Raw genomic sequence first — 72,089 nt, 5'->3', positions numbered from 1 at the left:
ACACAGTAAACATCTTATCAACTACCAACACTGATAATCCGCACAGATACAATACTCTATAGGTAACCCTTAGTAACTTTCCTAACAACATCCATAAGTCAAAAACCCTTTTTAACAAAGACAGCAGGTTTGCATTCCTTACAGAAAGAGGTACTACTTTGAAATCACCAAGTGATCTGGAGACATTCTTTAGTATGCAGAGAGAGAGAGAGAACACCTCCTTGGTTTGAATGCAGCTGTCCAACTGAAAACAAAACTAAAATTCGGAGCAACAAACAGCTTCCAGCTCAAAAGGAAAGTAAAAAGCAGAGCCAGAGCCCAGCTCCACCCACACACTGACATCACTGCAGCCGCTTGAAAAGACAAACATTTCTTAAAGTGACATTCCCATGACACTACCCACCACCATACCCTCCAACCAGCCGCCACCTGCCGGCAGGGCATCACGCGGTTCACCCAAGGGCAATGCCCAAATAGCCCCTATGGGGGTGGGGGGAGGGTGGAGCTTATCGCTATCAAGGCCCATGGGTGCCGGGATGGGGGAGTGAGGGGACATGCTGGGGCAGAGTCTGCAGTGCCAACTGGATATCACCGTGTCGGCCGTTAGACCTGGTTGGGCTCGTGGGTACGCATTATGCTAACATGTCGTCCTTTCAGACCCTGCAGACAATGGATATTGGAATTCAACCAACAATGGTGACCTTCCTGCTGGTCGCCACACCCCTAGGGGATGCACTGCGGCTGTACGAGCTGGCGCTGCTCGGGGAAGAGGAGGAAGCTGCAGAAGTGGACCCTGTCTCAGAAGAACTGGAGGCAGCTCCCAGGATGGAGAGCTGGCCGCCCAACAGGCCGAGGAGGAGGGGGTTGAAAGGAAGCGGCGCATGAGGCCCGTGTGTACCGGCAGCGCTTGTCACCAGCACGAGCCCCATCACCTCCTACTCCCTCGAGGTGCCTGATGGCCCCTGGGCTAATCCATGGGACGGGGGTGCAGGCGGAGCTATCGACTGAAGTTCAGGGCAGCACGATAGCACAAGTGGTTAGCACTGTGGCCTCACAGCGCCAGGGTCCCAGGTTTGATTCCCCGCTGGGTCACTGTCTGTGTGGAGTCTGCACATTCTCCTCGTGTCTGTGTGGGTTTCCTCCGGGAGCTCCGGTTTCCTCCCACAGTCCAAAGACGTGCAGGTTAGGTGGATTGGCCATGATAAATTGCCCTTCGTGACCAAAAAGGTTAGGAGGGGTTATTGGGTTGCGGAGATAGGGTGGAAGTGAGGGCTTTGGTGGTCTGTGCAGAATTGATGGGCCGAATGGCCTCCTTCTGGACTGTATGTTCTATGTTCCCCCGCCACCTGGCGCTGCCAGTCCTGGAGGCCCGCTCTGGTCTCGACTGGGGTCTGCATGCTCGCGGCCATGGAGAACAGGGAGTGGACCATCTCTCTCTGAGATTGTGCCACATCATCCATTAGTTGTGCCACCACCTTCTGGGTTTGTGTCACATCAGCCAGTGACTGCACCGTCTCCCTCTGGGACTGGGGCACCTCCCTGTGTGTCTGCGCCACGTTGGCGTTCCCAGCCATGGCCTGCTGTGACTGGGCTACACTCAGTAGCGTCCCTGCAATTTCCAGGTGGCTCTGCCACATGGCTGCCTGTGAGGCGGAAACCCTGTCCTGGGCCTCGGCCAGCGCCTGCACAGAATGCCCCAGGCCTTGGACATGCTGACCCTTAGCCAAAACCCTCGCCCCAATGCCTCCACCGCCAGCTCCACCTGTGCATGTTGGCCTGGGTGGTCGGCACCACCTCCTTCTCCTGCACGCGGTTGAACTCTTCCAACTGCACCTGTAGGTACTAGATGTTCACCAACATCCCCTCATGTAGTCCCTGGCTCTGCGACTAAATCTTCACGATCGATACGACTGTCCATTCCAGCAGCCCGAAGCCCTTCTGGACGGCAGCTAGTTCCTGGGGTTGTCCTGCCCTCCGACCATCCGCCCCCTCGGGAGATCTTACCTCCACCTGATGTACCGGAGCAGCTGTGTGGTGAGCACCAGATAGTCCCAGGAGCCTCTTCACTAACATAACCAACTGAGGTGAGTGTCTCTGGGATGGTGGAGGGTGTTGGAGATGAGGGTGGGGTGAGGGTGAGGGTGAGGGTGGCGGTGGGGGTGAAGGTGGCATGGGGATGAGGGTGGGGTGAGGGTGAGGGTGAGTATGGTGTGGGGGTGAGGGTAGTGCTAGGGTAGTGTGGGGGTGAGGGTGCTGCTAGTGTGAGGGTGAGGGTTGTGTGGGGGTGAAGGTGGTGTGGGGGCGTGTTGTGGGGTGGGGAGGTGGTTGACACACATGGCACGGGGGATGGTGGGGTCTTAGCTGCCAAGTCACCCAGCCATGAAGGCCGGTATGGGTGCCGGCAGATGGTGCAGGTGGGGGTTTGGCCACCCTCCGGTGGGGGGTGGGAGGAGTGTCAACTGTGCGGTTGCAGTGCCAGGGCATGGCTGCCTATGCCCCAGGGATGTACTTAACTCTGCTCCCCAGAGGGATTCCCTCGACTGCCTCACACCTGGCCCAACCTGTTGTTAACCTTGCCGACGTGACGTTGAATATTTAGTGCCTGGTTCTCCGGAAAGATTTCGAAGTGTGGAAGCAAGCTGGAATTGCCGCGAACTTCCCAGCGCACTGCCCAGCAAGACCGGCAACGCTATTCAATATTAGTTGGTCCACTTAATGAGGCCTCACGGGCTTCTCGCCGACAATGAAGGCTCGCCAGCTGATTTGCCGGCGCCGCGTTCGCCAGGCCCCCACTAACAGGGTCGCACAGCACCTAAGCTGCACTTGCTCAGCCAATCCCAGCGAGCTCACAACAATGGCGGCAAAACCAGCCCCAAGATTCGGGGGCACTGACCTGGGGAGGCTCCTAGATGCGGTGGAGGCCAGGAGGGATGTTACCCCGAGGGTCCAGGAGGGCCAGCCATAGAGCAGCTAGTGCAGCCTGGGACGAGGTGGTGGCAGGTGTGAGCTCGGGGAGTGTGACCAGGAGAACTGGCCTCCAGTGGAGGAAAAAGGTTAGTGACCTAAACCGGGGAGCACAAGTGAGTAGACACCATGCATTCGCTCCCCTCACGAAAGCTTTTCGCCCCCATGGGGTCATCAAAACCCCTCCCCTTTCAAGCCCCCCAACTGCTCCCTCACTCTGCTCCGCCCCTCCCCCACCACTGTGAACCACGCGTGTGGCTAATGATGCCCTCTAAGTTTCTCCTCAGTAAAAGCTCTCCCACAATCGCCGGGAGAGGGTCCAGACTGGCGGTGGCCTGCTGGACATAAGAATCCTCACCTCCTTCGAGCAGCATGCCCTGGAGGTGACCGGGGTGGCCGAGGACAGAGCGGTCACCCACGTGGAGGCTGGTGGATGCCGCAGAGGGGAGGAACCACCGGGCCCCACCCGGAGGACCTGTCAAACGTGAGTTGTTATTTCCTTACTGACTGACCCATCCCTCTCACTGACCACATGTCCATTCTCCCGCAGGTCCTCCAGCAGGAGGCGCCGGCCCATCCCGGGTGGCCCCCTCACAGGATATCACCTTGGAGGAGAGCTCCAAGGAAGACACCATAATTTTTGAGGCACAGCTCAAATCCCCATCCTCCACCAGTGCCGATACACACACCTCGGTGGGAAATATTAGTGGTCAGGCTTCTGCGGCACAATCTGATGAGCACCACACAGCTGCTGATGTACATCAGGTGGAGGCAGGAACCCCCAGGCAAGACAGCAGTCGGAAGGCTGCTGCATCCCTGGGCCCAGCTAGGTCCCAGACTGATGATGAGCCTATGGAACAGGGAGCTGATGCGAATCATAGGCAGTGCCCGGGGAATTCAGAGGGAGATGTCCTAGGTGAAGGACTCCTAGGTAGTGAACTTTCTAGTGAGTTTGTGAATTTGGATGGGGGAGGGGGGTTGGGATTTAGCTCAATTTGTGTTTTAAATTCAAGAAAGCCTGTCAGATTGGTTTATTTGCAATCAATGCATAAATAGTTAGGCACAGATATTGAATTTATACCTTCATCCATATAATTTACAAAACACTTTGTTTTGATCAATTATGTAGTGGAAAAGAAAGACTTGTGTCCTCCCTGATTGTGACATCCTTGTGGTAGTCGGTATTAGGGGTATTATGGTACCTAGGTTGAGGCTGTAAGATCATTGGTGTGGGAGGTGCCTGAGACAGCAATATCATTGGTGAAGCCTGCCTGCTGGTTCCGCCCAGTAAGGTGGAGTATAAGAGCCTGTGTCTCCCTAGCAGCTGCATTCTGTACCTGTGCTGCTGGGGGAAACATCTAGTCCAATAAAGCCTTCAATTGTCATCCAATCTCGCTTCTGGAGCCAATGATCGAGCATCAATTTATTGGACTAGATTTTAAAGAATGGAGCTCCGAATCAAGCCGGAGTGTCTGCAACTCAGCCCCCAAGCGGCAAACTCAGAGGTAACCTTCAAACACTGACTGGCGTGCTTCAACAGGTACCTCAGGACAGCCACGACTGCACCCACGGAGGACCAGAAACTGCAAGTTCTCCACTCGAGGGTGAGCCCAGAGATCTACACCCTCATCGAGGATGTGGACGATTTCGAGGCCACGATGGCCCTGTTGAAAGGACACTACATTCACCCAGTAAACCAGGTTTATGCCCGACATCTGCTCGCGACAAGGCAACAAATCCCGGGGGAATCGCTGGATGAATTCTACCGCGCGCTCCTGGTACTAGGTAGGAACTGTTTCAGCCAGCGACCACACAGAACTTTTAATCCGGGTCGCATTCGTTGCAGGTATGCTGTCCTCCCAAATCCGTCAGCGGCTGCTGGAGAAAGAGACACTAGGCCTCAAGGAGGCACGGGCCCTTGCTAGCTCCCTGGATGTGGCCTCCCGAAACGCCCGCGCGGACGTCCCCGACCGCGCGGCAGCCCGTTGGGCAGCATGGACCCACCCGCGGCCGACCCCGATGCAAGTTTACGCAGCTTGACGAGTACCCTATCCCCGCATATCTGATTTGGTCAATCAGATTGCACAATACAAGGTCTTTTCCACGGTGGACCTCAAATCCGCCTACCACCAGCTCCCCATCCGCCTGGGCGACCGCAAGTACACTGCATTCAAAGCAGATGGGCGGCTCTACCACTTTCTAAGGGTTCCCTTCGGTGTCACAAATGGAGTCTCGGTCTTCCAACGGGAGATGGACTGAATGGTTGACTGGTACGGTTTGCGGGTCACGTTTCCGTACCTCGACAACGTCACCATCTGCGGCCACGACCAGCAGGACCATGACACCTACCTCCGCAAATTCCTCCATACCGCAAAAACCCTTACCTTAACCCATAACAAGGACAAATGCGTGTTCAGCACCGACCATCTAGCCATCGTCGGCTATGTAGTGCATGATGGAGTCATAGGCCCATATCCCGAACGCATGCGCCCCCTCATGGAGTTTCCCCTCCCCCACTGCTCCAAGGCCCTGAAACGCTGCCTGGGATTTTTTTCATATTCTGCCCAGTGTGTCCCCAATTATGCGGACAAGGCCCGCCCACTAATCCAATCCTCGGTTTTCCCCCTGTCGGCAGAGACCCTCCAGACCTTCAGCCGCATGAAGGCGGACATCGCAAAGGCTACGATGCACGCAATCGATGAATCCCTTCCCTTCCAAGTCGAGAGCGACACGTCCATCGTAGCTTTGGCGGCCACCCTCAACCAAGCGGGCAGAGATGTGGCCTTCTTCTCAAGCACCCTCCATGCTTCAGAAATCCGTCATTCCTCCGTTGAAAAGGAGGCCTATGCCATAGTAGAAGCTGTGCGGCACTGGAGGCATTACCTGGCTGGCAGGAGATTCACGCTCCTCACTGACCAACAGTCGGTAGCTTTCATGTTCGATAATGCACAGCGGGGCAAGATCAAGAACGATAAGATCTTGCGGTGGAGGATCGAGCTCTCCACCTACAACTATGAGATCTTGTATCGTCCCGAGAAGCTAAACGAACCTCCTGATGCCCTCTCCCGCGGCACATGTGCCAACGCACAAGTGGACCGACTGGGGCCCTCCATGAGGACCTCTGCCACCCGGCGGTCACTCGATTCTTCCATTTTATCAAGAGCCGCAGCCTGCCCTACTCCCTCGAGGAGGTCAGGAACGCCACCAAGAACTGCCAAATCTGCACAGACTTCTACAGGCTCGAGAATGCGCACCTGATGAAGGCTTCCCGTCCTTTTGAACACCTCAGCATGGACTTCAAAGGCCCCCTCCCCTCCACCGACCGCAACACGTACTTCCTGAACGTGATTGACAAGTACTCCCGGTTCCCATTCGCCATCCCCTGCCCCGACATGACCGCAACCACCATCATTAAAGCCCTCCACAGTATCTTTACGCTGTTCGGTTGCCCCACCTACATACACAGCGATAGGGAGTCCTCCTTCATGACCGACGAGCTACATCAATTCCTGCTCAGCACGGTCATCGCCTCGAGCAGGACGACCAGTTATAACCCCCGGCGAAACGGACTGGTAGAGAGGGAGAACAGAACGGTCTGGAAGACCGTCCTACTGGCCCTACGGTCCAGGAACCTCCCAGTCTCCCGCTGGTAGGTGGTCCTTCCCGATGCACTCCACTCCATCCGATCACTGCTGTGTACCACGACAAACGAAACAACTCATGAACGTCTCCTTGTCTTCCCTAGGAAGTCTCCTCCGGGACCTCGCTCCCAACCTGGCTGGCAGCTCCTGGACCCATTCTGCTCCGCAAACACGTGCAGGCGCACAAGTTGGACCATTGGTAGAGAGGGTCCACCTCCTTCACGCTAACCCTCAGTACGGCTACGTGGCATACCCCGACAGCCAGCAGGATACGGTCTCCCTACGGGACCTGGCGCCCGCTGGATCCCCCCCTCACACCCCCACCAACCCCACCCTTCCTCCCACCGGCGCACCCCACGGCTGTCCCCTTCCCAGGTGGATCGGTTCTTCCACTGGTCCCACCCAGGGATGATGAAGCTACCGAAGAAGCCAAAGTCACGCTCCCGGAGTCACGGATGCACGAGCCGGCGCCTGCAACACCGCCGAAACTGCGACGATCACAGATGACGACCAGGGCCCCCGACCGACTAATTGCTTCATTCTGATATGTACATGTAAAATGAATACTGTAAATAATTGTGACATGTAATAAGGCAAAACACTGTACCACTGACGGGTACCACCATAACCTCTACCACTGTATGACGCGAGATCACCACCCCCGCTGGACTCTTTTTTTTTTAAACAGGGGTGAATGTGGTAATCGGTATTAGGGGTATTACGGTACCTAGGTTGATGCTGTAAGACCATTGGTGTGGGAGATACCTGAGACAGGAAGATCATTGGTGAAGCCTGCCTGCTGGTTCCGCCCAGTAAGGCGGAGTATAAGAGTCTGTGTCTCCCTAGCAGCTGCATTCTGTACCTGCGCTGCTGGGGGAAACATCTAATCCAATAAAGCCTTTAATTGTCATCCAATCTCGCTTCTGGAGTCATTGATCGAGCATCAATTCTTCACAATTGATCCTGTTGGAGAAATAAGAGGGTGATCATGAGAACCCGCGTCTGACAGCGATGCCTTTGCAAAGCTGAGGCTTCCCAATGCAGCTGAAGTTTTTCTATGCTGCTGCAAGGGGAGGTGTGCACCCCATCCCCTTCATCCACAGAATTCAATTGGCAACATTTTCCACCCCTTATCACCAATGGGATCTTCCAGTCCTGCCAAAGACAAACCCCCGTGAGGCAGTTTCCCAGGTGGCAGGACAGGCAAGACATCAGGGAGGCCAGGAGATTCCTTCGGCAGCCAATAGCGAGCTGCCTTCACCTCTGGGAACAACATGCGTCGATTATCTCTCAGCAGCTCCATTTCCCCTCAAGATGGGAATCAATGAATCTTGGTGTGGCCTGGTTATGGGTGCCTTTCCAGCTCCACGCTTCTCCCTATCATAGTGCTCCAATAGGGCAGCTATAATAGCGACTGGCTTCACCATCTAAATCAGGCCACACACATTCAACCTCTCGCCTCCTTCCTGGACCCCTGGCCCTAAATAGCCGCCAAACCCGCCCTTTTCAGGGAATCAAGTGGTATGGAAAGTAGGCAGGAAAATGGAGTTGAGGCTGAAGTCAAGCCATACTCATTTTGAATTGGGGAGGGGCTGAAGCAGGCCAAATGGTTAATTCGTAATCCAATTTCTTATGTTCTTATGCAGGGCCAACCTCCAGAAAAATCAAATCCCATAAATGCTTATCACCTGGAGATCAGGCTTTGGACCAGGGAGTGGTGCCAATGTCAAGGTTCCAGTCCCAAAAGGAAAATCCAGCCCCAAGTCAATTTCAGCATTAACATATGATACCAAAACAAAATTAAAATAATATACATGTTGGAAATCTGAAATAAAAACCAAAAATGCTGGAAATCTTCAAAAAGTCAGGACACTATCCGTAGAGACAAAAGCTGAGTAAACGGCCCTAGTATTTACGGGCAAGCAGGGAAAATGTCAGCAATATGGAGGCCCTGTCAAGTTTCCCTGCAGGAGGACCAGGTTATAAACCCTTTACTCTGTTTCCCGCCAGGCAGCTGGTCTAATTGACAGACTGGCTGGTGGGAAAGCCAAAGGTACAAGGCTAGCTGGGGACTGTCCCTGGGAACCAGAAAATATCATGGATTTGTGGGTGGGCTGTGTGCCAGACAGGCAGTCGGGAAGGAGGAATTGGGAAATATCATCATTTGGGAGAAGGGGGTCAGTCAATTGCAGCAATCTGGTCAGTAACGTGTGCAAAGATCTTCCCCATGATCCTTAACAAGGAGATGCATCAATAATTGCTATGTGGTCCCTTTTATTTTGGTACAAGGTCAGCTGAAGAGGGGTAATTGAAATAATTCAACAGTAAACATTAATAGCTTTCAAGTAGACAAATGTAGTTAAGAGCATTTACAGTTTTAAAAAAAGGTTTTTAGGGCCCTTTCCCAGGATGATGGCGTAGGGAAATAACAATCACAAACTTAATGACCTTCACAGGATTGGTAAACAAATCAGTTAAGCCATCAGTTAGATAAAGGAGACAGTTCCAGCCTGTATAATTCTGCTTATTAGGATTTTATAGTGTAAGTGTGATAGCCAAAATATATAAATATGTTCTGTGGACTTTGTTTCAGGCAAACACCCTGTGGGAGCAGGTTGTGTCTTCCAAGCATGCTTGTGAATAAACATCTCAGTTACTGCAACTTGCAGACTTGAATGGTTTCAATCTTTTACCACAACAGCAGCATGTCCACTTTGAACCTTGTAAGTTCTTTATCAATCACAGCTGTCTTGGGTGCATCATCAACCTGCAAAACATTGTCAGTAAGGGCAAAGTGCATGATCCTTTCATTGCAGCTTGCGAAGCAAAAGACTGGTGTCTTCTTTGTTAAGTTTGTCTGAACTGGTGCATAGATTTACAACCTGCCTATCAATAATTGACTCTAAGCTCCGTGCATCTAATTAATCAAACAGACTGTGGTGGGACAGCACCTAAATGACTGGGAGCTGCTCAGCTTGAGGCAGGCGGTGGCTACCCAATGGGTTGCAATGATCCCTCCCACCCTTGGAAGTAAGCCCTGCTGCTCATGCTCTATGCCAATTGAGTGAGAGATCATAAACGGTAACTGTTGCTTCCCGTGCTGTGCCAACATAAACCACAAAGCTGGAGTGATCATTCCAGGGTGCAGGCTGGGTAAATAGTATGGAAAACCTGAGTTGCCCAAGCATCAGGACCTCCCTCTGTGTATCGTTGGTATTGCCCAAAGGAATCGATGAAACTAATATTGTTTTGGTAAGATTTTGCCAGAAAGCTGCCAGACAGATGATTGATCACCACTTAGAACATAGAACATGTAGTGCAGAAGGAGGCCATTTGGCCCATCGAGTCTGCACCGACCCACTTAAGCACTCACTTCCACCCTCTCCTCATAACCCAATAACCCCCTCCTAACCCTTTTGGACACTAAGGAGTTACAGATCGTTGTTGAATACAATTCGGATGCTGCTAATGGCTCACAATGCCTCATGGGTGCCCAGTCTTGAGTTCCCAGATCTGTGTCCCCGAACAGACACCGGAATGTGGCGACTAGGGGCTTTTCACAGTAACTTCATTGTTAATGTAAACCTACTTGTGACAATAAAGATTATTTTAAAAATTCATGTGTTTGGCTCATTTTAGGAAAATGCATATGTTGCAGGCCCGCTGAAGAACTCCTGAAGAGATGTCTCGGTGGAACAATAGCCAGAATCATATTTCAGAATTGTTGCAGGATTCCCTCAAAGAGATGGATTTTCAGCAGGTTACAAAGTTGGTTACTTGTAATTTTCTTGCAAGTCAGTTCTCTGTATTGGTAGACTTGAAAAGGAACAAGCTTGGAGACTTTAAGGTAGAACAGTCTCCAGTTTTGAAAGTTATCAAGTTTGCTGTCTTTGCTGTTGCTGCTTCTTGCAGTGTGGTTTTCAGTCAGACTTGTTTTCGCCTTGATGCTTCAGATTATAAGATTTGTTATCGAAAGACAGTTTCAATCACATGATCAATATTTATGTTGTCCATTTATGTGATTGAAGCTAGAAGACGTTACTACACAATGGTATTGCATTCACACCTACTTATTATAAACTGGTTTCTGCAGTTCTCTTTTGTTATGATTCAAATTCAAAGACATGGGGCGGGATTCTCTGTTGTCCAACTTCGATATCGTAATCGACGTTCAGACAGAGAATCGACTCCAACGACGAAATCAGGGCCAGTGCCGGTTTGCCGCCGGTCAGCCATGCTCTGCCCCCTCTGAAATGGCGTCATTGCGTAGCGCGCCGCACGCCATGGCAATGGCATTGGCGCGTCATCGGCCCTCCCGCGATGACCCGCTCCGATGGGCCGAGTTCCCAATGCAATGGGACACGTGTGGTCTCAGCCGCGCGGGAACCCGGCATGGCAGTTGCTGACTGTGTCCAGTGCCGCCACACTCGGCCAGGATCCATGCCGAGGGGGGGGGAGGGGGGCTGGCTGGGGAGGTGCTCCCACGAGCGCTGGGGGGGACTTGTGGGGAGTGACCAGGGTGTGGCCACGGGGTGGGCTGTGGGGTCGCAGATGGCAGATCGGGTCCATGCATGGCCAACGCCTGGTTGTATGGCATGACCACTGCAGGTCGTCAGCCTTGCGCATGCTCGACCAGGGACCCGGCCATTCTCCAGTTGTTTTTGCTGCGGAAGCCGGTAGTTTCACCCAGCACCAGTGCTAGCCGCTCACTGGTCCCGGAGTCGGTTAGGGTTTTGTGCAGGTTTTTTGCATGCTCCGCTGGCACCGGCACATAGCCGCTGAAACTGAGAATCCAGCCCATGAAGTCTCGGCTTGAGTTTGGGGTAAATCCACAGACTATGCATGGTTTGAATTCCACAAATGCTTTTGTCTTGGGCACTGGTTTTACCACTGCTTGAGGTTTCCCTATCACTTGACATGTGTGACATGATTGACAAAATTTAACTACATCTTTATGTAGTCCAGGCCAATAAAAATGTTTTTGGATTTTAGCTTGAGGTTTCCTTATTCCCAAATGACCTCCCACTGGTACCTCATGTGCCACTCGCAACACCTCTTTTCTATACCCTACCGGCAATACTACTTGATGAACTTCTGCCCACTTTTCATCCACCTGCATATGTTAAGGTCTCCATTTTCTCATCAAGACATCACTTTTATGTAATAACACTCTGGTATACACTCAGATTCATCTTCCGTATATGCTTTCTGATACATGCGTTTTATCTCTATATCTTTCTGTTGTAACTCCGCCAATTTTCCTGAACTAAAAATATCCGCCTTATCCTCCACCTGTTCTTGTTCTTTTTCAACCATCTGATCAAAAATCGTTTCTGATAATTGCACTTCAAAGTCATCTTCACTCTTTGATTTCTCCTCTTGTCTTAACCTGTGACTTTGCGACCTTGTTACTACACAATCCAGAACAATCCCAGGATATTCGTCCTTCAACACTTCAGTTGTCTGATTTTCCACTGGCTTATCAACCACAATAGGCATCACTCCCACCTGCGATCCAGCTATATCATTACCGAAGATTAACTGTATTCCTGGACAAGGTAGTTGATTAACTCCTACTACCACTTCACCACTCTTCACTGGACTTTCCAACCTTACCTTATATACTGGAACACTACTCCTCTCACCCTGAATTACACATATTATCACCTTTTCTGGCAACAATCTTTCCAAACGACTTAACTCCTCATCTCTTACCATTAAAGATTGACTAGCTCCCGTATCTTTTAAAATTGTGACTTCTTTACCTGCTCCTCCTGATACACATGAGTAAACTTTACCCACACAAGTAAATTCTTTAAAGAGATCTGGCACCTTCTTTTCAATCATCTCTTGATCAGGCTGTACAATCTTTTGCACCTCCTTCGCTTCACTTCGGCTTTTCTTTACCACTTTAACAAACCCCACTGTCTTATCCTGTTTTACCACATCAGCCTTCTCAGTGCTTTTCTTCAACCACCAACACTGTGACTTTACATGGCCTCGTTTATTACAGTGAAAACATTTGAAACTTTTCATTTCTCTTCCACCCTCCTGGATTTCTTTTTTAATCTGAGGTACACTCGCCTTTCATACTTGAGTATTTCTCATGTCCCCAGTTTCTATCCCTCACCGGCTGAAACTGATGTTGGAAACCAAGCTTTGATTTATGAACTAATTCATAATCATCTGCCATTTAAGACCATACGACCATAAGACATAGGAGCGGAAGTAAGGCCATTCGGCCCATCGAGTCCACTCCACCATTCAATCATGGCTGATTTCAACTCCATTTACCCGCTCTCTCTCCATTTCTGCTGCTAATCTCGCAGTTTTAACCCTCTGCTCTTCCACATGAGTTCTCACTACATCAGGAATTGAAGTTTTAAACTCCTCCAAAAGTATAATTTCTCTGAGAGCTTCATACATTTGGTATATTTTCAAAGCCCTTATCCACCTATCAAAATTACTCTGTTTGATCCTTTCAAACTCCATGTATGTTTGACCAAAGTGTTTCCTTAAATTTCTAAACCTTTGTCTCTGGGCTTCAGGCACTAGTTCACATGCACCTAAGATGGATTTTTTCACCTCCTCATACGTCCCAGATACCTCCTCTGATAGCGATCCAAGTACTTCACGAGCCCGACCTACCAGCTTTGTTTGAATCAGTAATACCCACATGTCCTGTGGCCATTTCATTTGTTTAGCCACCTTCTCAAATGAAATGAAAAAGGCTTCTACCTCCTTCTCGTCAAACCTTGGCAATGCTTAGACATATTTAAATAGATCCCCACCAAGCCTTCGACTATGATGCTCTTTCTCACTATCCTCATCACTATCAACCAACCGTACGTTTCCCTTTACATCTGCCAATTTTAACTGACTGTCATGTTTCATGGCCATTTTCTGAAGTTTAAACTCTCTCTCTTTATCTTTTTCCCTGATCTGTATCTCCCTTTCACTTTCTTTTTGTTCTGCTTGGGCTGTTCTTTCTGTTTTCCTTTCTTCTATCTCTTTATCCTCTCTCTCTCTTTCTCTTTCTCTTGCTTTTTCCTATCTCTCTCTTTTGTATTCAAGCTATTTTAATTCTTTCTCATGTTCCATTTGTTTAATTTGGAACTGAATTTTTGCCATTTCCAATGAGTCAAACTGTATCTCAGGCAACTTTAAATGCTTAGCCACCGCTATAATGATCTCATCTTTTCGCATTTTGTCAGGTAATGGGTAATGTTAACTGCAATGTTTTTGCCAAATCTAACAGTCTGCTTTTAGTCTCTATCCGTAAGGTACTGTGTGTGACCGTCTCCACCCCCAAAAACTTCAGGGCCTCTGAAAGAGCCATTGTCCACAACACACTTCCCACTTAAACTGAAATACCACACCTGAAAAGCAACCACAATATGTTCACCCCTCACTGTCCTTAAGTTCACTAAGGCAACCCAATAGATAGACTTTTATCCCGGACGAGCCCCAAATTTGTTATGGGCCAGGGTTCAGAAAACCCCAAAGTGTATCATGGAATTCACCTGACCCACAACTTTTACTAGATTGTGGTATGGAGAGCACATGGCCCACTCTACACGTGTGGTACAGCAGAAATGGAAAAGTATTTTTTAAGGCAAAACAATGTTTATTCTATGAACTCAAGTTAACCTTTTTAAAACATACAGTGAACATCTTAGCAACCATTAATTCAAAAACAACCCCCAAAGAATACAACACGAAGTAATCCTTTACGCTTTCCTTTTAACATCCATAAGACTTAAAACACCTTTTACCAGAAGCACATCAGGTTAAAGTCACTACTGTTATTAGTTTTAAATCACCAGGGTTGATTTACGGTCTTTAGATTACAGAGAGAGATTCAGACACCTTCTGGCTGTGACTGCAGCTATCCAGCTCTGAAAACGAAACGAAAACACACCCTGCAGCAAACAGCCTAAAACGAAAGTAAAAAGCTGACAGACAGCCCAGCTCCACCCACTCTCTGACATCACTGCAGTAATAAACACCCATTTTTAAAGGTACTCTCACTACAGATATGTATATACACCCCCATTTATAAACACCCATTTCTTAAAGGTACTCTCACATGACAAGAGGGTGGTCTTTTCAGTGGGAAACATAATGGTGTATCGGGGGGAAGATACGTGATAGTGAGTGGAAGGTTGTGGTGTTAGTGAACGTCTACCACAAAATTAGAAGGATACGGAGTTTATTGAGAGGGTGTTGGATTTGGATTCTCATCGAATAATTATGGGGGGGATTTTAAGTGTGTGCTTGATCCCTGATTGGACAGGGCATGCCCCAAATCCCTGAAGACATTGGGGTTGGCGAAGGAGCTACTTGGGTTCATGGAGAAGATGGGTCTGGGGGGAGGGGGGGGCGGGTGGCAGATCCGTGGCTATTTAGACATCCGAGAGAAAAGAGTTCTCTTTTTTTCTCACATGTGCACTGGGTGTACTCTCGCATTAACTTTTTCATAGTGGGTAAGGCATTGCTCCCTGTGGCGTCAGGGTTGAAATACTTGGCAATCCGACCATGAATGAAATGAAATGAAATGAAAATCGCTTATTGTCACAAGTAGGCTTCAATGAAGTTACTGTGAAAAGCCCCTAGTCGCCACATTCCGGCGCCTGTTCGAGGAGGCTGGTATGGGAATTGAACCGTGCTGCTGGCCTGCCTTGGTCTGCTTTAAAAGCCAGCGATTTAGCACAGTGTGCTAAACCAGCCCCATCCACCGCACTTCGTGGATTTCTGTTTGTAGAGAAGTTGCACCCAGCACCCTACATGGACGTTGGATGTGACATTGTTGGTGGATAAGGGGGCGTGTGAGAGAATAGCCACTGCTACAGGAATGCAGGTGGAGTTTAATAAGAGCGCACATTCTGGGAAACATTAGAGGCAGTGATTAGGGGGGGAGCTGATCTCAATTAAGGCACACAGAGATAAGGCAGGGAGGATAGAGTGGTAGAGTTTGGTAGAGGCTATTCTGGCAGTGGGCCAGCAATGCTCAGTGACCCCAAAGGAGGAGTTGTTGATGGAGAGGAATAAGCTTCAGATGGAGTTCGAATTGGTATCAACGGGGAAAGCGGTTGGCCAGCTGTATTGTGTACATGGGGAGAAGGCCAATAGGCTACTGGCTCATCAGTTGAGATGATAGGTGGCCTCTAGGAAAGGTAAATGTGGTGTTTGAGACCTTTTATTGGGGGTTGTACAGGTCACAGGCTCAGATATGATGCAACTCTTGAATGGTTTGGACTTCCCGGTGCTGGAGAGGGAGAAAGTGCAGGGGCTGGAGGCTCTGCTTGGGCTGGAGGGAATTATCAGGTGCATTGGTTTTATGCAGTCTGGTAGGCTCCGGGCCCGGACAGATTCCCAGTGGAATAGTATTAAAAATTCGCAAAGGAGTTGGAGCCACATCTGATGGAGATGTTGAACGATTCGTTGTCCCAGGTGAGCTGCCGACCACATTGGCACAGGTTTCTATCTCTCTAATCCTGAAAAAGGATAAGGACCAGAGGAATGTGGGTCTTATGGATCTATATCTCTATTGAACGCTGGCACAAAGTTATTAGAACATAGAACATAGAACATTACAGCGCAGTACAGGCCCTTCGGCCCTCAATGTTGCGCCGACCTGTGAAACCACTCTTAAGCCCATCTACACTATTCCCTTATCGTCCATATGTCTATCCAATGACCATTTGAATGCCCTTAGTGTTGGCAGGTCCACTACTGTTGCAGGCAGGGCATTCCACACCCTTACTACTCTCTGAGTAAAGAACCTACCTCTGACATCTGTCTTATATCTATCTCCCCTCAATTTAAAGCTATGTCCCCTCATGCTAGATATTGGCTAAGATGCTGGCAACTTCCTTGGAGGAATGTCTTTCAGGGGTATTTGCGGAGGGCCAGGCGGGGCTTGTGAAGGGCTGACGGTTAATAATTACTATGGACGTGGAGAAGGCGTCTGACCGGGTAGAATGAGAGTATCCGAGGTACTGGGACGTTCGGGTTTGGACACAGGTTAATTTCTTGGATCAGACTTGCATAAGGCCCCCACCGCGAGTGTTCAGACTAACACATTAAGCTCGGGGCACTTTCGACTGTGTAGGGGAACAACGCAGGGAGAACAACACTTTCCCCATTACTTTTTGCATTGGCAATCCTTTAGTAATCCTTTAAGCTTTCCTTTTAACATCCATAAGTCTTAAAACACCTTTTACCAGAAGCACATCAGGTTAAAATCACTGCTATTATTAGTTTTAAATCACCAGGATCATTTACAGTCTTTAGATTACAGTGAGATTCAGACACCTTCTGGCTGTGACTGCAGCTAAACAGCTCTGAGAACGAAACAAAAACACACCCTGCAGCAAACAGCCTAAAACGAAAGTAAAAAGCTGACAGACAGTCCAGCTCCACCCACTCTCTGACATCACTGCAGTAGTAAACACCCATTTCTTAAAGATACTCTCACTACAGATATTTATATACATACCCATTTATAAACACCAATTTCTGAACATGACATGAATTTCTCACATGACGGAGTACCCAATTATATTTTTCCAATTAAGCAGCAATTTAGCATGGCCAATCCACCTAGCCTGCACGTCTTTGGGTTGTGGGGACGAAACCCATGCAAGCACGGGAAGAATGTGCAAACTCCACACGGACAGTGACCCAGAGCCGGGATCGAACCTGGGACCTCGGCGCCATGAGACAGCAGGGCTAACCCACTGCGCCACCGTGCTGCCCTCTGAAATTTATGCTGATGGAAATGATGCAAAGAGGCCTGCCGTGTAAAGTTTCATGGCGCATCCCCTGTAAAGGCATTCAGCAAGGCTCCGTGGAAAGTGGTGATCCCGCGATTGAATATAGTGTCAGCAGTTGTTATCTCATTTTAGTGTTCTGCTAAGACATCATTCACACCGTATTCTCCTCAACTAGTCACACACTCATAGGATATATTTATTGGCAATGTTAGCCTGTCTGTCACTAAAGTTTACTTCGATTAGTTGCTTCTTTTTAAAATCTAACTATAGAAGCTATTATATAGAAGTAAAATTCACGCTACACTGCTACCAGGTAATAACCATCCCCAATAATCTAACCATATCCACTTGAGGTTCAATGGTATTACAATCATTAAATCCCCCACTATCAACATCTTTGGTATTAACATTAATCAGAAGTTGAACTGCACCGTTCGCATAAATACTGTGGTTACAAAAGCAGATTGGATGCTGGTTAATGTGTGACAATTAACTCATCTCCGGCCTCCCCAAAGCTGTCCACATCGATAAAGCATAGATAAGGAGTGAGATGGAATAATCCCCACTGCCAGCTCCAACAGCATTCAGCACCATCTGGGACAAAACAGCCTGCACTCCATTCTCCAACCAATACAATCACTTGCTCCATAACCACCACAGAATAACAGCAATATGCAATGCAGCAACTCATCTAGGCTCCTTCAGCAGCACCTTCCAAACCCACAACCTCGAGCGCCTAGAAGACCAAGGACAGCAGATTCATGGGAGAACATCTCTATCTGCATCTCCTCTTCAAGTAACACACCATTCTGACTTGAAACCATATTGCTGTTCCTTCACTCTGGCTGGGTAAAAATCCTGGAACCCCCTCCCTAACAGCACTGTGGGGTACTTACCCCACGTAGACTGCAATGATTCAAGCAAGTGCCTCACTATCATCTTCTCAAGGGCAACTAGGAATGGGCAATAAATATTGGTCCTGCAAAAGACATCCCAAGTATGGGTCAAAAAAGCTCTTGTCTTTTACCAATTTATTCTTACCTTCTCTTACACTTCTTCATCAATTTCTTGGTCACCCTTTGCTGAATTCTAAAATCCTTCCAATCACCAGATTTATTACTCTCCTCGACAACACAATAAGTCACTTATTTCAATCTAATACTATCTTTAAGTTATCTTGTTAGCCAAAGTTGGACCACTTTTCCCATGGAACTATTCATTTTTAAGGAAATGTACAGTTTTTGCAAATGATCAATTCTTTAAATGTTTTGCCATGATGTGGAGATGCCAGCGTTGGACTGGGGTGAGCACAGTAAGAAGTCTTACAACACCAGGTTAAAGTCCAACAGGTTTGTTTCGAATCACTAGCCTTCGGAGCACTGCTCCTTCCTCAGCTGAATCCTGAGGAAGGAGCAGTGCTCCGAAAGCTAGTGATTCGAAACAAACCTGTTGGACTTTAACCTGGTATTGTAAGACTCCTTACTTTAATTGTTTATCATTGAGTATCTATCGTCATAGCTTTTAATGTTGTTTCCCAGTCTACCTTAGCCAACTCAACACTTATCCTCATGTTTTTGCTTTGTTCAGATTTAAGACCTACTTTTTGATTTAACTAAATCACCGTCAAACTTAATCATATTAGGTTTGCTCATCCCTTCTTTACCATCGGGGTATTAATTAATCTTTTCTCATTGCACAGTACTTGTTTCTTCATTGGTTCCACAACATGCTGACTTGGAAAACTATTTTGTATACATTCAATGAACTCCTCCCCACATTTGCCCAGTTTTTACAAAGATAAAGGTTTCCCATGATTACTGTATTATCCTTGTTACATGTCTCTCTAACTTTGTGATTTATGCTCTACCAGACACTACAATTATTATTGTGGGATCTATAAACAATTCACTCCAGTTATGTCTGCCCTTGTTGTTGCTGAGCTCCACCCAATCTGGTTTGACAGCTAGATTTTCTGAGCCAAGAGCCTTTCTCTGTACTTCCTTTCTCTCTATCTTTCCTTATAGGCTATCTCTCCTGCCTCATTCCTTCCCATTTTTCCCATCCCTTCTAAAATTTAAGTATGCTGAAATATTTAATTCCCAACCATTCTGTAGCCATTCCCCATAATGGCTAATATATCAAACAAATTAATTTCCAACTGTGCTATTAATGAATTTATTTTGTGACAAATGCGTTGAGCATTCAGATATAGTGTGGTGTCATAATTAAACAGGTCTTCTCCTCTCCTTCCCTTTCAGCATTTCAGAGGGACCCTTCCCTCTACGACACCCTAGACCTCTCCTCAATGACCCCCAGCACCTACTTCCCTTTCCACAGCACCTTTTCATGCAGGAGATGCAACAACTGCCCTTTTACCTCCTCGCTCTTCAACATTGTTAAGAGAACAAAGGTCACTTTAAGGGATTTATATTTGTATTCGTAATCATTAGAAATAAGGTATAGTTTTAAGTGGGTTAAATTTAATCCTTCTGTGGCTGGAAGGGTAGAACCTATAGTTATATTCATGATGGACAATGTTTTTTGTATGTGTGGGGGTTGGTTAAGTCCCAACTGTGTTTCTATTGTGCTTAGAGAAGGCTATGGCTTAAAGAGTAAATAGGCCAGCAAAGGTATGCCGCTATTGCTTAGCAACTCAGGCTTTGTAAGATGGAGAAGCTTTGATTGCAGTTGAAGATTGGTAGTGAGAGAGAAGGCAGATATCAAAGCTCTGCTCGAAGCAGGTGGTTTTAGAAGGCTAAAGAGGGAATCTCTCTCAGGGTTGCTAGAAGAAGAGCCATTTCATTAAGAAAACAGGTGCCAGAAACCTAAAGTTCAGCTGGTTAAGGAAACTGGAGAAATGAAGAGAGGTTTCCAAGAAGTCTGAAGTTAATGGAACAGAGGAAACTGGGAACCAAAACCGATTACTGTTCAGTAAAGTCACAGAGAGTTGAAAAGCCATTAGATCGTGAGAGGCCAGAAAGATATCTGGCAGTGTTGCTCAGGTTTGCGAGAAATTACTACAATTTGGGAGACATTATTTTAATTAATTGTGGACCTTGGAGTTTGTGTGAAAGCCTTTAAGACAAAGGAAAGCTGAAGGCAGCGGTGTAAACCCCTAATGGAAGCAGCAGAGAGAAAGCATAATTTAAAAGAAGATTTGAAAGTGTGGCTTTTGAAAGCGGAATTTGAAATCACTCATGTAGAAGTCAGAGGGACAAGATGACTCATGGTATAAGAATCATTAGGGAGGGATTTTGAGGAGAAATCCACAGACATTCACTTGGGTTCAGAGAGGAATGTGTCTGACCACAGTCATCATGTGTGCATAAAAGGGACTTTGTGTGTTAATGAGACCATTGAAGCTTAACATCTACTTTGTAATCCATGTTAATCTTAAACTTGAAGCCTATTGGGTAGAATTTTAAGGACGCCATCTTGAGCATTGGCGCCACCGCACAGCCATTGACTCTTGAACTGCCACCGTCATTTAACACTCACTTGAGCGTTGATTGGCAGTGGGCAGATCTTCCGCCTTGATCAGACTGGCCAACAGTTCTTCAACCCGGCCAGGCACAGTGCTGTAGTGGCAAAAGGTTTTTCCTGCAGTTCTCTGCCTGGAACCAGGTCCTGGGACTTCAAAAAGATAAGTCCTGGGGTCACAGGGGCGAGAGGCTGGGAGACAACCGGGGGGTCGGGAGAGGGGTCAGGCATCAGGGGATAGGTAGGCCAGGGAGTGGACGGGGGCGGATCTCCAATGTCCCAGAGGGGAGGGTACCCCAACTTTGAAGAGGCTTTCAGAGTGAGGCGCCCCTCCCCCACTTCCAGCACTAAATGTGGAAAAGTTTAAATGTTACTTTCTCATCCTAATCACACTCACTCCCGCCAGCATAGAAATTGAGGCTGAGTAGGATAAGGTCATTACATGGCCATTAAGTGGCCACTTAAGGGCCTTGATAGGTGAATGGGTGGGTCGCCCGTCCCGCCCAAGACCCAGCCTGCCCAAGTGTGAAATTGCGTCTTGATTTGGGCGGAAGGGTTCCCAGGGAAATCCTGTTCATACCATTTTACCCCCAGCTCAGAACCCGCCTTGGGGGGAGCGTAAAAGTCTGACCATTACATTTCTCACTTTTCCCAGTTCTAATGAAAAGGTCATTAACCTGAAACTAAACTCGATGAGTGGAACCTTTGGAAGTGTCCGTCCTGGTGAGAAAACCAGAGAGAATCCTGCCAGTGGGAAAACTCACCGTATATTCAGCCTCTTTAACATTTATTTTTCCGCGTGGTCCGCACCGCGCTCATGGCACTCACCCCAGGAAAACGTATCTGTAATCAGTGGGGGGATCCGTTTAAACACCTCCCCAGCACTTGTTCTAAGTCCAGTTGAGGGAATGGCTGCTTAATCCCTGCCCAGTGTGCGAATAGCAGCACAATGTCTATCCCACCTCCCACACTGATAACGCAGTAAAGCCGCACAGCTACTGGCATGGGATCCCTCGGTGTTCCCACAAGCACCCCTGCACAGAAGGTTCACCACAAATCCCCCCATCAGCAACATCAGCACTCAGGCCTCTCATGTCTGCCAGCATTCTCCAGTTTTGATGATGCCAAGGGCTAAAGGCACGGTAGCACAGTGGTTAGCAATATTGCTTCACAGCGCCAGGGACCCGGGTTCGATTCCCGGCTTGGATCACTGTTTGTGCAGAGTCTGCACGTTCTCCCCGTATCTGTGTGGGTTTCCTCCGGGTGCTCCAGTTTTCTCCCACAAGTCCCGAAAGTCGTGCTGTTAGGTGAATTGGACATTCTGAATTCTCCCTCTCTGTACCTGAACAGGCGCCGGAATGTGGCGACTCGGGGCTTTTCACAGTAACTTCACTGCAGTATTAATGCAAGCCTACTTGTAACAAGTAGTCTGTCCACCTCGTCAGTATGTGGAGAAAAACACCGGGAACCCTGACCTCGGTGAAGGCAGCAGCAGCTCAGATCAGACAATCAGCCTCTCTGATAAGCCCGTTGATTGGCAGGCAGTGTTCAGCTCTCTGTCAGGCAGCAGTCAGACATTTCATAGAGGATAGGTGGAGAATAGCTCTATCCTCAATGCAAGTTATCATCATTCTCCTGCAGTGTCCGGTCAATCACTTTAGCGCCCTGCCCATGAATGAAGCCATTATGACGACCTCCCGAAGGCACCACGGCATTGAAAGGATGGCAGACCCTAAGGTGAGAGAGTTCTTCATACCCTAGTCCTGGTCATCACCAACTAGGGAGGCTATGAGGGTATCCCTTGCCACGTTCCTCATGTGGGCCCTGGCTATTGCTCAAGATCCTTCCTCCTTTTCCTTTAAGGGTTGACCCTCCCCACCCTCCTCGACATCCTCCTCATCCGAGGAGATGTGGCGCTCCTCCATTTCCTCCTGGTCTAGCTGCTCTCCCCACTGGAGTGCCATGTTGTGCAGAGCGCAACAGACCACAATGATGCAGGACTCCCTCTGTGGGCTCTTTTGGAGGGCTCCTCCCACCCATCCAGGCACTGGGACCTCATCCTGAGCAGTCCAATCACCTGCTCGATCAGTTCACTCATTGGTGTATGTGCCTCGTTATAGCACGTCTCAGTGGGTGTTTGTGGCATCCGCACGGGCATCATCAGCCACCTGCTGAGTGGGCACCCTTTGTCCCAAAGGAGCCATCCCTCCAGCTGCTGATCTCCTTCAACTATGGTTGGGATCTACAGATGCCCCAAGATGTAACTATCGTGGATGCTCCCCGGGAAATGGGCACACACCTGCATGATGCGCATTATGTGGTCACAGACGAGCTAGACATTGAGGAAGTGGTATCCCTTGCAGTTCATAAATGGCAGCCCATGCCGCCATGGGGAGTACAGAGCCACAAGGGTGCAGTCAATGACACCTTGCGCCTGGGGCAGGCCTGCTATGTGGGTGAACCCCATGGCCCTGGATTCCTGGCTCACCTGCTCCCAGTCCAAGTTGATGTACAAGTGGGCCCTTGCAAATAGCGCATCTGTGACCTACTTTATGCAGTTGTGCACAGCTGATTGGGAGATGCTGCATAGATTAACCAGGGGAATGAGATGCTGCTTCCCTGTCATGCCTTGAACTGGGTGACTGATAAGCAAATTCACCATAACGCCTCACATTGGGGGCCACATCTGTGCTACCTCTCTGTTATGGAGATGTGAGTATTAACCTTGGAGTTCAATGCTTGGGGGCTGTTTTTCCAACTATTTTAATCAAACTAAATAATCAAGTAAACTAGATCAAATAAATTGAGGGACAAATTAAAGGGACAGTCCCTTAAAAGGAAACTGCCTTAAACAAAAAGCGATTCGCAAATCAGACTTAAAACATCAAACCAAATGTGATTAAAGGGGTCTAAAAGGCACCCCAGCCCTTGCAGGACCCATTGAGCATGGAAAGTCTTGAGGGTACCAGTGGACACCGCATGCTCCCTCTACAGAGACACCCAGCCATGAATGTAGCCGCAGGAGAGGAGCAAAATGTCAGGCAGGACGACACCTCGATCAACTGTTGCCTGCACCTGTTAATGGAAAGTTTGGCAATCCCAGGAGCCTTCATGAGGAGGTCCTCCTCCTTTCCTGCCGCTCAAAGGATTAACAATTCGGCAACAATCAGTGGCACACGCATGCATTGCAATGCTGACTAAATTGGCACAATTGACTTGTCAAGGAAGGATCAGGTGAGGCACATCTGATGCATGTGGAGACTGCAATTTGCAGTCAACTTCATCCTTCCCCCAGCTCTCACGGGCTGCAGATTAAACAAGCCTTCCAACTTGAGCCGCCAGCCACCCATACACTAATCCCTGAAAGCCTGGCATCCTTAACAGTGGCCTTGAACTTCCAGACATTTCATGTCCCCTGGCTTCAAAGTGCACCCTGAGGGTGGGGTTCGTTCTGACTGTACTTGCCCTCCCCACCTGTGAGAGGGTCCTCAGCCCTCATGAGTTTGGAAAGCACCCCTTGTCAGAGTCCCCACTCTGTCCATGCAGCCTGGCATCTTACGGGACCTTACCCAAGTAAATCATAGCCTTATTCTGCTGATCCTGTGGGTTCACCTGCTCCCACCCACTTTCTAGCCGTCACTCTAGAAGGGCAATACCACAGCAATGATATAATCACAAGCCCAGACTGGATGACACAGGAAGTGATGCCTGCAGAGCAGCCACGACCCCTTTAAACCTAAAGGCTCAGAGCCATGGTGATCGCTAAGGTCTGTGAGTGACCCCCCCCCCCCCCCCAGTCCGAAATGCGGAGAATTAAACTCCGCAGGTTGCACTTATCTGGGTCCTCAGTGTCTTCTCTGGTGCCCCCTCTGGAATTGGCACCCTGGAGGGTGATGGAGACCTGAACTTTTACCTGCAATATCCCCTTCGGAGGGGAGGTCGCCACGTTCTTGTTTTTAAACAGCTGTTGTAAATCATGCCGCCGTAACGTCTCGTCATTCTTCTTACACCACCGATGAGGGGTCAGGAAAATCGGGAAATGCGATTCTCACTGGCAAGATCTCATTTTCAGCTTCTCGCGTATTTGGTTTCCGGGTCACAGTTTTCACTGATGGTTAATGCAGGCTAAAAATCCCCCCTGATTCTCTGTCCATTGATGACTGGATTTCCAGCATTAATATTTTCATCCCCCATGCTGCATTTGGGGTGCACCACCTGCACTGTCATCCCTAGATTAACTTGTTTAACAAGGAATCAACTTAGTTTATATTCTTTGATGCACTATCAATTACGACGAGACGAGAGTAGAGAGTAATCGAGGCTTTATTATGCAGAGAAGTGTGGCCTCCTACAGCTGCTGCCGAAATGGCTGCAGTTCGGAGAGCCCACACATTTAACTCCGCCTACTGGGGGGAGCCAGCAGTAAGGGATCTACCTCCGTACCTGTAATACAGGAGCCTTACTGTAATACCCTCGTATGCAGTGCAGTATAGAAAATATAATACAACAGTGGTGACTACCACATTCACCCCCTGTTAAAAGTGAGTCCAGCGGGGGTGGTGGAGAACTATTTACACACAGGTTGTCATACAAATTTCAGAGAAGGTTACAAATTTAAACGGTCGGGCGCCTTGATCCGGCGTTGAGAGCGGCGCAGTGCTGGTGGCGAGTCAGGCGTCGGCTCGGTCGTCGATGACTCCGGAAACATGTCGACATCCTCTTCATCCCAGGGTGGGACCAAGGGGAGGACGGATTGTCCTGGCGTAGGGGCTGTGGTGGGGTGCGCTGGGGGAAGGGAGGGTGATGCCAGGGCAGAGTGGGGAGGGTGTGGGGACCCAGCTGGTGCCAGGTCCCTAAGGGAGACTGTGTCTTGGCGGCCGTCGGGGTACGCTACGTAGGCGTACTGCGGGTTTGTGTGGAGTAGCTGTACCCTCTCAACCAACGGGTCCGCCTTGTGGAGCCGCACGTGCTTGCGGAGGAGAACGGATCCTGGAGCTGCCAGCCATGTTGGGAGCGAAACCCCAGGGGTGGACTTCCTGGGGAAGGCAAAGAGACGTTCGTGGGGGGTTTCGTTAGTCGCCGTGCACAGGAGCGACCGAATGGAGTGAAGTACGTTGGAGAGGACCTCCTGCCAGCGGGAGGCCGGGAGATTTCTGGACCGTAGGGCCAGCTGGACGGCCTTCCAGACCGTCCCATTCTCCCGCTCCACCTGCCCGTTTCCCCGGGGGTTATAGCTGGTCGTCCTGCTCGAGGCAATGCCCCTGTTGAGCAGGTACTGGCGCAGCTCATTGCTCATAAATGAGGATCCCCGGTCGCTGTGGACGTAGGCGGGGAAACCGAACAGAGCGAAGATGGTGTTGAGGGCTTTGATGATGGTGACAGACGTCATATCGGGCCATGGGATGGCGAAGGGGAATCTGGAATATTCGTCGACCATATTGAGAAAATACGTGTTGCGGTCGGTGGAGGGGAGGGGCCCTTTGAAGTCCACGCTGAGGCGTTCAAAGGGGCTGGAGGCCTTCACCAGGTGCGCACAGTCTGACCGGTAGAAGTGCGGTTTACACTCCGTGCAGACCTGGCAGTCTCTGGTGACAGCCCTGACTTCCTCGATGGAGTAGGGCAGATTGCAGGCCCTAATGAAGTGATAAAAGCGGGTGACCCCTGGGTGACAGAGATCATCGTGCAGGGTCTGGAGTCGGTCCACTTGTGCGCTGGCACATGTACCTCGGGACAGGGCATCGGGGAGCACGTTGAGCTTACTGGGGCGATACAAAATCTCGTAATTAAAGGTGGAGAGCTCGATCCTCCACCGCAAGATCTTATCATTTTTGATCTTTCCCCGCTGTGTGTTGTAGGTTAGGTTGAGGAGTTTGGCAGTGTGGAGAAATTTGGAAAGGTTAGCGTCGTGGCCCTGCTGGTCGTGGCCGCAGATGGTGACGTTATCCAGGTACAGGAAAGTGGCCCACAGTCCGTACCGGTCAACCAATCGGTCCATTTCCCGTTGGAAGACCGAGACCCCGTTAGTGACGCCGAAGGGAACCCTAAGGAAATGGTAAAGGCGGCCGTCCGCTTCAAACGCGGTGTACGGGTGGTCCGCCTTGCGAATGGGGAGCTGGTGGTGAGGAATTGAACAAACAAATGTGATATAAAATAGTTAGTTCAAATATTAGTTACAGTAATGTGGATGTGATCAGTCTAATAGTAGTAAGTTCACAGACAAAGGATTTCAGAAATCATGGCAAGGAAGGGGGGGAGGGGTGTCTGGTGGAGGATGGGGAAAATTATGCTGGGTAACAAGAGGCCCAGGGTTAAGGAATGAGAAGTGAGCCAATCAGGATATATGGCCAGGTCAGGAGGTGTATAGGATGGCCTATGGGAATCTTGTATGTGAAACTTGATGCCATTTGAATGTATTTGCAGAGATCTCTTTGTCTCCGACCTCACTCGGTTCGAGAGATTTTAGGAGACAGCTTCTGTGTACTGCGTCTCTGTGAAGCGAGTCAGCCTTGCAAGTTGGTTAAAATAAATAATACTATACCTACAAATCCATCTCGAGTTTTATTGAGGCCAGACTGACGGGTAAAGAATTCAATGTTTTGTCAGTGGTAGGCAGATTTCAGGTCCACTTTCGAGAAGACCCAGTACTGTGCAATCTGATTGACCATATCAGATATGCATGGGAAGGGGTACGCGTCGAGCTGCGTGTACCGATTGATGGTCTGACTTTAGTCAATGACCATCCTGTTTTTCTCCCCCGTTTTCACCACTACCACTTGGGCTCTCCAGGTGCTGTTGCTGGCCTCGATGATACCTTCCCGCAGCAGCCGCTGGACCTCAGACCTGATGAAGGTCATGTCCCGGGCGCTGTACCGTCTGCTCCTGGTGGCGACGGGTTTGCAATCCGGGGTGAGGTTTGCAAACAGAGAAGGTGGGTCGACCTTAAGGGTCGTGAGGCCGCATACAGTAAGGGGTGGTAGGGGCCCGCCAAATTTCAGGGTTTGGCTCTGGAGGTTGCACTGGAAGTCCAGGCCAAGTAGCAAGGCAGCGCAGAGGTTGGGGAGGACATAGAACATAGAACATAGAAAATACAGCACAGAACAGGCCCTTCGGCCCACGATGTTGTGCCGAACCTTTGTCCTAGATTAATCATAGATTATCATTGAATTTACAGTGCAGAAGGAGGCCATTCGGCCCTTTGAGTCTGCACCGGCTCTTGGAAAGAGCACCATACCCAAACTCAACACCTCCACCCAACACCAAGGGCAATTTGGACATTAAGGGCAATTTATCATTGGCCAATTCACCTAACCCGCACATCTTTGGACTGTGGGAGGAAACCGGAGCACCCGGAGGAAACCCACGCAGTCACGGGGAGGACGTGCAGACTCCGCACAGACAATGACCCAAGCCGGAATCGAACCTGGGACCATGGAGCTGTGAAGCAATTGCGCTATCCACAATGCTACCGTGCATCGAGCCGGAAGCCGCTGAACTCTACGCCCTGGATGGTGAGGGTGGTGATGCAGTACCCCCGGATCTCCACGGAGTGGGATCCGGAGGCCAGGGAGATTCTTTGGTTAATGGGGTGTACCGTGAGGGAGCAGCACCTTTCCGTATCAGGGTGGATGAAGCTCTCAGTGCGGAGTCCAAAAGGCAGGATATCATGCCCGTCGACCTTCACCTTTGTTGAAGCGGTCGTGAGGTTACGCGGTCGGGACTGGTCGATTGTGATGGAGGCGAGACGAGGCTGGTCGTCGGCGATTACAGGCGATGAGCGGCCTGATGAGGTGCCCGACGGGCAGAGGTCTTGTGGCAGGGAAGATGGCGGTGCCCAAGGGCTGCACGTGTCCTGAGGCAGGCAAGATGGCGACGCTCTCGGGCCGCACGTGTCCTGGGGCAGGCAAGATGGCTCCGCCCATTGGACACACGCAGGGGATGCAGGGACAATAGCGGCGATTGAGCAGGCCTGGCACGCTGCAGCGAAATGTCCTTTCTTGCCGCAGGCCTTGCAGAGCGCGCTCCGCGCCGGGCAGCGCTGCCGGGGGTGGTTTGCCTGTCCACAGAAGTAGCACTTGGGTCCCCCGGGGTTGGTTGGCTGCCACGCGGCGCAGGTGTGGGGTTGGCTGGGGGCGGTCACTGATGGGGTCCATGATGGGGTGGCCGTTGGCGTGGTCCACAATGCCCAGGAGGGTGGGCCATGCGGTCGGGGGCATACACCTGTACGTTGCGTGAGGCGACTGTGAGCGAGAATGCTAGTTTCTTGGTCGCCGCGAGGTCAACCGTAGCCCCTTCTAAGAGGCGCTGGCGGATGTAGGCCGACCCTATGCCCGTAATGAACGCGTCTCTCATTAACAGGTTAGAATGTTCAGCGGCCAAAAGGGCCTGGCAATCGCAGTCTCTCACCAGATCGAGCAGGGCACGCCAGAAATCTTCCACAGACTCACCGGGAAGTTGGTGCCGCGTGGACAGGAGGTGCCTGGCGTAGATCTTGTTGGTCTGTTGAGCGTAGTTCTCCTTCAGTAGCACCATGGCCTCTGCGTAGGTAGACGCGTCCTGGATGAGGGGAAAGACATCGGAGCTCAGCCGCGTGTACAGAATCTGGAGCTTCTCTGCTTCTGGGATTGGGTCTGTCGCAGATCCGATGTATGCTTCAAAGCAAGCTAGTCAATATGCGAAGTCCTTTTTGGCGTTGTCTGCTTGAGGATGCAGCTGCAGGCGATCCGGCTTGATGCGGAGGTCCATCTTTGTAAAATCTCTGTGCAATAAATTGATGCACTATCAATTACGACGAGACAAGAGTAGAAAGTAACCGAGGCTTTATTACGCAGAGAAGTGTGGCCTCCTACAGCTGCTGCCAAAATGGTTGCCGTTCGGAAAGCACACACATTTATACTCTGCCTACTGGGCAGAGCCAGCAGGCAGGGATATAACCCGTACCTGCAGTACAGGGGCCTTACCGTAATACCCTCGTATGCAGTGCAGTATATACAATATAATACAACAGTGGTGACTACCACATTCTTTTCATTTTTAGGCTACGTAATGACCTCTAAACTTACCTCTGCCCTTCTTTGTGCTGTGATGTAACTTCGTGTTTTCTCTCCTCTGTTGCTGCTGTCATTGCCAATGTATTGGGTCTTAAAGTTGTTTATCAAAAGGACACTACGCTTAGATAATACTTAGATAAATGATAACTTCAGCACTTAGCTCTGATCCCCCAGTTCCCACAATTCCTCAATCCATTCCGACTTTGGCGTCACTCTTTCCGTTTCCCCTTTGTGTTGCTGTCAGCTGCTGCCATTCCATTTAAACCCTGATGCCTGGATTCCTGCTCTCTCTAATCAGCTTCTGCACTCTGCTGCTATCCCTCTCTAATCACTGGTGCTTGGGATTTCCACTCGTGTTAATCAATTTGTCTTTTTTCTTTCAAATCATTCTTCATTCACAGTGCCTATAATTAGCTGACGTGTTTCTATTTTTTTATGAAGTTTCTCTTGGATTGTTATCGATTATCCTTTTAAAGAAATGCCACCGATCTACTGTCTCTTTGTTTTTCATTATTTTCTCCCAGATTACTTTCTTTATTTCCACCTTCATTCGCTTTTTTTCACGATCTATAACTTTCGACATTTCCTACTTATGTTACTCTCAATTCTAATCATGAACATTACTATGTTATGATCACTACTACTAGAGATTCTCCTACTCTTACTTCTCCTATGTGTTCCAGTTCATTACCTATTACAAGATCCAGCAGTGATTCTTTTCTTGTTGCACTTTTCATGTACTGAGTGAGGAAGGTGTCCTGCAGGACTGTAAAATTTCAATTCCCTTTTCTCTACTTGGAGTAGTAATAACAAATGATCCAAATTAGAAACAGCTTATAGAGTTAATTATACACTCCATAAACCAAATTAATAAAATCATTAACTATCCCCAGTGGTAAAGGAATTATGTTGAAAAGGCTTTATTTATACATGTTTTGTTTTAAATTCAAGTTAATTACCCGCTTGGGCATTTTTATACCTATTTAAATGCACTACACCTGAGCTTCCAAAATGAAGAACCATTAAATAAAATACCACTGCAATTGTGCGTCAAAGACATTAATTCAATTTTTTTTTTGCATTTCAATCCCCTGGTACACAAGATTCCCAACTGAGCCACATACAACCGCCTTTCATCTTCCATGCTGAAGTCACCGGGGGCGGGCGAGGGGTTAGTTACCACGGATCCAAGGTTACTATGTATATCAGTGGTGGTCTGTGGGCAGAGTTAATTTACAAAAGGATGGAAAAACAGAGAGATGCTGAGCATGACTATCAATATTTTGCAGGACAAGGATGGTCTGCTGGCTGATATTGGTGATTTCCCACTTTGTCAACATTCCCAATATCGTTTGTGTCATCTTCATCACCTGGTTGAAGGTCCTCAATGAACAGTGGTTTTAAATGTTGTCCCTGTTACAGGGCAATGTTATGTCACAAATAACTAACAAAGGGCACTAACTTTGTTGTGTGTTGATTGAAGCTATCTGACCTGTTCAGGCAACTGAACTGTTGCTTCAGCACTCCGATGGTCTTTTCAATGAGGTCTCTGATGAATCTGGATAACACAGCTCACTTGCAAGTCTGGATTTCTGAGAAGAGTCATGAGCATGCAATGTTGTTCCCAAGCAACCAACATTCTCACTTGCTATGCAGGGCAAAGTCCTCGCAATTCATGGGGCTTGGGGGGTCAAATAAGGAGTCCACAGGGTAATGTGTATGAAGTTAATGAAGCTCTGAACTTGGAGGACATCTGTAATCTGCATAGAGCACCCCAACTCCAAATCATCTATGTAAATTGTGAACAGTTGTGGGCCCAACACTGATCCCTGAGGGACACCACCTGAGGGAACGAAGTCCAATCACTTGGAACCAGGTACAGGGTCCGCCCCGAAAGGCGGGAAGCCCCTGGGGACTATAAGGTTAAGCCCCCAAGTCAAATCGTTCTTCTTGACCGGGTCACTCAGCAACGTGAACCAACCCTTGACCGTGACCGGTGCAGCTGCCGCCGATATCCAGTAAGTCTTAAGTCAACACTCGCTACGAGATAGGCGCTCCTAGCTACCAATCCGTACCAACTTCGAATCCCGCAGACTCAGAACCCAAACGAAAGGCCATTTGTTCCCCTGACCTGGTGGGCCAGTCCGAAGCTAAGTATAGGCCTGTTAGTTGTAGAAGTAGCTTAGAAGTAGAATTTGTGCATGAGTAGCGATTACTGTGTATAATAAATGTGCTTTGATTTGAATCTTACTAATCGGTGTATTGAGTTATTGATCATTACTTGAAATTGAACCTCGTGGCGGTATCATAAAGATACCTGCCGACTCGAGAGCAAAGATTATAAAACAGAGCCAATTGAACCAACCAAAAGTTAGCAACATTTTACTGGCGACATCTGACGGGACCCAAACTAGAAGTGGCTTCACCACTCCGGGAGAACCCAAAAATTTAAATTAGAGATCCAATTGGGAACAGATAACCACAAGTGTTCAAGCAGTTCTGATCAATCCTCATAATTCGGAAGTGTGTTAAATGCATGCGTAACTAACAGGGCTATAAGGTAAAACTGATAGATTTTTTGTTGCGACAAAACTGTCGGGAGTTTATATTTCGGAAATTAGCGAAAGCCGTACCCGTAACTACAGCACCGCCTTAGTCCCCCTGTTCCAAATTTAAAAGAAGCATTTAGATAAGAAAGATGGCAATGCAGGCAATGCAACGCCTCATGAACCCAGAAGAATTTGCGGTCGCAGCGACCAGCAGCAGTAGAGTAGGACTGTGTCCCGTATGGGAAGAAGAAATCAGGAAGTACCTCAAAGTGAAAGGATGGCCCCTTTGGAGCGAATTCTGTAACAACGAGGAAACAGGTCCCGGGAGTATAGGACAAACTTGGTGGGAGAACCTGAGCGAGATTCACAAGAATTGCTTAGGGAAAGCTCGCAAGCCGATGGCAATCATGTCCTGCTTGGCACAATTGCAAGGCACAGAGGAGGTCATTAGGACTCTCCGGAAAGAGATAGAAGGCATACATCGAATGAGCAAGGTCGATGTCAGTGAGGTAAGAAAGCGAGAACGTAGAGTTAAGGAGGAAGTTGGCAGCAAAAGACGGAGAGGTGGACGATGCCAAGAGGGCACACCAGTCTTGTCTGGCGCACTTAAGCAGCTTCCAGTCCCAGTTTGAAAAGGCCTACCACGCAACGTGCAGTCCTGGTACGAGAGGTAACCGAGAAGCAGGTAGAGGCATTGCAGAGGCAGTGTAGTGACTTGAAGGCAGCGTTAAGAGCACTCCGTGCAGCCACCACAGAGCAAAGACAAAGCTCACTAGACCACGCAAAGTGCCGGAAGCAGATTGCAGAGCTGCAATCTCTGCTTTCAGTCCAAAAAGGATTCCAGGAAACCTTTGGAGCAAAATTAGATGAGGAAGACGGCTCTGATTGGGAAGAGTTAAATGAGACAGCGCAGAAATATGTTCAGGGAACATGTGCGCAGGGAAAGCCCCAAAAGAGGAAAGCGCCCCAACCCCCCACCGAGCAGATAGTTCAGGCTCCAATGAACCCAGTCGCCACCCACCGCACAGCCACATCGGACGATACGGAATTTCTGTACACCACCCCCTTAACAGTGACCCAATTATGGGACGCGTGCGAGAAAATCACACCGTTCCTCCCCACCTCAGACCCCCACCACTTCTTTGCCAGAGTAAAGCAGCAGGCGGCCATGTACGGCCTGGATGAGCGAGAGCATGTAAAGCTCACAGTTTTGAGTTTAGACCCTTCGGTCGTAGCCGCCCTTCCCGACCCACAGAATGTAGGAGGAGGCACCCTTGCAGAAATGCATACCGCGGTCCTAGACGCGATCGGGTATAACTGGGGTGACCCCGTAGATGGCCTCAATAAATGCAAGCAAAAGAAAACCGAGCACCCCACAGCATTTGCTGGACGCCTGTGGATCCACTTTGCAGCAGTTTTCGGAGACTTAGACCACCCCCATTTGTCCCCAGACAACATGGCCAAATGGACCCGCACCCTGATCTCCCATGCCACAGAAACAGGACAGAAAGCGTGCGCCAATTATGATCCCTCAGAGGAGGCTCATAACGAGAAATGGGTCGTAAAAAGATTGTCCCGCGCCTGGGAGCAGTCTGTACAAAACAAACCCTCAGTGAAAAATCCCGAAGAAAAGCAGGCCGACGCAAACATACAAGCAGTTAAAACACACCAGAACCCCGCATGGGTAAATGAAAGCAAGAACAGCCCCCCACAAAAGTCACAGGAGTGTTACAACTGTGGACATTTAGGACACTTTGCAAGAGAATGCAATGCCCCAGGAAAGCCACAGAGAGCCCAGCAGACGGGCACTCTAAGTAAGAATAAGACAGAGCCCATACATAGTGTGAGCACCCGTTCAGATCAGACGGACCTGAACGGAACGGACTGACGGTGTTCGGGCTCCCCCAGTTGGGTCTGCGACACCCTTTGGGATAGGTCTGGACGACCGGTAGTCACAGCAAAAATACGGGGACAGCCCATCAAGTTTCTCTGGGACACAGGAGGGTCTCGCACCACAATAAATTCCTCCACCATGTTCCAAAAGGACACGTGGCCCACTACAGCCACTATCACCCTCAGCGGCTTTACAGGCCACTCACAGCAGGGACACATCACAGCCCCTGTACCCATTCAAATCGGCAACATCACCACCAAGCACCCCGTAGTTTTAGTTGACCTGCCCCACACAGCAGAACACATTCTGGGCATCGATTTTATGAATTCCCACAATCTATCATTTGATCCAGTCAACCAGTGTGTCTGGAAAATGGCAAAGTCTGCAAGAGCCCCCGCAACGCTCACAATAGGTGAATACGGCAACAAAATTAGAGCAGTAGGCGAATTTTGGTTTAACCCGACGACAATTAGCACGGACCAGCAGGTTAGGGCAGTGTTACAAAAGAACAGGACAGCATTCGCGACCCACAAACACGACTGTGGCCGGATGACTGGTTCAGTACAAATCACAGGACCTGACCCTAGACCCCCAAAAACAGTATGGATTTCCCCAAGAGGCAGAGGGAGAAATCGCAAAGGTAATAGAAAGCTTATTAGAGCAGGGCCTACTTAGATCAGTAGCCTCCACTAATAATGCCCCGATTTGGCCAGTGAGAAAGCCCGATGGATCATGGCGACTGACCATCGATTACCGGGAACTCAACAAAATCACCCCCGCAGCAGTTCCCACAGTAGCCACAAGTTCCGAGACCATGCTCAAGCAGGGACTCAATTCCCGATACTTTACGGTTTTGGATATCAGTAATGGAGTCTGGTCCATTCCATTGGCAAAGGCGTGCCAGTACAAATTTGCCTTCACCTTTAAAAATCAACAGTACACGTGGACATGCCTTCCACAAGGATTCCACAACTCCCCCTCCATTTTCCACCGACAGCTGGCAAATGGTTTAGCCAAGTTTTCACGCCCCGAATGTCTGGTCCAGTACGTAGTCGATCTACTACTGCAGACAGACACCAAGGAAGAGCACATCGAGCTTCTGTCCGAACTCCTGGAACTCCTACAAGCAATTGGATGTAAAGTTAACCCCAAAAAGGCCCAGATTTTGGAAAACAGAGTGATATATTTGGGTACAATTATCACGCACGGTAAACGCGAGATCGAGCACAAAAGGATTGACTCGATTGCTAAATTGCCCTTTCCCCAGAACGTTTCAGCCCTCTGGTCGTTTTTAGGACTGGTTGGCTACTGCCGAAACCACATTGACGGTTTTGCCAGCAAGGCAGCATCCCTTCCAGACCTCCTAAAGAAAGAAGCCCGCTGGGAATGGCTTCCGCAGCATACGGATGCTGTGGACTAGTTGAAAAGAGCACTCATAGCAGCCCCCGCACTACAAGTTCCAGACCCGTTTTTCCCCTATGCGATAGAGGTAGGAAGCACAGACCGCACCCTTTCGGCCGTGCTCCTTCAGGAACGGCACAAACAGTTAAGGCCCGTTGCTTACGCCTCCAGAGTTTTAGATGCTGTGGAGCAGGGATTTTCAGCCTGTGAAAGGCACCTGCTCGCAGTATTCTGGGCACTACAGTATTTTTCGTACCTTACCGAAATAAACCCCATCACAATCTTCACAGAACACACTCCCACCCAACTTTTACTGGACGGACGACTCAAGGACGGTACAGTTAGTCAGATAAGAGCAGCCAGATGGACCCTACTTTTGCAGGGATGGGACATCACTGTTAAAAGGACAAAGACCCACACTTTTTTAGCCGACAACCTACAGTACTCCGGAACCCCCCATGAATGTGAAATTATATTTCCACACCACAACACAGGCCCCTTTATTGCTAAAACGCCCTCCGGAAAGATAGGTAGTTCACCCCAGAGCCCCAAGCACACAGACACGTGCAAATCCATAAGGATATATGTGGATGGATCTTCCACAATATTAGAAAGGAAGCGCATAACAGGATGCGGCATTTATGTCGAGGCCGCACAGGGACGCACCCTAGAAGAAATAGCAATAAAACTTCCAGGACACTTAGGCGCGCAGACAGCAGAACTTGCGGCCATTGCATACATAGTGGAACACCCAGATTCCTTCCCCAGCCCAGCAGACATATATTCGGACAGCCTCTATGTCTGCAACAGCCTTACGGAATTCCTACCCCTGTGGAAAGCAAGAGGATTTGTTTCCGCAGATGGAAAACCCCTCCCTTCAGCCCCATTGCTGCGTCACATTTTAGAGAGAGCACAGAACAAGACTTTCGGGATAGTCAAAGTTCGAAGTCACCATCGTTCCTGCCCCCTGGAAATGTAAAAGCCGACGCACTGGCTAAAGCAGGTTCCAGGCATGGATATTTTTGGACACCCCCGAAAGCGCACCAGTGAATGCAGTTGAGGTCTCGCAGACTAATATCATGGATTTAGTGCAGGACCAGAAGCAGGACAGCAATCTCAGGGAGATTTTGAAAGGAAACTATCCAGCCCCCTATGAGAGGTTTAAAAATGCTCTGACCACACATGACGGTGTGGTGTTAAAATACACCCTTTATGTGGTTCCTGAACAGGACAGGAATCAACTGATTTGTTTATTCCATGACGGTCATGGACATCAGGAAATCGATCCACCTCAGGCAGCTCTGCTGGCGGCCGAGTTTAAAGGACGATGTAAATCACTACATTGAGAATTGCCTTATCTGTGCCCAGAACAACCCGGACAGATACGCCAAAAAGGCTCAGCTCAGTCACACCCGACCCGTTAATGGCCCCTGGACTAACCTCCAGATTGATTATATAGGACCATTGCCCCCTTGCAGGAATGGTTGTAAATATGTACTCGTGGTGATAGACACGTTTACAAAATGGGTGGAGGCATTCCCAGCCCGCACAAACACGGCAAAAACCACAGCCAAGATTTTGACCCACCACAACATTATGAGATGGGGACTCCCCCGCAGCATTGAATCCGACCAAGGTTCCCATTTTACGGGACGTGTCATGAAGAACGTCCTCACGATATTTGGCATCACACAAAAATTCCACATTGCATACCACCCCCAGTCGAGTGGTATCGTGGAGCGCATGAATCAGACCCTAAAATCCACCCTCAGAAAAATGGTCCAGCAGAACAACACCACTTGGGATTCGGTCCTCCCTTTTGCGCTGATGTTTCTGCGAAATACGCTTTCCACATCCACAGGTTACACCCCACACACCTTCATGACCGGACGCCCCATGAAAGGCACAGAGTTTTTATTGGGATTAGATTTGACCAGCCCCGAAGTGACGGCCCTCACACACGAGAACGCAGTCAAACAATTAGTAGAGAATGGCTCAGCTAGCAGCCGCAGTGAAATTGGGCACAAGAAAGAAACAGAGCAAGGCCTGTTTCAATAAGACAGTGCATGCGACTGAGTACAGTATAGGACAGCAAGTCATGCTCTCCGTATACAACCACAGCACATTCCTGTCACCAAAGTACTCGGGTCCGTACTCCATTGCGGACAAAGTAAGCCCTTCCGTCTACAAAATAAAGTACCCCAATGGAAAGACTGCGTGGTTCCATATCAACCAGCTGAAGGCATATGGAACACAGTCTAACCACGCACATCACGTCATGCTCGACGCAGCAGACCACGTCCCGCCCACAGCCAACGTAACCCTACCCTCCCCCAATACATCCAGCTCAGCCACGGACTCAATCTCAACTCCACCCCCGAAATATACACTCCGACCCCGAAAGCCCACAGACAGCAGCAGCAGCGACAGCGGCTGTGACTCGGACAATAGCCACAGCACGCCTCCCTACTGTCCCCATGCAACAGGACCCACACCCATCGAATCTGACCACGATTCGAGTGATCCCTTCATGATCACTTTCCCAAACAAACCCCACCACCGACCACCGACCTACGATGCCGACCCCGATTCCGTCCCCACAGAACTAGACACCACCTTTTGGCACCAAGATAATTTGTACAGTCTCGTCCGGAATGACGAGAGCGATCCAAAATCACACCATGCAGCCCTATCAGCCCTGATACACTCGAGAGTGTGGCATCCGGGAGAAGATGACGACTTGGAGTCTGACTCCCAAAACGAGAACCCCTTTGCGACCCTGTTCGCAACCGATAACTGATGTCCAGATGATGTTTTAAAAGGAACCGCTTGGGAGAAAACGGTGTCCTTTCTGATGGAACCTGCAGCATGTTTTATGTTGTGTGTAGTGTTTTGTTAAATGTTGTATGTTAGACCGGAAACATTTTTTTCCGCGGCCCCACGACACCACCCTTCTGACACCCACTGGCAGTCAGAGAAACTAGTTTGGCCAGACGCTAGTTCAGTGGAACTAGTTTGTCCACAGAGACTTGTTAATGTCCCAGACGCCAGTTCAGAGGAACTCGTCTGTCGACTGAAACACAGACCCCCGTTCGTAACTGCTCTTCTGGTTCGAGGGAAGAACTAATACGGCAGCCCCCCCACGATGACTACATTTCTTGCCCGTTCTTGTCGGTTGCTCAGGCAGTGGAGAAACGGCATTGGGACCCGCCCTGCCTGGGAACCCCCCTCTGGTCAGCTACGCTCGGGTAGAGCACACACGGCATTGGTCGCCGTCCTACCCGGGGATTCCATCCAAATCTTACCCGTCGTGGTCCATACGCACCTCATTTCGGCAAGTTTTGTTCAAAAAGTTTTCTTTTGTTTTCAGGTAACCCTTAGGTTGCCAACCCTATGCTATTTACATCCTCAAACATTTGGATGGTAAATCGCACAGTCTGCGAGACGGCTCGCACTGGTTCAGTATTTGTAAGTGTGTCTTGTCCTGAAATTCGGTTTTTGGAAACAAAAAATGAGGGCGTCACACATAGTGACCAATTATAAAGGGAGTAATTGGCACTAAAGGACAGACAGGCTATCACACGAGATATTAAACCAAGATAGTAACAGACACTATGCTTGATCACACAGAACTCCAGAAGCTCCAGGACCAGGAAAGAGAAGAAAAGAGAGGAAGAAGAAGAACCATGAGGACATCCTCCGCGTGGCTCATAACCCTAATGGACATTTGGTTACGCGCGAATGCGAACCTCCTGACCTCAACTCCCCCAGCCGTTAATGATTCACTCCCCCACAGTACCCAGAGCCCAGTCACAAGCGACACCACACCATCTTGGTGTGACAGGTTTATAACCTGGTACTCCCTGTCCTACTTGATAGAATCCCTATTGGTATTGGCGATACTCTGCTGCATCGTGCAGACTATTCGTCTGAGAAAATGGAGAAGGAGAGCCTACCGCGCTCGCACCCCGGTATATAGAATAAGATCCCCTATTTTCGGATATGACCAGACCTCCGACCCCCGCGATCTATAATAAAGAGCATTCGTTTGCGATTTGTTGTAAATAAAGAAATGTTCGTGAGCAATTGTACAATCCTGAGCTTGACTGCCAAGCCAGAAAAATGTGTATAATACTGCTATGATTTTGTTTGTATGGTTTAGGAAGTTAGTGTGATGAAATGTTTGAGTGAGTGTAGTTTATTAAGGATAGTTACACGTTCCGATTTTCTTGTTTTGTAATGCATGTCCCTGTTTGACATAGCGCCCCTCAGAAATATCAGCTAAAAATGTTTTGCATAGTTATGGTCAGTGTAGAGGCCATAGAAGAGTGCTTTCCGGGTCAGGGAATGAAAAACAACGCAGTTATGTGATCCTTCACGCTTCGCGTTAGGATCACAAGGAGGGAGTGTAGCCACCTGGGTTGGCCAACTCCTGACGTAAAATGGAGAACAGCAAAGGCTGCAGGGGAATTCAGCTAACAGAGGCAGAAGCTAGCAGGTGCAAGTTACTGTGTATTAAACTCTGCAAAAGCTCAGACAGCACCGATACAAGCAGCCATCTGCATAATAATGTAGCAGCCATCTACATATTAATGAGCGATCCCCGGGAACAATCGCAACATTTGGGATAAACAAAGCTAAGCCAGACTCCCCGACGCCAGCAGGAGCCAACACAAAAGAGGTTAACGGACACCTCAAGACCGCCCATCGATCAGTGAACCGCTCCAGTATTGGAGAAATCGAACCAAGCGATTGGAACGAAGTCCAATCACTTGGAACCAGGTACAGGGTCCGCCCCGAAAGGCGGGAAGCCCCTGGGGACTATAAAGTTAAGCCCCCAAGTTCAAATCGTTCTTCTTGACCGGGTCACTCAGCAACGCGAACCAACCTTGACAGTGACCGGTGCAGCTGCCGCCGATATCCAGTAAGTCTTAAGTCAACGTTCGCTATGAGATAGGCGCTCCTCGCTACCAATCCGTACCAACTTCGAATCCCGCAAACTCAGAACCAGAACGAAAGGCCATTTGTTTCCCTGACCTGGTGGGCCAGTCCGAAGCTAAGTACAGGCCTGTTAGTTGTAGAAGTAGCTTAGAAGTAGAATTTGTGCATGAGTAGCGATTACTGTGTATAATAAATGTGCTTTGATTTGAATCTTACTAATCGGTGTATTGAGTTATTGATCATTACTTGAAATTGAACCTCGTGGCGGTATCATAAAGATACCTGGCGACTCGAGAGCAAAGGTTATAAAACAGAGCCAATTGAACCAACCAAAAGTTAGCAACACTCTGTGAGCCCGTATCGAGATTAATTGCCCTCTGACCACTGCCTTCAAAGCTTCCCAGACCGTCGCTGCAGAGACCTCCCCCGTATCATTTGTTTCCAGGTAGTTTTGGATGGACTTGTTCACCCGCCCACAGGTCGCTTCGTCCGCTAACAACCCCACATCCAGCCTCCATAGCGGGCGATGTCCTCTCTCCAAACTAACCCGTAGATCCACCCAATGTGGGGCAATGTGGGGCATGATGCGACACTGCGATTGCAGAGTACTCAGTATCCACCACCCCCGGTATTAGAGCCCTGCTCAGAACAAAAAAGTTGATGCGAGTATACCTTGTGGACATGGGAGAAAAAAGAAAACTCCTTCGTCCTTGGCCGTGCAAACCTCCATTTGTCTACTCCCCCTATATGTTCCATAAACCTCTTCAATTCCTTTGCCGCAGCTGGCACCCTCCCTGTCTTGGATTTTGACCGGTCCAATACCGGATCAATGACTGTGTTAAAATCTCCCCCCATGATCAAGTTATGTGACTCTACCTCTGGGATCTTACCTAACACCCGCCTCATAAATTCCACATCATCCCAATTTAGAGCATATATGTTCACGGGTACCACCCGCACCCCCTCCACCTTCCCACTCACCATTATGTACCTACCCCCCTTGTCTGACACGATTCTCCCTGCCTCGAATGCCACTCGTTTATTGATCAAGATCGCTACCCCCATGGTCTTTGAGTCCAGCCCTGAGTGGAACCCACCTCTTTCTCAATCTAGTCTGGTCTATAGCCTTTAAGTGTGCCTCTTGTAACATTGCCATGTCCGCCTTCAGCCCCTCAAATGCGCAAACACACACGCGAGCCCTCTTGACTGGCCCATTCAGCCATCTGACATTCCATGTAATCAGCCTGGTCGGGGGGCTTCCCACCCACACCCCCCCACCCGCCAACCCCCCGCTGACTAGTCATCACCGTTTTTAGGCCAGCCTCCAGCTCGCGCCCCCGGCCTCCTCGAACCCTCCCTCGGGCATTCGCCGTCCCCAACCTCCCATTTGTCCCCTAGTAACAGTTCCTCCCCTGTCAGCAAAGCAGCTCCCCCCACCCCCCCCCCCCCCCCGCCCCACTCCCTCCCTCCCTGGTAACAACACGAGAAATCTAACCCCCCATATCAAGCTCCAGTTTAACACTTGCTCACCACCCCCCCCACACTGTGCTTCAGTGAGTCAGCTGACTAAGCTGACTTGATCGCTCCCACCTATGGCACCAAACAGTCTTTCTCCCCATTGTTCTCTCCCCTCTCCCCCCACTTGGACAAACATATTCAAAGCATCACATTCCCCAGTAAACAAACATCAGAAAAAACAGTGGAAAAACAGCCACAGAGAAAACAACCACAGAAACCACCCCCCTCCCAACCAGCTCCCAGTAAGACAAAGTTAACTTTAGCCAATGAAACAGCCCCTTATTGCACATAACACTACTTATTCAAACCAGCACAAAAGTGATTTTCACAAATCGCCACTACAATACTCTCCAAGGATTCAGTGTCTTTAGTTCACCTCCAGTCTTTTTTCCTCGTTGAAAGTCCATACATCATCTGGTGTTTCAAAGTAAAAATCCCGTTCCTCATATGTGACCCACAGACGGTCACGAACCTCACCCTCTTCTTAAAGAGGGCCGTTTTTGTCTGATTAAACCCAGCTCGCCTATTGGCCAAATCCGGGCCCAGGTCTTGATAAATGCGCAGCTCACAATTCTCCCACTTGCTGCTCCGTTCTTTCTTGGCCCACCGCAGAACGTGTTCCTTGTCCAGGAATCGGTGCAAACGTACCACCATCGCACTCGGCGGCTGTTCGGTCAGGGCTTCTTCGCGAGGGCTCTGTGCACTCTATCCACTTCCAGGGGCCGAGGGAACGCCTCAGCCCCCATCAACTTCTTCAGCATGTTCGTCACATAGGCCCTCGCATCCGATCCCTCACTGCCTTCAGGGAGGCCGACGATTCTCAGATTCTGCCTCCTGGACCTGTTCTCCAGGTCCTCCAGCTTCTCCTGCATTCTTTTCTGGCGGTCATTCATCATCCCCACCTTGGTCTTCAGCACGGTTAGGTACCCCTCGTGCTCGGACACCTTTTTCTCCACCTCCTGGATCGCACGTCCGTTAGTTTCTTGATTCTGCACCACCTGATCAATAGAAGCCTTGATCGGGTCCAGCGTGTCCTTCTTAAACTTGGCTAAGCAATCTTCAAAAACCTTCACCAGCTGCTCCGTCGACCACTGCGCCGTCTCCCCGGGGCCCTGCTTCTCCTCCATGCTTTCCCGCGTTGCCAGCTCTGCTCGCGTCTTCCTTGTAGAACTTTGTCTTCTCACATGACCACTTCTGGTCCAATTCTCCATACACTGGAGGGGGATTTCTCCTCACTGTCTCACTTTTCACCGACTTATCCAATAAAATCTGGGGGAAAACGGGTGAAAAAGATCCAAAAGTCCATCACAGGCGGTAGCTACTCCTCCATGGCCGCCACTGGAAGTCCTGGGGCCATATGCTTGAAAAGACAGTGGAACGTCAAAGTTGAGGATGCAGAGACTTGCACTGTCATTGGCAGCTTAGCATGCAACTGAATATTCTCGGAAGTCTTCAAAAATCGCCCAGGAAATCTCTGTCACGGCCATCTATAAATGTCACCCCCCATGATTTAGTTGGTAGCACTTGCTTCTCAGTCAGACGGTCAAAGGATCAAGTCCCACGGCTGAGCCTGTAATCAGGCTACTCCAGTACAGTACTGAGGGAGTACTGCACTATCGGAGGTACCGGGCTGGATTGTCCAATTTGGAGACTATGTCTGGACACCGGCGTGGGAATGGTGGTGTTATACGTCTGAAAAATTGGCGCAAAATGGCCACTGAACCTCCTTCTGGTGGGGGCTAGCAGGCACGCAGACTAGAGCACCTGGCTCTAGCTGCCGATACAGCAAGAGAATTGCCGGGTCCGTGGCCGCGCATGTGCACGGCAGCGGCCGCGCCGTGCAACATGGCGACGGCCGTGGGCGGATCCGCCCTGCCAAATAGTGCCCCCCTTTGCCTGGGCTCGCCATCCCCAGACCATCCCCCACCAGTGCCCCCAGCCCCTGCCAAAGCCTGCCCTTCCCACAGATCGGCTCTCCCCCGACTTAGTCCGCAGCCACCACGCTGAGTTCCCGAAAAAGAATAGTGACCCACGCCGTCGGGGGCGGAGCATCGGGGGGGGGGGTGGCCTCAGGTAACGTCCTGAGGCCGTCCATACGGCGTGTGGCATATTCCTAGAGCAAGCCGTTTTCAAGGGGGCAGGTATCACGAAAGAGGCGCCGCCCCCGATTTTGGCGCCAATATGGATTCTCTCCGATCGCTGAACGCGATTTCGGAGTCAGGGACCAGAGAATCGCGCCCAGCATCTTTCAGATAAGATGCAAAATATCCTGCCGCGATTCTCCCAAAAATGTTCTAAGTTGATGGGTGGGATTCTCTGACCCCGCACCAGGGAGGGGCACGAGTCACGCGACGCTGCTTCAACACCGGTCCGCCAATTCTCCAGCGACCAGAGAATGGGCGCCAATGGTGCAACGTGGTCGGCACTGCGCCAGTCAGGGCCGCTCAACGCAGCCCCCCCCCGGGCGATTCTCCGCACTCAATGGGCTGAATGCCCACCGAGTTCGGCTGAGTCCCGCCAGCCCCTTTCGCGTGTGGTCCTACCCAGCGGGACCTCACCTCATGCTGCAGGGGCCGTCCTGGCGTGGGGGAGGGGCGATCTGTCTCTGGAGGGGGGCCTCCACCTTGGCCAGGCCCAAGATCGAGGCCTACCGATCGGCGGGCAGGCGTATCCCGGGTGGGGCGTGTGTTCCTCCACGCCAGGCCCCTGTAGGACTCTGCCATGTTGCCCGAGGGCCCTCGCGGAGAAGGCAACCCACGTGCACGCGCGAACTCACGCCGGCCGTGGCGCGCATGCGCATTCCCGCGTCGGCCGTGCTGGCGCCCGTATCGGCAACTGGAGCTGCGTGAAGCACTCCAGTGCCATGCTGGCCCCTTGTGCAACGCAGCACTGCTGTTCCTAGGGGCCAGATGACGCCGTCGTAAAATGCTCCGGCGTTTACGACCCCGTCAACATTTAGCCCCAGGATCGGAGAATCCCGCCCAATTTGTGGCAGGTTTTTCAGAGAGTTTCCCACTGGCTCTGCCGGTGAGTTCCCTACTTTCATTCAATTGCACTTAGTCACTTTTTGGGGACCTGGGGAGTTTCTCACCGGTTTAGCCCACACTTCAAATTTTTTTTAGCACTAAACTCAGAGATCAGGGCACCATTTTGAAAGGGTGCCCCAATCTCTAAGTGAGCTTGTGGGTCCCCCACACCCACCACCCATGGGCAATATCACCCCCCCCATACACAGGGACACTACCCCACACCCCCCAAGTGAGGACACCCCGTTATGGGGTCCCTGGGGGTCCCCCTCTTCAGACCACACCAAGCCCACTTACAGCACCCCCTCTCTTCTAGGACCTCCACCCATCACCCACCAACTTACCAGAGGCCCCTACTTACCTGCCCTGCACTCCCTCACCCTTCAAACCCCGCCTCCACCCTCATTTCATGGGCATAGCCCCCCTCACCCCCTGGCTCTTGTCAGTGCTACCCTGGCACTCGGGCACCCTTACACTGCCTCCGTGTAGCTGCCGTTCTGCCTGGTCTACGTTTGTGTGGGCCAGCACTAATCGGCGCCCAGCTGCAGCTTCCCTGGGAGGCTGAAAAATCGAGAGAGGTCCGTGAACCCCGCGTTAGTAGGTCGTAAGTGGGTTTATGACCTACTTCTGTGAGCGTCATTTGGTCCCGCCCATTTGGGGCAGGGTTTGTCTCCGACGTCTCGCGGGACTTCGGACAATCCTGGGAGGCAAAGAGCCTGTCGGGAGGCTCGCTGCAGGCCTCACCTGGTATTCTCCGCACGGGTTGCGCTCAAATGAGAACACAATGCGGCTGGAGAATCACGCCCCCTACGGCATTATTTGAAGAAGACCAGGCAACAATTGCTGGCAACATTTACCCCTCAACCAACATCACTGTACTGTTTGTGTGACCTTGGTGTTTGCCAATTGATGCCATGTTTCCTAAATTACAATAACTATACAAATTATATTATTGTCTTTAAACACTTTGGCATCTCCTGAGGTTATAAAATGTGTTATATAGATCTTGCAGTTGATCAGCACTGGCCCTCTAAATGTGCAAAGATAGCTGCCTCTGATGCTCTACATCCATATTTCTGAAGTAAAAACAGAAAATACTGGAACATACATATGAATATATGAATTAGGAGTAGGTCATTTCATCAGAACATCTGTAACTCTGTTTCTCTCTCCACACAAACAACCTCACCTGCTGAGTACGTCCAGCATTTTCTGTTTTCATTTCCAACTTCCAACATCCATGGTGATTTAATTTTGTACTTATGACCCTGGGGTAGTTTGTTCTGCAATCTTGAGCTGGCTTCTCATGCTGCTGCTGCACTGGCACTGCACTATTGTGTGAGACTGAGAAATCCTTACCCCAATTACATTTCGGTGATGCTATGTTGATTGGTATCACTGTTTTCCCATTTAGACTCCCATTCTAAATGAAACTGAACATACCCCAGAGAGCAAAGTTGACTATCCATACCACAGGCCTCGAGGACACTCTTCTAGTCCTTAACAACACTTCACAAGCAATTGATCGTCTTTCCTGCAACAAAACTGAAACTCATGGTAATCAAAAAAGAAAATCATAAAACTGCTTGTCCAGCCTCGTTTAGACATATCTACTCATTAAATTTTACACCCACAAAAAATATTTCCCTTGATGTTCTCAAGCTGTGTTGCTTACGTCAGTCAGTGCTTTGCAACTGAAACAACTTCCCTGGACTAGCAGGTTCAGGGGTAAATTAATTGCCTCTAAAATTCAGATTATATAACTGGATCACATGATGAAAGATTGGATCGTGGTTTGAACTATTTAAGCAAGAAGTTTCCACAGAGGAGGATGTTTTTTGCTTCTTGAACTGGTTAACAGTTGGTTTTACTTTTAACTATTTATCATATTAGCCAAAAATATAAAATCATTTTATAATACCAGTCAGTGACAGATCTTCGCACTTGCAGATAAAATTATTAGTTTCTTTCTCAGGCACCGTTGCTGCTTTGTGGTGAATCTTTGGAATTCTCTGCCCCAGAGAGCAATGGAGGCTGAGTTATTAAATAGATTCAAAGCTGAGAAAGACACATTTTAGAACTATCTGGGGAGTAAAGAGGTATGAGGAACAGGCAAGAAGGTGGAGGTGAGGCCATGAGGTCATATTAAATAGAAGAGCAAGCTTGAGGATCACATCAGGTGGAGATAGGAACATCCAAAGGAGACAGCAGTCGGAGATCTGCTGGATCCCAGGACTCATCTGGGTCCCAGTCAGATGTCAAGACTCTGGACAAGGTTCTTCCAGAGCTGATGCAGATGATAGGGCACAGCCGTGACATTCAAGAAGGGGTGTTAGTGACATTCCAGTGACTACAAAGCCGAGTGGAGGAGTCCCAAAGCCTTTGGGTGCAGAAGATGGTGCCGACAATGCGTGACACCCAGGCCAACACTGCTAGGATGACGACCGCAGTGGGAAACCTGGAGAACAATGTCAATGCCCTGAGTGGTGGCGTCCAAGGCATGGCTCAGTCTGTGATGACCATGTCTGAGGGCCTCGGCATCATGCCCCAGTCACTGAGGGACATGTCCTAGATGCAGTTTCACATTGCCAGGTGCTCCAGAGCTTGGCTCAGTCACTGAGGAGCATCACTGAGAGCTTCGACACCATGGTGCAAACAAAGGGGAGCCTCCAGGATTGGCAGTGCCAGATGACTGAGAGGCCTCTGGAGCTTACTCCAGCTGCCCCTCCATCCCATGCAGTCACCCGAGGCATCACGAGCACCTTCAGGGCGGAGGAAGCCCTGGAGCCCATCCTGGGGCTTGCCACCAAGGAGATTAAGGTGATCTCCAGTTCTACTGAATCCCCCCTCCCGACACCGGGTATTTCAAGGGTAGTGAGCAGGACAGGGTGGCATGGCAACACCTGTAACACCGGTACATTGGCCGGGCCCCCCGGCTCCAGGCCCTCCAGAGAACGACCGCCAAAGGCCACAGGGTGTGGAAAGCAGCAGGCTGCCTCAACCTCTAATGTTCATCCCAGGGACACACCTAGACATAGCACGAGACCACACAAGATCAAGAAGAGTGAGGAGCACTGAATGGACACTGGTGAGGTCATTATCTGTAGCTAGGGGGAATGGGAATCTATCTGAAATATTAAAATGGCACCATTAAAATATTTCACACCTGATACATGTGAAGCCTTTGTCACTTTAATCTGCACAGCAGCCCTGCCAAAACCCCCACCCCCACCCCCACCCGATGTTTCTGCCTCCACCCCCGCCACCCCAGCACAGTGGTCCAAGACCGAAAGCCCCCGATGCAGACTCCATCATGAGGATGGGAGTGAGCGCGCTGACAGCAGAAAGACAGGAGTCAAACTTAGGGCGTGATTCAGCGACAAAAGTTAAGTCTGCTTTTGGGCGTTTTTGGCGGGGTGTTTCTCAGTGGCTGCAGCGGCGAGATTAACCCTGTTATTCACCGGCACTTTGGCCGTTCTTTGGGCCTCGGGGAGCTTGTCCCTGCTGAGGCCGCTCTTCGTAGCCGGCCTGCACTGGCGAGCTGATTTCACCAGCAGGACTGGCTCCTTGCAGATGTGGCCCCATTTTGGAAGGCTGCCCCGTTCTCTTGACCCCCCCCCCCCCCATTCAGCCCCACCCCCCAACATTCAGGACCTCCCCTCCCAACCCCAACCTTTTCTGGGGCTCTATAAGTCCTCTCTCATCCCCGCTCTTTTGGGCAAGGTCCCTAGGCTTGACTGCTGGCAGTGCCAACCTGCCACCCAGGCACCTTGGCACTGCCGGCCTGGCACCATGGCAGTGCCGGTGAATAGCGGGGTTATGAAACAACTTTGTATCCACATTTTCTTTTAAGAGCTGTCTATGTGAAATCCCAAATTTGTGTATCCTTTGTGATGCATATATTTCCTGACAATTTTGCATGTTTAATGTACAAATGTGCTTATTTAACATTAGCATATTGCCATTTAATTATAGACGTTCCGATACAAAATGTAAATATAAGTTTAACATTTAATTTCAAAGGAGTGTTCCAGAGTTCAGAGTTTCAGCTAACTTGATTGTGCTATGATTCATGGTCATCGGAGCTGAGCATAATAACATGGTTTGGCAGGATGAAATTCCTCTGGCTTTATGATCACGGACGTCACAAATATTAATCAGTTCTCTAAAGCATAAGATGTGACTGTCAAACTCAAATGTGTCCTATCCATTATGTCATATTTAAATTGCTCATCCCACAGGTTGTTTCTTACATTTCAAGCCAAAATAACAAAATATCAAATTTGGTTCCTAATTGTTCTGATTGGATGGCATGCACATAGAAATTCTTTATGGTGCAAACTGGGAGAATCACCTTTTTGCTTGTCGTCACTACATAACAAAATGCTTTTGCGTGTTTCAGGCGAGTAATAAAATTTCTGTCATTAGACCTTTATATACAAATCAAAAAACTCCTATTGTCCTCAAAGGTTGAAACATTTAAATTATATTTCTGTGATTTGCCAGCTCTGCACTTGCACCCTTTTATCTGAGATGCAATGTGAGTCCTACTGAAATTTGAATAAGAAAACAAATTGATATACTGTTACAGAGCATTCATTTTTGACGCAATCTAACAAATTCCCTATGGGGTGAACCATTTTCACAGAACATAATGGCTAAGAGAGAGCATGAGTCTTATAGTTGCTTCTGTAAAAGGTATTTGGCTTGTTTTCCCCAATTGTTGCAGTCTTTTCAAAGCGCTGATTTGTACTTGGATACAGTTCTATATGAACGGACAGCCCTCCAAGATCTTGCTCAAGTGACTATTTGTGATGATTATGCCTAGTTAGTGAAAGTTGGTGAGATAACTGTGGGGCATCACAGCTAGGTCACATGATACGGTAGCATTGTGGATAGCACAATTGCTTCACAGCTCCAGGGTCCCAGGTTCGATTCTGGCTTGGGTCACTGTCTGTGCGGAGTTTGCACATCCTCCCCGTGTGTGCGTGGGTTTCCTCCAGGTGCTCCGGTTTCCTCCCACAGTCCAAAGATGTGCAGGTTAGGTGGATTGGCCATGATAAATTGCCCTTAGTGTTCAAAATTGCCCTTAGTGTTGGGTGGGGTTACTGGGTTATGGGGATCGGGTGGAGGTGTTGACCTTGGGTAGGGTGCTCTTTCCAAGAGTCGGTGCAGTCTCGATGGGCCGAATGGCCTCCTTCTGCACTGTAAATTCTATGTTAATCTATGTTAATACCCAGGCCAGGTCAGTAATATCCATCATTGATGGGAATTCTGGCTCATTTCTCCATTCACTAGCTCACTATTTTTGCTAATGGGAATGAATTTGAAATTGTACTTTTTGTGTGAGCGAAACAGTAAAAAAGCCTTAAAGCTAAAAAGAATCTATAAACAAATATCGCCAAAGAAGTACGGAATTATGAGCATCTGGGTCGGGGTAAAAATTGTCAAAGTGACGTTAGCTCAAGGGAAGGTGTTTGGTGGATAGTTGGCAAGTGTCTTTTTTTACCAGATCGCGAAAACATTTTAACTGTATTTCTGGTAAGTTGCAGAAAGTACACTACTAGAACACCTGTAACACGTGGGAACTCTAGGATGCTTTTCCTGACCTGAACAACCGTAAGTGCAGGAAGTATCATCAGATGAAAAAGTTTATGAGCTCTGGGTTTCAGAATGTGAGCAGCAGTGCATCCAGTAGACTAAAAGCTACATGGATAGCATTTATAAAAGTGCAAGAGTTCCCCGAGTGCACCTTGCTCTTGGTATTCAGTTCTGAACACTGAAGAGAATGATGGCTCCTCTGGGGATACAATTAGAGCCAAGTCCATGGTACCTTGGATGACTCAGCTTTACAGAGATGGAGGAGGAAGGTCAGCAAAGCAATAACGATTGGAGGATTCAATCATTAGGGGAGCAGACAGTGGATGGGATATTTTGGTCCATCCTGCCAGTGGGATTTTCCGGTCTCGCCGAAGGTGACCCTCCATGGTGGGTTCCCCAGTGGTGGGGCGGTACAGATGAGCCACACAAAATTCCATAGACATCGACGGTCAATAGTGAACTGCCTCCACTGCTAGAAAACATGGGGGGAGGACTGGCAGCCTGCATTTTTGTGGCCATCACTGTACTTTCAAGATGGGGTGTTGCCTCTTGCACCTGGAAAATCATTCTCGGGGTGGGGGGGGGGGAAGTCAACAGCCAGAGGCAGTGGTCTAAATCTACAACAAGGACATAGCTAGAAAGAAGGATGAGGTCCAACGGAAATATTTTATGGAGCTAGGAAAGAAATTAATAAGCAGCACCTCAAAGGTAGCAATTAAGGAAGCAATTGTTGGGATGGTGTTGGTTACAGAATGTTCTGGTAAATTATCATAGAATTTACAGTGCCGAAGCCTACTAACCTTCTGCCTTTCATTTGTAGCTTTGCTTCTCTCCCTTCTGAATCTACTCTCAGGGGCTCCTTCTCCTGCTGAGCTTGATTTAACCCTCCCCAATGACACTAGCAAATATAGCTGGAATGATATTGTTCCCTGCACTGTGGAAGTTTAATCTATCCATCTTGTACAGCTCCCCCCCACCCCTCCCTCAGAACTGGTGCCAATTCCCAAGGAATGTGAAGACCACCCTCCTGCACCAACGAACAAGTTTGGAAGGCAGAGGAAATAAGAGGGAGTAACAGATAATAAAGGAGTTTGCCAGTGCTTCAATGTAGGGAGTTGAGTGAGTAAGGCTGATACACTAAGCATGCAGATAAACACTTGGAAATATTACATTATAGTTCTGACTGAAATACAGCTTATGAAGGGCAGGAATGGTAGCTCCACATTGTTGGTTAAAGGGTTTTCTTACAAATTGGAGGGGGAGTTTTTTTTAAAAAGGAGATGGTAGTAAAAAGACAAAGAAACCATTACAGCTGAGAGAAAGTCTTAATGGCTCATAACTTCCGGGTTCCCCAGCACCGCATTTTTCTTTTTTAACAAACAATTTTATTGAGGTATTTTAGGCATATAGAAAAAGTGACATTGTACAGTACAAAAAAAAGAAGTCAAGACACAAACTAAACATAGTGCAAACCATGGCTCTGTTCACACAAGGACCTGCCTCAATATCCCCCTACTCTACCTTACCACCCCCCCCCCCACTCCTGCTGACACTTACTCCTCTGCGAAGAAGTCAATAAATGGCTGCCACCTTCAGGCGAACCCTAGTAGCGAACCTCTCAAGGCGAATTTGACTTTCTCTAGGCCAAGAAAGCTCGCCATGTCCAATAGCCATACCTCAGCCCTCGGGGGCTTTCAGTCCCTCCATGCTAACAGTATTTGTCGCCGAGTTACCAGGGAAGCAAAGGCCAGAACGCTGGTCTCTCTCTCTTCCTGGACTCCCGGGTCCTCCGAAACCCCAAAGATTGCCACCTCCGGGCTCATTACCACCCTAGTTTTCAATACCCGGGACATGACATCTGTGAATCCCTGCCAGTACCCCCTGAGTTTAGGGCATGACCAGAACATGTGTACATGGTTAGCCGGCCTTCCGGCGCATCGAGCACACTTGTCCTCCAGCCTGAAGAATTTGCTCATCCGGGCCACTGTCATGTGGGCCCGGTGCACGACCTTAAACTGGATCAGGCTGAGCCTGGCGCACATTGCGGTCATGTTTACTCTGCTCAGGGCTTCTGCCCAAATACCGTCCTCCAGCTCCCCCCCGAGCTCCTCCTCCCACTTAAGCTTCAGGTCCTCGGTCTGTGTATCCTCAGCTCCCATTAGTTCCTTGTAGATGTCTGAGACTCTACCCTCTCCCACCTCTCCCCTAGAAACTACCCTGTCCTGCGTCCCCTTCGGCGGGAGACGTGGGAATGACGGCACCAGTCTACGTACAAAATCCCCCACCGGTAAGTATCTAAATTCGTTCCCCTCACCAGCCCAAACTTCTCCTCCAGCGCCCTCATGCTCGGAAGGCTCCCTTCCAGGAACAGATCCCCATCGTCACAATCCCCGCCCTCCTCCACAGTCGATACCCCCCGTCCATGTTCCCCGGGGCAAATCAGTGGTTGCCGCAGATTGGGGTCCACACTGATGCTCTTACCTCCCCTACATGCCTCCTCCACTGGCCCCAGATCCGAAGAGCCGCCACCACTATCGGGCTGGTGGAGTACCGTGCTGGCGAAAGCGGCAGAGGCGCCGTGACCAGGGCTGCTAAGCTAATGCCCCTGCACGAAGCAGCCTCCATCCGCTCCCAACCCGACCCCGCACCCACCATCCATTTCCTTATCATTGCTATGTTGGCCGCCCAGTAATAGTTGCTGAAGTTCGGCAACGCCAGCCCCCCTTCTCCTCTGTTCCTTTCAAGCATCACCCTCTTCCCAGCACCGCATTTAAGAGATACCCTTATGATGCACTGGGGATCCCATTCGGAAGTTCCCGCATAAGTATTTACCCGGCAACTGCCCAGAAGTGCTAACTTCCTATGAACAATTGTGGCTGGGAACATGACTTTGATAATTAACTTTAGATGGTTCTGCTGCTTTTACCTGATAGTTACTCTGAAAAGAGTTAGAGGAAAGAAATCCATCTCACTCCACAATAGCTATTCAAAAAACCAAGACATAGCCTCGCACAGGTTACCCCACACAAACACAACCCCCCCCCCCCCCCCCCAAAGCGGACCCACCACATCACCCCCGCCTCCAGCCTGACTCCCCCCCCCCCTTTTCCCCCGATCTAGGCAGCACGGTGGCGCAGTGGGTTAGCCCTGCTGCCTCACGGCGCCGAGGTCCCAGGTTCAATCCTGGCTCTGGGTCACTGTCCATGTGGAGTTTGCGCATTCTCCCCGTGTTTGGGTGGGTTTCGCCCCACAACCCAAAGATGTGCAGGCTAGGTGGATTGGCCACGCTAAATTGCCCCTTAATTGGAAAAAATGAATTGGGTACTCTAAATTTTAAAAATAAAATTCTGCCGACCTGACTGAACCCCCCGGCCTGGCCAGGCCCGACTCAACCCCCTCTGATTACTCCTCCGAACCCCCCCCCCCGCCCCCCTGGTGTGGCCTGGTCGACCTATCACCCCCCTCCTCCTGAACTGACCCCCTCCTGGACTCGCCCCTCCCCCTGGACTGACAAGCCTCCCTCCCTCACTGACTGAACCCCTGCCTCCCTACTGGACTAACCGCCCTCCCAGCCTGAGAGAGGAAGATTGGGCAAGACAGGGGCTTAGGAATCACAGCGAAGATTAGTCTGGTGAGAGTGGCAATGCGACGGAAACAGCCAGTCTGCACAGGGGTTACAGGCTAATCTTCATTTAGAAAGGCACAATTAAACAAATCAAAAGAGAGTCGATGAGGATGACAGATTTGATGTAGTCTCCATAGATTTTAGCAAGATTTTTGACAAGGCTCTACATGGTGGACTGGTCAGTAAAGTAAAAGCCCATGGGATGCAAGGGAAAGTGACAAGACCATAAGACATATGAGCAGAATTAGGCCATTTAGCCCATCGAGTCTGCTCCCCCATTCAATCACAGCTGAGATGTTTCTCATCCCCATTCTCCTGCCTTCTCCTCATAACCCCAAACCCCCTATTAATTAAGAACCTACCTATCTCTGTCTTAAAGACACTTAATAACTTGGCCTCCACAGCCTTCTGTGGCCATGTGTTCCACAGATTCATCACCCTACTGCTGAAGAAATTCCTCCTCATATCAGTTTTAAAGGATTGTCCCTTCAGTCTGAAGCTGTGGCCTCGGGTTCTAGTTTTTCCTACTAGTGGAAACATTTACTCTGCATCTAGTCCTCTCAATACCCTGTAAGTTTCAATTAGATCCCTCCTCATCCTTCTAAACTAACGTGTATAGACCCAGAGTCCTCAGCCATTCCTTATATGACAAGCTCTTCATTCCAGGGATCATTCTTGTGAGCCTCCTCTGGACCCTTTCCAAGGCCAGAACATCCTTCCTTAGAAACACGGCCCAGAACTGCTCACAATACTCAAAATGGGGTCTGACCAGAGCCTTATACAGCCTCAGAAGTACATCCCTGTTCTTGTATTCTAGCCCTCTCGACATGAATGCTTACATTGCATTAGCCTTCCTAACTGCCGACTGAACCTGCACGTTAACCTTAGGAAAATCCTGAACTGGACTCCAAAGTCCCTTTGTGTTTCTGATTTCCTCAGCCTTTTCCCATTTTGGAAATAGTCTATGCCTCCATGTTGGAGTTGGATCTAAAGTTGGCCCAATGGCAGAAAACAAATGGTAATCACCTTTGGATGCATTTGTGACTGGAAGGTCATTTCCAGCAAGGCTCTGTAGGGCTCAGAATTAGGTGCCTTGCTTTTTGTGGTCCATAGCAATGATTTAGACTTAAACATAGGGGTCATGATTAAGACACAAAAATTGACTGTGTGGTTAAGCATGAGAAAGAAAGCTGTGGACTGCAGGAAGCTATCAATGGACTGGTCAGGTGGGCAGAAAAGTGGCAAATGGAATTCAATCCAGAGAAGTTTGAAGTGATATATTTGGGAAGGGCAACAAGGCAAGTGAATACACAATAAATGGTAGGATCATGAGAAGTGTAGATGAGCAGAGAGACCTCAGAGTGAATGTTCATAGATCCCTGAAGGTGCAAGAACAGGTAAATGACTAAGAATATACAGGATACTTTCCAATTGCTGGGCCATTATACTAGAACCAAATAAAAGCACGATTTAGTCCACAACTAGAGTAGTGGGTACAGTTATGGTTACATGGGGCGTCATTCTCCGACCCCCCGCCGGGTCGGAGAATGGCCGTTGGCCGCCGTGAATCCCGCCCCCGCCCCTGCCGAAGTCTCCGGTACCGGAGATTGGGCGGGGGTGGGAATCGGGCCGCGCCGGTTGGCGGGACCCCCCGCTCAATTCTCCGGCCCGGATGGGCCGAAGTCCCACCCAGAAATTGCCTGTCCCGCCGGCGTAAATTAAACCTGGTATTTACCGGCGGGACCAGGCGGCGTGGGCGGGCTCCGGGGTCCTGGGGGGGGGCGCGGGGCGATCTGACCCCGGGGGGTGCCCCCTCAGTGGCCTGGCCCGCGATCGGGGCCCACCGATCCGCGGGCTGGCCTGTGCCGTGGGGGCACTCTTTCCCTTCCGCCTCCGCCACGGCCTCCACCATGGCGGAGGCGGAAGTGACTCTCCCCACTGCGCATGCGCGGGAAACTGTCGGCCGCCGCTGACGCTCCCGCGCATGCGCTGGGAAACTGTCAGCGGCCGCTGACGCTTCCGCGCATGCGCCGCATTTCCGCGCCAGCTGGCGGGGCAACAAACGCCATTTCCGCCAGCTGGCAGGGCGGAAATCCCTCCGGCGTCGGCCTAGCCCCTCAATGTTGGGGCTCGGCCCCCAAAAATGCGGAGCATTCCGCACCTTTGGGGCGGCGCGATGCCCGTCTGATTGGCGCCGATTTGGGAGCCAGTCGGCGGACATCGCGCCGTTGGGGGAGAATTTCGCCCCACATTCCAGGATTAATGTGATCACACTCGAGAGGATACCATGGAGATTTACAAGGAGATTGCCATGACTGGGAAGTTTTAACCATGAGCTATGATTGGAATAGATTAGGATTGTTTGCTTTGGAACAGAGGAAGCTGAACTCATCAAGGATCCTTAGGCAGCACCTTCCAAACCCACTACTATTACCATCTAGAAAGGCAAGGGCAGCAGGCACATGGAAACACCACTACCTGGAAATTCCCCTTCAAATCACTCACCATTCTGACTTGGAAATACATCACCATTTCTTCAATGTCGCTGGGTCAAAATCCTGGAACTCCCTGCCTGACAGCAGTTTGGGTGTACTACATCACATGGGCTGCAGCCATTCAAGAAGCAGCTCACTCCCACCTTCTCAAGGATAGTTAGGGATAGGCAATTATTGTTGGCCTAGCCAGTGACGCCCACACCCTGTAAATGAATTTTAAAAAGATATCATTGTGTACGATGGACCCAGATACAGGATTGGAAAGATCTATTTCCATTACCAGAGAGGTCAATATCTATGTCTTTGGAGTAATTGGTAGAAGGATTATGGGGGAGTTCGTAGAATCATAGAATCCTTACAGTGCAGAAGGAGGCCATTTGGCCCAACACGTTCATACCAACCCTCTGAAAGAGCACTCCATCCAGGCCCAGCCCCCGCCCTATCCCCATAACTCCACCTAACTTTTGGATACTAAGGGGCAATTTAGCATGGCCAATACACCTAACCTGCACATCTTTGGAGTTGAGGAGAAAATCTTTTCATTCAGAGTGTAGTGGGGTGGGGTGCCTGGAACTCACTGACTGAAACGCTGGTAGAGGTAGATGCTCTCGTCATATGCAAATGGCACTCAAAATTTCATAAAAGTAAGCACTGGAAAATAGGATTAGGCTAAATAGCTCTTTACACTGGCACAGACACAGAAGTTGCATGGCCTCCCCGTGTGCCAGAAATGTCTATGATTGAGATCAAATAAACCACCACAGACCATGGAATGAATATGGAACCTTGTTGATTTGTGTGGCCGCGTGCCACTTTAGGTGACCCTGGGATGTTTGAATTGCTTGTTTGATGCATAAAAAAGCTCTCTTGTCAAGGTTTGTTTGAAGCAGACTCACATTTTTGTCGCATACATTTCACAGACTAGAAATTTGATTATACAGTACTGCCTCAAGTATGCTAAAGAGACATAAAAACAATTTCCGGGGACAGGAAGCACTGCTGGCTGCTTCCTCCACAGCCCAGGAGGCTTTGTAGCAGAAATGGGGCACATGCATCCTCTCTGTGGGCTGGAAGACTTTAGGCAGACTTCACACATAGCTAAGCAACTGATGCAATGCCAGGATTCCAAATTTGGACCGCATAAATCTTGTGTATGAATTCATTCATTACTCTTCAAAGATTTGTCGTTAGGCTGCAAGTGCACTGCCGCTCCTTAAAGGGCCAGGGTCCAAAATTGGATTTATGACAATGTTTTCAATTGCAAAGTGTCTGGAAGTAGTGATCCAGAGGCCAAACTGCTGGATTTGTTACAGTGTTACTGCATCCTCACTGGGAAGGCAGAGGAGGAGGTGACCTGTCGACAGGAATGGGGGCAGCAATTATGTTGCCTTTGAGCTTGTACTCAAGAGCGAGGTGCTTACCTAAAAGCTTATTAAATATATATATATATATATTGTGCAAATAAAGCCGTTTTAAGAAACCTGCCTGGGTCAGACCAAAGTCACTCAAAGTAGAGGGAAACCTTCCCAATAGAGGTTTTCAATTGCAAAGTGTCCGTAGATATTAAGTAGCATCGGGTTTGCATGTTAATGAGCAGAAGCACCAGGTTAGTTCATTGCGTGGGACCTGTTTCTAATGATATCCTCCTGAACATAGGGTGGAAGAAACATCTACAGATTTTGAAACTAGCATGAAAGTGTACGATACATTCTTCAGTCTGAAACAAAATTGTAATTTTTAAAAAAATATTTTAATTCAAATTTTTACATATTTCCCCCCCCCTTACAGAAAAAAGAAAAACAAAGAACACATAAATTCCCCCAATATACAAACCCCCCATTAAGCAATAATAAACACAGTAGAAAACACAAAGTACCCCCCCCCCCCACCACCCCTCCCTCCCCCTGGGATGCTGCTGCTGCTGACCACCTCCTAACGCTCCACTAGAAAGTCTAGGAACGGTTGCCACCGCCTGAAGAACCCTTGCACAGACCCTCTCAAGGCGAATTTCACCCTCTCCAATTTAATGAACTCTGCCACGTCGCTGATCCAGGCTTCCACACTTGGGGACCTCGCATCTTTCCACTGTAGCAGAATCCTCCGTCGGGCTACCACGGACGCAAAGGCCAGAATACCGGCCTCTTTCGCCTCCTGCACTCCCGCCTCGTCCGATACTCCAAACAGTGATAGCCCCCAGCTCGGCTTAACCCGGGTGTTCACCACCTTAGACACCGTCCTCGCAATGCCCCTCCCGAACCCATCCAGCGCCGGGCACGCCCAGAACATGTGGGCTTGATTTGCTGGGCTCCCCGAGCACCTCACACACCTGTCTTCCACCCCAAAGAACCTGCTCAGCCTCGCCCGTCATATGCGCTCTGTGAAGAACCTTAAATTGTATCAGGCTAAGCCTGGCGCAAGAGGAGGAAGAATTAACCCAACCCAGGGCGTCCGCCCACGCACCCTCGTCTATCTCCTCCCCAAGCTCCTCCTCCCATTTACCCTTTAGCTCCTCCACTGAGGTCTCCTACTCCTCCTGCATCTCCTGGTAGATCGCCGAGACCCTGCCTTCTCCAACCCACACCCCCGAGAGCACCCTATCCTGGATCCTAAGTGCTGGAAGCAGCAGGAACTCCTCACCTGCCGTCTTACAAATGCCCTTACCTGCATGTACCTGAAGGCATTTCCAGGGGGAAGCCCAAACTTTTCCTCCAGCGCCCCAAGGCTCGCAAACGTCCCATCTAAAAACAGGTCCTCCATCCTTCTAATTCCTGCCCTGTGCCAGCTCAGGAACCCCCCATCCATTCTCCCCAGGACGAACCGGATCAGGGGCCAAACCAAAGCCTCTACCTCACCCCTGTGACGTCTCCACTGCCCCCAAATTTTCAAAGTCGCCGCCACCACCGGACTCGTGGTGTACCTAGTCAGCGGGAGCGGCAGCGGTGCTGTCACCAGCGCTCCCATACTCGTGCCCACACAGGACGCCATCTCCAGCCTCTTCCACGCTACCCCCTCCATCACCCACTTGCGTATCATCGGCACATTGGCAGCCCAGTAATACCCACACAGATTAGGTAGCGCTAACCCTCCTCTGTCCCTACTCCGCTCCAGAATCACCCTTCTCACCCTCGGGGTCTTTTTCGCCCATACAAATCCTATGATGCTCCTGCTGACCCTCTTAAAAAAGGCCTCAGGGATCAGGATGGGGAGGCACTGGAATACAAAAAGGAACCTCGGGAGCACCGTCATTTTAACCGGCTGCACCCTACCCGGAAGGGAGAGTGGCAACATATCCCACCTTTTAAACTCCTCCTCCATCTGCTCCACCAGTCGCGTCAAGTTGAGCTTGTGTAGGGCCCCCCAGCTCCTGGCCACCTGGATCCACAGGTACCGAAAACTCCTTTCCGGCCTCTTCAATGGATGCTCATCTATCCCCCTTCCCTGGTCCCCTGGGTGTACCACGAAGAGCTCACTCTTCCCCACGTTGAGCTTATACCCGGAAAAGTCCCCAAACTCCCTGAGGATCCGCGTCACCTCCAGTATCCCCTCCACTGGATCTGCCACATACAGCAACAGGTCGTCAGCATACAACGATACCCGGTGTTCCTCCCCCCCCCCCCCCCCCCCCCCCCGCCCCCCCTACCCCGGACCAGCCCCCTCCAGTTCCTGGACTCCCTTAGAGCCATAGCCAAAGGCTCAATTGCCAATGCAGATAGCAGGAGGGATAGGGGGCACCCTTGCCTCATCCCCCGGTACAGCCTAAAGTATTCCGACCTCCTCCGATTCGTGGCCACACTCGCCACCGGTGCTTCGTAAAGTAGCCTAACCCAACTAATGAACCCCTCCCCAAACCTAAACCTCCTCAACACTTCCCAAAGGTACCCCCACTCCACCCTATCGAAGGCCTTCTCCGCGTCCATCACCGCCACTATCTCCGCTTCCCCCTCCACTGCAGGCATCATGATTACGTTAAGGAGCCTCCGCACATTGGTATTCAGCTGCCTTCCCTTCACAAAACCCGTCTGGTCCTCGTGAATCACCCCTGGGACACAGTCCTCAATTCTGGTAGCCAACACCTTCGCTAACAGCTTTGCGTCCACGTTGAGGAGCGAGATTGGCCTCTACGACCCACACTGCAATGGGTCCTTGTCCCGCATTAAGACCAGCGAGATCAGCACCCTGGACATCATCGGGGGGTAGGGCCCCCCCTCCCTCGCCTCATTGAAAGTCCTCACTAATAGAGGGCCCAGCAGGTCCATGTACTTCCGGTAAAATTCCACCGGGAACCCATCTGGCCCCGGTGCCTTCTCCGCCTGCATGCTCCCCAGCCCCTTAGTCAGCTCCTCCAGCCCTACCGGTGCCCCAAGCCCAGCCTCCTGCTCCTCCTCCACCCTCGGGAACCTCAGCCGATCCAAAAATCGACGCATCCCCCCTCCTCCGTTGGGGGCTCAGACCTATACAGCCCCGCATAAAAGTCTCTAAATACCCCATTTATTCCCACTGCACTCCGCACCGTGTTCCCCCCTTTATCCCTAACTCCCCCAATCTCCCTCGCTGCCTCCCGCTTCCAAAGCTGGTGTGCCAGCATCCGGCTAGCCTTCTCCCCGTATTCATACACCGCCCCTTGCACTTTCCTCCACTGCAACTCTGCCTTCTTGGTGGTTAACAGGTCGAACTCGGACTGGAGGCTTCGTCGCTCCTTGAGTAGTCCCTCCTCGGGGACATCCGCATACCTCCTATCCACCCTTAAAATCTCCCCCACTAATTTCTCCCCCTCTCTCCTCTCCTTCCGCTCCTTGTGGGCCCTCGTGGAGATTAGCTCTCCCCTAATCACCGCCTTCAGCGCCTCCCAGACTACCCAACCTGCACCTTCCCATTATCGTTAAACAAAATTGTAATTTAGCAAGCGTGATTCAATCAGAGATCCAGGACGGGATTCTCCGGTCGCCGACGCCGAAATCGGATTCGGCGATCAGCCGGAGAATCCCCATTTCCAACTAAATCAGGGGCGCCGCCGCTTTTTCGCAATGCTCTGCCCTCTCCAAAGTGACATACTCTAGTACGCCACACACCGTATTGACAGCCTCAGGATGTTTCCTGAGTCCCACCCCCCAATGCTCCGCCCCCAAACGGCTGAGTTCCCGACGACGTGGGTCTCTCATGGTCTTACCTGTCGGGAACTCGGCATGGCGGCTCTGGACTCAGTCCAGCGCTGCCACAGTCGGGGGAGAGCTGATCTGCGGGCAGGGGAGACTTTGGCAGGGGCTGGGGGCCCTGTTGGGGGTGATCCGGGGCTCACGAGCCGGCCAAAGGCGGGTCACTATTTTGCAGGCTGGACCCGCGCCAAGTCGGCACCATGTTGCACGGCACTGCCGCTGCAGGCCACCGTGGTGCACATGCGTGGCCACGGATCTGGCAATTCTCCAGGCAATATCGACAGCTAGAGCTGGGTGCTCTACCTCTGCCTTTCTGCTAGACCCCAGCCAAACGGAGGATTGGTGGCCGTTTTGCGGCAAATATTTGGTCATAAAATGCCACCATTCCCATTCCCTGAGAATCGAAGAATCCATCCTCCCCAATTGCTAGGGAAATCCATTGAATTGCTCCTTACAGACCTGTACATGCTAGTCAGTTGCTACAGTTGTGGTGAATTGAAAGATGAACTTATTCGCGACCACATTGTCGTCGGAGTCCATGTCAGATTTTTTACAGACTACCTAGCAACATAGTAAGCAGTTCAATGCACACGGCAGGCTCAACTTAGGGAGAAAAATCAAACACTAATCCATTGAAACACCGAGGCTCAAGACGGGTCTGGTCATTGGAGCAATGGGCGGCATGGTGGCGCAGTGGTCAGCACTACTACCTCACCACACCAGGGACCCGGGTTCAATTCCAGCCTTCAATGACTGGCTGTGTGGAGTTAAGAAAGAAAACAAGAAAACATTTAAGAAACGTTGACAATTCAGGAAATTAGGAATAAGGAAAGAAATAAGACTACAGATTTCCTGGGAATAATAAACGATCAAGAACAAAAAGATTTAGAGATTACAGGCTTTAAAACCAACATCAGACTTGATACTGGAGCCTGTGTTACAGTACTGGCTGAATATGTGGAATGGCTCTCAGCAGTAAACATCCAGCCATCAAGAATTACATCGCAAAGCACAGGTGGTATGGATTTTCCCTTTAATTGTCCCTTTAAGAAATGTTTTTTTTTATCACATGTATTCGGTGATGCCATTGTGTGGGTGGGGCTGGGCTGTAGCTCTGTGAGTTTACTTTCGCTTTTGACTTTTACTTTCACTTTGAGTTTGGACTGCTTTGTACTGTACAGGTTGAAAGAAAGATTTTTCGATCTTTGTTTTAAAAGATGTTTCCAGGCTGCTTGATAACTTAAAAGAAATAATTGTTTTCTGGAAGGAATTCAAACCTGCTGTTGGGAAAGGAAACAAGAGCATCAATACCAAGTTATATACCAGTAAGAGTGCCATGTGCTGGGCCACACCTTTGAAAAGGGGGATCTGTTTTTTTACTTGGGTCTTGTTATTAAATTGGAACAGTTAAGAGGGATTCATTATGGGCTATAAATAGATTACTGTAGCTGTGTGGGGTAATTCTGTTTGTAGTTGATAAAAATTCCTGCATATGTGTGTTTCTACAAATGTTAACTAAATCCGTAGAATAAAGTTTGTTTTTTTGATTAAAAGCATCTAAGACGTCAGTTGAATAACAGCTGAAAGGCAGGCTCTTGTGTTCATCCTAGCCAGATTCTATAAACAGTTGTCGGTCAGGTGAACTCCATGATATACTTTGGTTTTCTAAACCCTGGAACATAACAAATGTCAAATAACCACCACCATTAGCCACAAGGAAGGAGAGATTAGTGAGACTCTTATTATCATGCACAATCAAAGCATGTGTTTACTGAGCAGCAGTGCATGTATATAACTGGGTCTTCTGGAAAAATAGACAAAGTCCTACAAGCAAGTCTACCAGTATCATTCAGGAAGGAATTTCTGAGCTTGGGTGACAAGCCAACAGCTTTCCATTCAGCAGTGGCTGGTGAGGTTTATTCATTGAGCGGTGGATCATTCGGTTACAAAAACACCATCCACTGATTCCCAGAAGGCATTTGTAAAGCTCTCAGTCATTTTTGAAGATAAACCGGAAGGTGCAGAAATTAGAGGCTTTAAAGAAGATGGTGACCCTCCACAAAATAACTTTCTAGACCTAAGTTGGCTCTTTCCTGAAGAAGGCTGTGAGAAAGTGGTAGTTGTAGCAATGTGTATTCTGTTGGAAGATCCTAGAGATTGGTATGCTCTTTGAATCTACTGCCAAAGCATATGACTTCTCTGTTGACTTTTTTGATGTGGCGATGCCGGCGTTGGACTGGGGCGAGCACAGTAAGAAGTCTTACAACACCAGGTTAAAGTCCAACAGGTTTGTTTCAAACACTCACTTTCGGAGCACTGCTCCTTCCTCAGGTGAATGAAGAGGTATGTTCCAGAAACATATATCTAGACAAATTCAAAGATGCCAGACAATGCTTAGAATGCGAGCATTTGCAGGTAATTAAGTCATTACAGATCCAAAGATAGGGGTAACCCCAGGTTGAAGAGGTGTGAATTGTCTCAAGCCAGGACAGTTAGTAGGATTTTGCAAGCCCAGGCCAGATGGTGGGGGATGAATGTAATGCGACATGAATCCCTGATCCCGGTTGAGGCCACACTCACGTATGCGGAACTTGGCTATAAGTTTCTGCTCGGCGATTCTGCGTTGTCACACGTCCTGAAGGTCGCACGAGTATGTACCGCGTACCTGGTGGGTGGTGTTCTCACGTGTAATGGTGGTGTCCATGTCAATGATCTGGCACGTCTTGCAGAGATTGCCATGGCAGGGTTGTGTGGTGTCGTGATCGCTGTTCTGAAGGCTGGGTAGATTGCTGCAAACAATGGTTTTTTTGAGGTTGCGCGGTTGTTTGAAGGCAAGTAGTGGGGGTGTGGGGATGACCTTGGCAAGATGTTCATCTTTTTTTTAAAATATATTTATTCAAATTTTTCAACAGATTTTCAACAGACCTCCCCCCCCACCCAACAAAAAGAAAGAAACAAGAACACAACAATAAAAAATTATGCAAAAATTATACATTGGATTTCCCCCATATACGATAACCCCCCATATGACATTTAAAAGCACCAATAGGGAAGCCCCCCCCATCCCCCCCAAACGCCCCCCCAAAAGAAACCCCCCCCTCCCTCCCCCGCCCCCGCCCCTGGGCTGCTGCTGCTGCTGACCTCCTCCTAATGCTCCGCGAGATAGTCTAGGGACGGTTGCCACCGCCTGAGGAACCCCTACACAGACCCTCGCAAGGCAAACTTTATCCTCTCCAGCTTGATGAACCCTGCCATGTCATTGATCCACGCTTCCACTCTAGAGGGCTTCACATCTTTCCATAATAGCAATATCCTCCGCCGGGCTACCAGGGACGCAAAGGCCAGAATACCGGCCTCTTTCGCCTCCTGCACTCGCGGCTCGTCCGTTACCCCAAATAGTGCCAACCCCAGTTCGGACATAGTCCTCGCAAAACCCCTCCAAAACCCATCCAGTGCCGGGCACGACCAGAACATGTGGACGTGATTTGCTGGGCTTCCCGAGCACCTCCCACATCTTTCCACCACCCGAAAGAACCTACTCAACCTCGCCCCTGTCATATGCGCTCTGTGAGTAACTTTGAACTGTATTAGGCTGAGCCTGGCGCAAGAGGAGGAAGAATTAACCCTACTCAGGGCATCAGCCCACAGACCCTCAACTATCTCCTCCCCCAGCTCCTCCTCCCACTTGCCCTTTAACTCCACCCAGGCCTCCTCCTCTTCCTTCAGCTCCTGGTAAAACGCCGAAACTTTGCCTTCTCCAACCCATAAACCCAAAACCACTCTGTCCTGAATCCCCTGTGCCGGGAGCAGCGGGAATTCCCTCACCTGCCCCCTCACAAACGCCCTCACTTGCATGTACCTGAAAGTGTTTCCCGGGGGTAACCCAAACTTCTCCTCCAGCGCCCCTAGGCTCGCAAACGTCCCATCGATGAACAGGTCCCCCATTCTTCTAATCCCTGTCTGATGCCAGCTCCGAAACCCCCCATCCATCCTTCCCGGGACGAACCGATGATTTTCCCGAATCGGGGACCAAACCGAGGCCTCCCACCTCGCCCTTGTGTCGTCTCCACTGCCCCCAGATCTTCAACGTCGCCGCCACCACCGGGCTCGTGGTGTACCTTATCGGCGAGAGCGGCAGTGGTGCCGTCGCCAGCGCCCTCAGGCTCATGCCCACACAGGACGCCATCTCTAGCCTCTTCCACGCCATCCCCTCTCCCTCCATTACCCACTTACGGATCATCGCCACATTGGTTGCCCAATAGTAGCCGCACAAATTCGGCAGTGCCAGCCACCCCCTGCCCCTGCTACGCTCCAGAAACACTCTCTTCACCCTCGGGATCTTATTTGCCCACACAAAACCCATGATGCTCCTACTTACCCGTTTGAAAAAGGCCTTGGGGATCATAATGGGAAAGCACTGGAACACAAAGAGAAACCTCGGGAGGACCGTCATTTTGACCGACTGCACCCTACCCGCTAGTGAGAGTGGCAGCATGTCCCATCTTTTAAAATCCTTCTTCATCTGCTCCACCAACCGCGTCAAATTGAGCCTGTGCAGGGCCCCCCAACTCCTAGCTACTTGGATCCCTAGGTACCGAAAGCTCCTTTCCGCCCTCTTCAGTGGTAGCTCGTCTATCCCCCTTCCCTGGTCCCCTGAATGCACCACAAAGAGCTCACTCTTCCCTACGTTGAGTTTATACCCCAAAAAGTCCCCAAACTCCCTTAGGATCCGCATGACCTCTGCCATCCCCTCCACTGGATCTGCCACATACAGCAACAGGTCGTCAGCATACAACGACACCCGGTGTTCCTCTCTACCCCGGACCAGTCCCCTCCATTTCCTTAATGCCAAGGCCAGAGGCTCAATTGCCAGTGCAAACAACAAGGGGGATAGGGGGCACCCCTGCCTCGTCCCCTGGGACAGCCGAAAGTACTCCGACCTCCGCCGATTCGTAGCCACACTCGCCACCGGGGCTCTATATAGCAGCCTGACCGAGCTGATGAAACCCTCCCCGAACCCAAACCTCCACAACACTTCCCAAAGATACTCCCACTCCACCCAGTCAACGGCCTTCTCCGCGTCCATAGCTGCCACTACCTCCGCTTCCCCCTCCACCGGGGGCATCATAATCACATTGAGGAGCCTCCGCACATTTGTATTTAATTGCCTACCCTTCACAAATCCCGTCTGGTCCTCATGAATCACCCCGGGACACAGTCCTCAATTCTCGTAGCCAGCACCTTTGCCAGCAACTTAGCATCAACATTGAGGAGTGAGATCGGTCTATACGACCCACATTGCAGTGGGTCCTTGTCCCGCTTCAGGATCAAAGAAATCAGCGCCCTAGACATTGTCGGGGGCAAGGTCCCCCCGTCCCTCGCCTTATTGAAAGTCCTCACGAACAACGGCCCAGCAGGTCCATGTATTTCCTGTAGAATTCAACCGGGAACCCATCCGGCCCTGGGGCCTTCCCCGCCTGCATGCACCCCATTCCTTTAACCAGCTCCTCCAGCCCAATCGGCGCCCCCAAACCAGCCACCTCCTCCTCCTCCACCCTCAGGAACCTCAGCTGATCTAAGAATCGTCGCATCCCCTCCTCCCCGCTGGGGACCCAGACCTGTACAGATCCCCATAGAAGTCCCTTAATACCTCGTTTATTCTCACCGCACTCCGCACCGTATTCCCCCCCTATCCTTAACTCCACCAATCTCCCACGCTGCCTCCGTATTACGAAGCTCTTGTGCCAGCATCCGACTCGCCTTCTCCCCATACTCAAACGTCGCCCCCTGCGCTTTCCTCCACTGTGCCTCTGCTTTCCCTGTGGTCAACAGGTCGAACTCCGTCTGGAGGTTCCGTCGCTCCCTGAGTAGCCCCTCCTCGGGGGCCTCTGCATATCTCCTGTCCACCTCTCCCTCTCCCTCCCCTCTCTCTTCTCCCTGTGGGCCCTAATGGAGATTAGCTCTCCCCTGACCACCGCCTTCAGTGCCTCCCAGACCACCCCCACCTGCACCTCCCCGTTGTCGTTGGCCTCCAAATATCTTTCAATGCACCCCCGCACCCGCACGCACACCTCCTCATCCGCCAATAGTCCTACATCAAGGCGCCACAGCGGGCGCTGGTCCCTCTCCTCCCCCAACTCCAGCTCCACCCAATGCGGGGCGTGGTCCGAGATGGCTATGGCCAAATATTCCGTTCCCTCCACTTTCGGGATTAGCGCCCTACTCAAAATGAAAAAATCTATCTGGGAGTAGGCTCTACGGACATGGGAAAAGGAAGAAAATTCCCTGGCCAGCGGCCTGACAAACCTCCATGGATCCACTCCCCCCATCTGGTCCAGAAACCCCCTGAGCACCTTGGCCGCAGCCGGCCTCTTACCTGTCCTGGACCTAGAGCGGTCCAGTGCTGGGTCCAGCACCGTGTTGAAGTCCCCCCCCCATTGTCAAACTTCCTACCTACAGATCCGGAATCCGACCCAGCATGCGTTTCATAAATCCGGCATCATCCCAATTCGGGGCATATACGTTCACCAATACCACCCGCACCCCCTGCAACCTACCGCTCACCATCACATATCGACCTCCATTATCTACTACAATATTCATTGCCTCAAACGACACCCGCTTCCCCACCAGTATTGCAACCCCTCTGTTCTTCGGATCCAACCCTGAATGAAAGACCTGCTCCACCCATCCCTTTCTCAGCCTAACCTGATCTGCCACCTTCAGATGTATCTCCTAGAGCATAACCACTTCTGCCTTCAGTCCCTTTAAGTGCACGAACACCCGGGCCCTCTTGATCGGCCCGTTCAGGCCCCTCACATTACAAGTTATCAGCCGGATTGGGGGGCTACTCGCCACCCCCCCCCCCCCCCCCCCCCCCCCCCCCCCCGCTCCTGCCGACTAGCCATCTCCTTTTCTCGGCCAGCTACATGCCCGCGCCTCCCGCACCCTCCAGTCCCCCAGATGGCGGACCCCCGCCCCGACTACCTCTCCTACTTCCAGCTCCCTTTTGGTCAATGCACCAGCAAGCCTGTTCCCCCCTCCCCCCCCCTCCCCCCGCTAGATCCACATCTAGTCATTTTGCTCCCCCCATGACACTCCCGTAAGTCAGCTGACTCCTGCTGACCCCGGCCTCTCCCGCCATTCCATCGACCCCCCAATGTGAGAATCCCCCCATCCCTTGCAGTCAGTGTGCGCTCCTCTCCAGCACCGCCCTTCCTGCCCCCCCGGCCCCACCCCCATCCTTCCCTACTGCAGGAAAAAGCCCGCGCTTTCCTGAGCCGGCCCCGCCTCCTCTGGCGCAGCTCCTTTTTGCGGCCTTACCCCAACTCCCCAGCCCCGCGCCTCCGCTCCCCCTCTTCCTCTGTGGGGCCCTGCCCCTCCAATACCGATGCCCACACTCTCCCACAGCCCCCACATCAAATCCATTCACCCATCCCCACCAGCACTCAAACCCAGAGAACATTCCCCAAATGCAATAAACACAGTAAACATCCCCCCATGACCGACCCTCAATTTGAGTCCAACTTTTCAGTTTGTATAAAGTTGCATGCCTCATCGGGCGTTTCAAAATAGTGGTGCCGATCTTAGAACGTGACCCACAATCGCGCTGGCTGCAGCATCCCGAACTTCACCCCCTTCCGATGGAGCACCGCCTTAGCCCGGTTAAAACCAGCCCTCTTCTTAGCCACCTCCGCACTCCAGTCCTGGTAAATTCGGATCTCCGTGTTCTCCCACCTGCTGCTCCACTCCTTTTTGGCCCATCTCAGGACACACTCTCTGTCCATAAAGCGGTGGAACCTCACCACTACAGCTCTTGGCGGCTCGCTGGCTTTGGGTCTCCTTGCCAGGACCCGATGAGCCCCATCCAGGTCCAGGGGCCTCGGGAAAGCTCCCGCGCCCATCAGCGAATTGAGCATCGTGCTCATATATGCCCCGGCATCGGGCCCCTCCACTCCTTCAGGGAGACCCAGAATCCGAAGATTCTTCCTCCTCGACCTATTCTCCAGGTCCTCGAATTTTTCTGCCCACCTCTTGTGCAGCGCCTCGTGCGCCTCCACCTTCACCGCCAGGCCCAAAATCTAATCCTCGTTCTCCGAGGCTTTTTGCCGCACCTCCCGGATTGCCGCCTCTTGGGCCTTCTGGGTCTCCACAAGCTTCTCAATCGCCGCCTTCATTGGCGCCAGCATTTCTGTCTTCAGCTCCTCAAAACAGCGTTTAGGAAACTCCTGCTGCTCCTGCGACCACTGCACCCACGCTGCTTGGTCTCCACCCGCCGCCATCTTGCTCTTCCTCCCTCGCACTTTTCGCTGTCCCACGATCACTTTTTTAACCGCTCCACTCCTGGTCCAATCCATATAATGTTGGGGGGACCTTGCTGTCACCTTCCCACACAGGAAGCCGTCGAACAATTGCCGTTGGGGCCCCTCTGGAGAGCCCAAAAGTCCGTTCCCGGCGGGAGCTGCCGAACGTGCGACCTACCTCGGCATAGCCGCACCCGGAAATCAGATGTTCATCTTCATCAATGACGTGTTGAAGGCTGCGAAGAAGATGTCGTAGTTTCTCCGCTCCAGGAAAGTACTGGACGACGAAGAGTACTCTGCCGTTTGTGACCCGTGTTTGTCTTCTGAGGAGGTCGGTGCGGTTTTTTGCTGTGGCATGTTGGAACTGTCGATCGATGAGTCAAGCGCCATATCCCGTTCGAGTGCCTCGTTCAGCGTCTGTAGATGTCTGTTACGCTCCTCCTCATCTGAGCAGATCCTGTGTGTATGGAGGGCTTGTCCATAGGGGATGGCTTCTTTAATGTGTTTAGGGTGGAAGCTGGAGAAGTGGAACATCGTGAGGTTATTCTTGGGCTTGCGAAGTGCTGAGGTGACCTTCCTTGATGGAGATGAGTGTGTCCAAGAATGCAACTGATTTTGGAGAGTAGTCCATGTGAGTCTGATGGTGGGATGGAACTTATTGATGTCATTGTGTAGCCGTTTCAGTGATCCTTCGCCGTGGGTCCAAAGGAAAAAAATGTCATTGATGTATCTGGTGTATAACGTCGGTTGAAGGTCCTGTGCGGTGAGGAGGTCTTGTTCAAACTTGTGCATGAAGATGTTGGCATATTGAGGTGAATTTGGTCCCCATGGCTGTTCCGTGCGTCTGGATGAAGAACTTGTTGTCGAAGGTGAAGACGTTGTGATCCAGAATGAAGCGGATGAGTTGCAGAATTGCGTCTTAAGATTGGAAGTTGGCGGTGTTGAGTACTGAGGCTGTTGCAGCAATGCCGTCGTCATGGGGGATGCTGGTGTAGAGTGCCGAGATGTCCATTGTGACGAGCCACAGACCCTTTACAACTGGTCCATGGGTGCTGAGTTTCTGTAGGAAGTCCGTCGTGTCGCGACAGAAGCTGGGCGAACCTTGTACGATGGGTTTCAAGATGCCCTCGATGTAGCCAGAGAGGTTCTCACACAGGGTCCATTGCCTGAAACAATAGGATGACCTGGTGTGTTGGCCTTGTGTATTTTCGGGAGGCAGTAGAGATCTCCAATGCGGAGAGTACGTGGGATGAGAGCACGTAGGGTGCTCTGAAGGTCTGGATCCAAGGTCTTGATCAGTCTGTTGAGTTGGCGGATGTGTTCCTTGGTCGGATCTGCGGGTAACTGTCTGTAGTGTTCCTGGTTGTTGAGTTGTCGCGAATTACGATCAGGCAGAGAATCGCACGTCAGCCGGAAATCGAGGTCGCACCGAATGGCCAACGGAACACTATGTTCTGGCGTCTTATAGCGTGTGAATGCGGACCGCACTGCGTGCTGGCATGGGCAAGCAAACTGTTATGTAACGGCCATTAGCATATCATTAACGGGCCCGCACCGGTAATCTCCTGCCTCCCACAATGCCCAGCTTCCACCAGGCGGAAGTGATGATGGCACAATCACTTGTGGTATTTAAAAATGGGAAACAGGCACCATGGCCAACGAAGGAGAGCGAG

Source organism: Scyliorhinus torazame, chromosome 11, assembly GCF_047496885.1.
Source record: "Scyliorhinus torazame isolate Kashiwa2021f chromosome 11, sScyTor2.1, whole genome shotgun sequence".
Classification (NCBI taxonomy): Eukaryota; Metazoa; Chordata; class Chondrichthyes; order Carcharhiniformes; family Scyliorhinidae; genus Scyliorhinus; species Scyliorhinus torazame.
The sequence above is the reverse complement of the archived record's forward strand: the minus strand, read 5'-3'. Positions refer to the sequence as shown.